Source organism: Lissotriton vulgaris, chromosome 12 (genome assembly GCF_964263255.1).
Source record: "Lissotriton vulgaris chromosome 12, aLisVul1.2, whole genome shotgun sequence".
Lineage (NCBI taxonomy): Eukaryota > Metazoa > Chordata > Amphibia > Caudata > Salamandridae > Lissotriton > Lissotriton vulgaris.
Genome location: NC_141700.1, coordinates 747,558,896 through 747,630,984, shown reverse-complemented (window position 1 = coordinate 747,630,984; position 72,089 = coordinate 747,558,896). Strand labels below are relative to the sequence as shown.

Below are 72,089 nucleotides of genomic sequence, written 5' to 3'. Positions count from 1 at the left end.
CAGGTACCTTGGAATTTGGTTTGAAAATTCTTTAAAATGGCACATTTGAGATGTCATCAGTGATGTCATCAGTGATGTCACTGACCATGTCATGAATGATGTAATATGTGACATCATTAGCAGTGGATTGCGGGTCCGCGATATATAGTTAGTGCAACTAACTATATATGGAATTTCAATGGTTTTGTGCAAATAAAATAAGGTTTTTTAAATGCTAATCCCTAACTATATATGGTCTATAACCTATGGTTTTTTCAGTGAATTTTCAAGGTTTTGTAAATGCAAATTCCTAACTATATATGGTCTATAACCTATGGTTTTTTCTGTGAATTTCATTGGTTTTTTAAAAGCTAATATCTATAGCTGTAAGATATATTCTTTATTAAGTGACGTATCACGTAGCCCGTGAGACGCCTCATGATGCATCGCATAACCGTGACGTATCGTCTCTGCAGCGCAAACCAAACCCAAAACGTAAGCGCGCCAGAACACGCTTAAAGATATATATATATATTTTTAACCTTAATTAGACAAAATCCACACGTGCACATATCACAAACGTTCAAAAAACACAATATGTCGGACTCCCGTTACGCTGCCGGTTAGCTGCCCGGTTAACGTACCAGGAAGCACCTTTACCGCGAAAAATCGCAATTTTTTTTTTCTTTTGCCCCGCAGGGAACTTTAATAGCCCCCTCATCAATCCTAGGAGTTCAGGAGGGGTCTGCCTTACCCCTTTCATTCATTTACACCTTTTTTTTTTCCACCTCTTGTCTCTCGATCCTACCGAGAGACAAGATGGCGGCCTCTCTGGACTGTTTACAATGTTGACAGCCAATCAGCTACTCCTCAGGATTTTTTTTTTTTTTTTGGCCCCGTGTGGTTTTATAATATCCCCCTCATCAATCCTATGGGGTCAGAAGGGGTCTACCTTGCCCTCTTTCCTTCATTTCCCCCTTTGTTTTGGTCTCCTCTTGTCTCTTGATCCTACCGAGAGACAAGATGGCGGCCGCTCCGGACTGTTTACAATGTTGACAGCCAATCAGCTACTCCTCAGACTCCCGTTACACTGCCGGTTAGCTTCCCGGTTAGCTGCCCGGTTAGCTGGCCGGTTCGCTTACCAAGACGCGTCTCTACGGCGAAAAAATCGGATTTTTTTTTTTTTTGGGGCCCCGCGTGGCTCTATAATATCCCCCTCATCAATCCTAGGGGGTCAGAAGGGGTCTACCTTGCCCCCTTTCCTTCATTTCCCCCTTTGTTTTGGCCTCCTCTTGTCTCTCGATCCTACCGAGAGACAAGATGGCGGCCGCTCCGGACTGTTTAGAATGTTGACAGACACCGGAGGGCCAATCAGCTTCGCATCGCAAAGTTCCGATACGCGAAAAGTTCGCTAACCGGATCGCTGCCCGGAGCGCTGTTACAGATATATATCTTGATTTAAACGTTAATTTCTCAAAATCCACTGAAGCACGTATATTGAGACCTAGCAAAGGCACATCGGGCTAACAGTCCCTACAATTTTGCCAAGTTTCGTGGAAATCCATTCAGCCGTTCGATATAGTGAGTCCAACTAACTATAACGTGGGAATTTCAATGGTTTTATGTCAGTAAAATTTCCAGTTAACTATAACTGGTGTGAAACCTATGGTTTTTTCAGTGAATATATATATATATATATATATATATATATATATATATATATATATATATATATATATATCTTCACACGCCGGTTCCTGCTTCCCCAGCCACTTCGAGCGCTCGATGTGGGTGCGTTTCCCTACGGCGGAACCTCGCCGTTCAATATACCACACTCCTCCGTTTTTGGCGAAAGAATTGGGCGCACACTCGCTGCCTTCCACAATTGTTTTATTCGATTTTTAACAGCTTGGAAAACAACCAACGATCAACGCGTTTCAGTGCTCCTGGCACCTTGCTCACGATCACTTGTTTACATTTTTTTACTTCTTTTAAAGTAACCAATAACATGGATGTTACCTCACATCCTGTTTTACTCTAGGCATTGTGGTTATTGCAGTTTTTAATAAAAAAAGAGTCTATTTGGTGAAGTTTGGTCCGCTAGTTCAGTGCTTATATATATATATACCATCCAAGTGGGCCTGCATCAATCATGACAATACAGAAAAGCATGTTGCAGAACAATTCTCGAATGTTTTTTTCTTGAAATCTATTAAAAGAGAAGAGGCAGGTGCCAAAGATGAGTATCTTTCTCCCTTTCATGATGTATATGGAGAGCGGACAACCAAATTCAAACCGCTGTCCATCTTCCTGCCAATGGTGCAGCGGGATGAACTTGATGTATTTTCAGAATTGATTACAAAAAAAATCTGAAGTCAGTGTACTCAAACCTCTTCATAAACAAACATAAGTTGACCACACAGCAGAAAAAAAGATATGGCCCCCTCTCTGAACCTTACAACGCATTGGGGACTCCATTCTCCAGCCCCAGATCACAATCTGTGTCCCAGGGAGCCCATCCTTGGGACACAGTGGTTTCCCTGCCGGCAGGAGTGTGGGGAGGGCAGGAGGTGTACTCCTACCGGGTGAAAATGTTCTCACCAGGTAGAAGCAGACTGTGATGAAGATGGCCACCCTCAGTGTGATGTGTTTAAACCAGAATCTGTTGACGTTTATCAGGTTAAAAGAAATGTCCCCGCAACATCAGCATGCCACCAACTGACCACGAAGGCACTCCAAAGTACATTCCACATTCTCAGAATACTCCCATTCTGCATGCTAAGCATTGATGCATCCTGATGGCAAAGAATGGAACCAAATAAAGATTTGAAACATCTTCCCCCCTTTTGTTTTTACATGAATGGAAAATGAATGGCAAGTCAATAGTAAAATTTGCAAAGGAACCCTTGACAAAATTATACATAGTCCTTCATGATTTAGGAGGAACCACAAGTAGTCTGCTTCATCTTGCTTTTCTCTATTCACACAAGTCTGCATGATTGTTCTCACAAACCGTGTAAAGACGCACCACCACAATCCTATTCAAATTCCATATACGGTTGTCATTACGTTGAACTGAATTGGGAAATAACTTAACAACCATAAACAGAAGGGAACATCTCAAAGCCCCACTTTTCTGAGGAAGTCTTACTCTCACCATGTCAGCCAGTTTTACATTTGTGCGACAATTACATTTCTTTTGTCAAAATGTTGTTTCCTTTTCCAAACCCTGTCTCGCTGAACTTTCCTCCACTTGTCTTTATCCAGCGACATGCCTATGGACTTACACATCATCCAGGACAAATTCATCATTGTGTTAGGCTCCCTGACCTTACATTTTCACAGGGCACTTAAACTGTGACTGAATGAGGCATTAAACAATATGTCTCGACCCTTTCAAGTATATCCTCTTTCTCATCTTTCTCGTCTTTGAATTGAGTTTTTGAAATCTGAATAGACTCTTTATTTTACTACTCCGTTAAAACTCCTTACTATCCCCTCAGCTTGGTAGAGTGAATATTTTTTATGTTTAATCCTTCTGGGGGATGATAAATTCTTCCATTTCACCGGAAACCAACTGAAATCCGTTGTCTGTGAAGATATAATCCGGAAGTCCTTCCCTGCTAAAAATGTCCATGAGTACCCCAATCACACTCCCTGTTTCTGTGTTCCGTGTGTTGCATATTTATGGCCAGCATGAGAAAATATCTTTCAATGCTAACACATGTAACTAGCCAGCTTTGCCTGGACTGGACTCAGAATGTCCAGAGCCATCTTTTTCCACACTCTCTCTGGGGCGTCTCTCACAAGCATCAGCTGAACACTTGTTTTGTCACTTGATCTGTACTCAATACACTTCCTGATCACTCTTTCAACCTGGATGTCCATTCCAGGCCACCAGAAATGCAGATGGCTCCTCCCTCAGTTTTTGAAATTCCCAAGTGACCTTGATGACTCAACTAGACGAGCTTCACTCTGTCTTTAATGGGATGGATTACAACATCCCATCACTATCAAATAATTCGTCTCTCAAATTTCAATACTTCAGTCCACCCTCACTCATACGTCCCTTGGAGTTCCACCACTTATTTACCAACCTTATCACCTCCTTTAGCACCACATCCTCACTCAATAGTGACTTCCATTGGACGTCAAAACTCTACAAAAAGGGAAATTATATAGAGCACTTTTCACATCTTGAAATTCTAAAGGCCTGATTATGAGTTCGACACTGTGGAAGCAGGCCGCCACACCATCGCATTGCTCCCACATCACCAAACTGATCCGCAAACCGCCCACCAGATTACAAATACATTTGTGATCTAGCAAGTGGTGCTTTCGCGGTCCCACGGCAGTGCTTGTTAGAAAGACACCTCAATGGGATTGCCAAAGCGCATTCCTGCACAGCTTTGACTGTGTTTAGTCCATGCCGTGCAGGAACTGTCGGTGCTTGCAGGCAGGGGAGCACACCATATGCCCTCCTGCATATATCCCCTGGCTGTGAGGCACCTGGGGTCACGGTAGGGCCCGTAGTTTCCTCACAGCACACTTTTCATGACGGGCTCACTGGAATGAAATCTGTGGTGTTGAGGAGACTCATAATATGCTTGGCGATGCTGCAGCGGCACTGCCAGCAAATTGCAGCCCTGAGACTGTCGTGCCACCACCAAGGGATTAGAAATCCCTGGCTGTTGAGGTGGGCCAATGGTGATCTGACCACCAAAGTCATTATATGGTGGCAGTTGCCGCACTGCCACCATGGGTTTGACAGTCCATTTGACCACCAATCTCATACCTATGCTCAAAGCCACATTGTGAAGACCTAACAAGCTTCACATCCTTCTTTAATAGTGCTCCTAAAATCTGTTTTTTGCTGTGTTTGGCTCGAAAATCATGGTGCAAATGTATTACCGTACTATTTCATACCTAGGAATGTTATCAACTCCTCCTTCCTAATGGTGGCATGCAAATTCCCAATAGTTCATACCAACTGTTCCTTAGGTTCAACTCCCCATTTAGACAGCCTATATGCCAAGTATTCTCTCTCAGACTAAATAAACTTCCATCTATTTTCTCTTAAGGCAAGACCTCTTACTCTGAGACGCTCCAAGACTAATTTATGTTTACTATCATGTTCTTCTTGAGTGGACCCATAGATAAACACGTCTTCTTGGTAAATCTTTACCCTAGCAATATTCTCTAAGTTATCTTCCATCACCATTTAGAAAACTGAGGCAGCAGAATTAATTCCAAAGGGCAATCTGGTAAACTTGAACAACCCAAATGGTGTACTAAATTATGTTAGATCCAGTCAGTCGCAGTCAAATTGGTCCAAGATAGAGAAAACAAAAGCTTCTTCCGGCTATGCAAGCATCTCTCGAGATGTTGGGGCGAGGTTATCTGTCTGCGACCACAGCCCTCTTCGAGCCCTTCAAGCCCATGTACAAACATACATCACCAGGTGGCTTGCATGCGAGCACCTCTGGAGCAAGCCATTCAGAATGCCTTCCTTTTCCAATTAGATACGCTCAGTGAGCATGGCTTCTCTCAATGCCAACAATACCACACACAATTTGCACACTACAGGAAAAGCGTTATCCGTCAATACTATCTTGTAGGAATAATTGGACAAACATCCCAACTTCTCCTTAAAGACTTCCTTACGTTCTTTGGGTATCTCATGAATAGAAATATTCTCACCCATCTCATCCTTGACCAAAGTGTTGTTAGGCATACCAGAGTCTTTGTCATGAAACAACCTCAGAGTAATAGGTACATTTTTTAGAATGATACAAGGTTCACTGTTAAGGTCGAACATGACATTGACGTCTTTTTGATGGCACAAGCTGATGATACTGTCCCCTTTGCAAGAAGTGTGGATTATTCCACCTGTAAGACGTCCCGTATACTTTATGTCTCCCATGAAGTATGCAAGCAACTTTAAGGGCTGGCCTCCATAGGTTAGAGGCCTAACGTCTGGTTTAAAATGTTTGACTCTGCCCATCAGTTTTTTAGTATAACATTTTCTGGAGATCAACAAGATTTTAGAACCAGAATGAAGCAACATATATATAATTTGACCATTCACTTTAACCCAATCAACAGGTCCTTTGTCTCTTTGTTGTCCCACTTGGAGTACCACCTCTCCACAATGTATGTTTATATTTATGTTTATGTTATGTTTATGTTAACAACTTCTAGAGTACACAAATACCCATGGGTGTCTCAGCGCTATGGACTGCCATAGTTTTTACTTGTTTTCTGAATGATAACAAGGTGGGACTGGTCATAATTTGCAGGGGGGGGGGGGCGAATTCCATAGTTCAGATGTGGCCACTATGAAGCTTCTATCACCCCAGTTGGCTTTCTTGGTTCTGGGACGATCAGAAGGTTGGCATCTGCTGAGCGCCAGAATGCTTTTTTTAGGTATTCATTTATGTTTTATTTCTTTATTTAAAGACTTTTTTATAGCGCTGGCTAGATCCAAAGGTATCAGAGCGCTTTACATTAGAATCAACAATGTAACAGAGAAAGATCAACAATTACACATTACATCAAAAAATAGGTAATACATTAGGAGAGGAGAGAAAGGAGAGAGAAAAGTAGTGGAGGGGGCAGGGGAGGTTAGAAAGAGAGGATAAGGGAATAGACAACTAGGAGAGTCAAAAGGAAGTCTGTTTAAAGACCGACTGGGTAGGTGACAACCAAGGAGGGAATCCACGGCCCATCTCCCCTTTAGCTAAACCAGGTATCTCCATCGGGCATCAGACAAAATAGTTCAGTCTCAAGAGGCGAGGGAAGAAGTTCCCAAAAAACTAACAAGGTGGGGACAAAGGGCAAGGGCAGGACAGGGCAAAGGGCAGAAGTTGGAAGGAGTAGGAGTGAAAGGGGACAAGACCGGGGGAAGCAGGAATGAGAGACAGGGGGAAGACAGCCCAAAAACCGAGTTGGTAGTCGACAGCACAAGTAGGTAATGGACTGGCAATCTCCCCTAAAGCTCACCAAGTAGCTCCAACGGTCATCGGACAGAGGGCTAGACAGAGAGGATAAAAGGAAAGTTGCAGAAAAACAAAGAGGAAGGGGGGGTGTGAGACAGGCAGTCGGAGAGAAACAGTGCCCAAGGTCCGGCTGGGTAGGTGACATCAGGGGGTGAACCAAGGCCAATCTCCTCTTTATCTGAACAGAGCAGCTCCACCGGGCGTCGGACAAAATCATAGCACTTCAAATTTAGTTCTACTTTTTATGGGCAGCAAGTGGAGCTGTTGCACGAAATTATAAATTGACTTAAACTCTGGAGTACCTGACAGTATCCTGGCAGCTGTTTTCTCTATCAGTTGCAGCCTGCCCAGAACTTTTTCGTGGGCATTGATTAGAAGGCCATTGTAGTAGTCGACCTTTGACCTAAGCAGGGCACTGATAAGTGTTTTTCCAGTACTAATTGGGAGGAAGGTAGCACTGTCTTTATCATACTTAAAACAGAAAAGGATGAGGGAACCCCTGCATTGGCATGATGTTTAAAGGATAAGCTCTCATCAAACATAATACCTACGTTTCTTCCCTTCGTAACAGGGGTGGGGAGTGCTCCAAGCTCAGCTGGCCACCAGGTCGGAGACAATCCTGGGGCAAGGTTACCAAAGACCATTACTTCAGTCTTGTCTGAGTTTAATTTAAGGCAGTTACTTGCCATCCATGAACCAATGGCCAACATGCCATTATTGAAGCTTGCCGCCACTGCCTCTCCGTCTTTGTGCACCGCAAGCACCAGTTGCGTGTCATCAGCATAAAACGTGAGACCCATCCCAAAGGATTTGATTACTTGTGCTAAGTCCGTCACATATATATTGAACAAAGTTGGACTTAGTGACGATCCTTCGGAAATCCACAAGGGAGAGAAAAGACTGGTGAGTTGAAATCACCCATACCGACTAACTAGATCTGATTACAGAGGAAAGAGGACAGGGCTTCGGCCTTTCATCCAATGCCTATGGCTGAGACACGGTTGATCAGAGATGCATTATCAACGTGTCAAAAGCTGCTGATAGATCCACGTGCACCAAGACTGCGGCACCTCCTCTATCAGCGCCATTCTAATTCCATCCAATGCTTTAATGAGTGCAATCTCTGTGCCGTTGCGTTTCCTAAAGCCAAATAGTGTGTCATCTACAGCATCTTCTTTTCAAAAAACTGCGCCAGTTGGATATTCATAATTTTTTCAATCATTTTTGCAATCATTTGGTGTCTCCTGGATCAACATTGTTTTTCTATAACAATGGCTGAATGATGTCCTTTTTCCATATGGAAGGGTAGGTGCCTGAGAAAAACACAGAATTACAGACAGATGCTTGGTAGATTAACACCTATCAGGTCAGGGTTCATTTTCAGGACTAACGGGGGCATGGGTCAGACGGGGAGCCTGATTTGACTGTGTTAACCAGATCAATGATCTGTTCCACAGTCACTGGCCTAAATTCCATGAAGCTGGGGATGTCTCGCCTCCTGCTGTTGACAGCCGGTTGATTCCAGCCCCCGCAGGAGTGGTAAAATTCGAATAAATTTGGCCCACCTTGGCTTGGAAATAGCTGGCTAAAGAATCACAGAGTGATTGAGACGTCTTCTTAGTGGAATTCACCACTGGCCCTGCCAGATTGGATACTACCTGAAAACAGCTGCTTAGCGAAGTTTTGTGCTGTTTTGATTTTACTGGAATGATAGTTACTTTTTTCTATAATTATGAGACGTTTATACTTTATTAGAGCCACCTTGTAACATGGTGTTTCAGTGTTGTCATATTCTTGACGCCAGCGTCTTTCTTTATTCCTACAGTGTTGCTTCTCCAATCTAAGTGTCTCAGAAAAACGTGGAGCCAAGGGAGACTTCCTGTTTTTAGACACTGTTTGTATGGTTCTAGTCTGCTCAATGTATTTTGTAGCAATTCTGTATAGTTAGTAGAGGCCAGTTCAGGGTCTGGCACAGCTTTCGGTTGGGAGTCTATTAAATGTTGTTTAAGATTGGCTTGATTGATGCCACTTCAGACCCTGAATTGTTTAGAGGACATTGAGCTGGGGTGCATAGACGTGTGCTGCAGTATCCTAATGTCAAATAACAAAACACAATGATAAGACCATGTTAAAGGAAGAATCTTCCTTATTAAAATATGATCATTGTTTGAGAACAGACCGTCTACTGTGTGCCCAGCCGAGTGAGTAGGCATCATCACTTTTTGGGAGAGTCCTAATGCCTCTAGTTCCGAGATGAGGGCTATCGATTCTCTATCAATGAGGGCTTCCAGATGAGGCTTAAAGGCCCCAAGGATCATGGAATTGGGTTCGCCCGCCACAGGTTCCAGTAGGTTGCCTATTGCTGATAGAAAATCTCCCCTGGGGCCTGGTGGACGCTGAAAGAGGGTCTCTGTCCTGACTAAAAACTTCAGGAGTAGTGATACAGAAATCTTGGCCAGTTGAAGGGTCAGCCCATGTTTCCGAAATAAATAGAAGATCCAAGTCATATTTACCTAATCATTCTGCTATCTCATATTTAAGTTTAGGGATAGAGCGTGTGCTGATCAGGGCAGAGTAAATCTTCTTGCGTTTTTTTGGAATTATCTTATTGTGTGCCGGGTCCATGGGGTCTGTTAGTGCCCTGTCATAGGCCTCCAATCTTAACCCCCTGCGTCGGGCCAGAATCTGGGACTTTATTAAAGGTGGTCTTCAGATTAAAGTGAGGAGAGACCTGCTTGCGATAAATACAGTCACTATAGATGGCCATTAATTGTTTACTAGAGTATGATCTTGCCTGCCCCTGTCCCTCTGATTGACCTGGACCAGGGTTCCTGGCCCTTGGCCTGGTCCAGGCATGGACAGGTGCAGACGGGCTTCCTTTGGCGCGCCTTCGTTCCGGCAGCGCATCTGCTTTGCGACAGAGCCATAATGCCTATTCATAGTGTAAGAGGCGGGAGAGCCCGGATGATCTAGAAGGGCCTGACAACTAGAGCACCCACCTCTCTAAGTTGTAATACAGGAAGTAAGGACGTGAAAGAAAAGACTCCTCTGCCTCCACTCAATCAGCCCCATGGAGCCTTGGGTGGACCGGGGAGAGAGCGGGAAAGTGCAGGAAAGTGCAAGGTGCGTAGCAGTTAAACAAATGAGGCAGATACAACTGTTTAAAAAATGGATACAATTCAATCAGATAAAAGGAGCAGCAAAAAGCTAAAATACTTGTGATCAGGATAAAATTAGGACAATATAGCACGAAGGCATCTGCGCTAGCCTTCCAGTCCGCTGCGTGATGGCGCCATAATATGTATTTATAGTGTAAGAGGTGGGAGAGCCCGGCCGTTCTAGAAGGGCCTGACAACTAGAGCACCCACCTCTCTAAGTTGTAATACAGGAAGTGAGGGCATGAAAGAAAACAGAAAACAACCTATTTCATCTTCATAGTCTTAGCCGCTTAACCGCGGGGGAAATTCAGCCGTGGTGAAGCGGTTTAGCAGAGTGGGCGGGGCTGCATTGGCCAACGGACGTGTGCAGCACTACGGAGGCAGTGCTTGCGGCGGCCCTTGGCCGACAGAAGCATCAAACAGGTTAATCTTGTTTTGAGAGCTGCAGCTTTTGGCAAAGAGCCCCACTTTGTTGCAAGTCCAAACTTGGCCCACAAGGCAGGACAACCCTTGTCATTTGCTAGATGACTCAAAGCACCACATCTAAAGAACTCCTTCACATTGGAAGTGTTTATATGTTTCATTTGTAATTTGCTTACACTGTGTACCTTTTCCCGAGAAGCACGGCCATGTTCTTTCTTTATAATATCTACACAAGCTAGAGAGTGTGCAATCTTTTTGGCAATCAACAACACCTCATCAAGTGTTGGGTCATTCTTTTGCCACAATCCACCCATGAATTAGTTGCTGATATGGTACTCCAAGCTACCATCAAATTTGCACATGGCACCCAACTTATGTGGACTGGTGACATAACTCTATGCAGATCCTTGTGGTTTTTGTGGTCTCTTACCAAGGTGGTATATCTCCAAAATCATTCTCACTTTGGGGAGCTAATGCTTGTCTAGTTGGTGACTTGCTGATGTGGTGGCTAGAATGGTTCTTCTTTCCTCCTGATTTACTGAAGGCAGCTGGTATCTTAAGCAAGTAGAACCTTCCTTTACTAGAATGACTTCTTCAAACAAAGTGCGATGAGGTTTCAGATAATCACAAATTTGATGAGGATGGCCTCACAGAGAAAAGAATACAACCAGATATAGATACCACATAGGCTTTTCTTTCCCTGCCCATGCTCTTGCAGGCAGCGAAACTAAGACTGCTCCTACCTGTTTTGTTGAGTGAAAATGTATGAATATATATGTTACCCAGAGCCGGTCCTTAGTTAGGACCACGTTACCACAGGAAATTGATTATTTTCATTTGACAAATCTCCACAAAATTTTACCTAAAAGATTTCATCCACCTCAGTTCCGTTCTGGGATGTTTTGGGGTGATCCACCAAAAAGGGACCCAAGAAAAAGGGGGGCACCAAAAACGCGGTTTCCCCATGCAAATTCTCATAGGAAAATTGAACAGTGATACAGAAACCAATTGGGTGTAAGTAATTACATCAAATTCGGTGGAAAGCTATATCTTTGCTCAGCAAGCATGCTCTGATTTGGTTTAAATCTGGTCTGTAGTTTTTAAGGTATTAATGTTTACAATGTATGCATATAGCGATTAAGAGGATCCACAGACCAAACAGACCTAGAGATAAAATCTGTTCGGCTACCACAACATCAAAAATTATGTTGCAGCAGCCATATCATAAAAAAGCTAAACAAAACATATGGAGGGCAGGGAAGAACCCTTCGCCCCACCCCTGAGGGGCCAAAGCAGTGCAGTGGGTCCACCGACGAGCTGCAACTATGTGGTCAACTGTTTTTAAAAAGGTAGGCTCATGCCCTTATCAAATAATTGCCACTCAGTCATGGCCAGGAGGGATGGCACATTGTTTTTTTGGGGGTTACAGGGGGTTTGAGTCTCACCTCTAGAAACAGTCAAACAAACGCACTGATGCAAAGTTTCATTACAAAGAACTAGTAGCTCTTGAAAACTACAGATATTGATGACATTAGACCCATCCTAACAGACAGTAAAGAAAGTCAGGAAATTTGAAAGATATTTAACCAATTATGGAACCTGATACTTCATAATCTAGGAATTAGTGATAGATTAGGAAAACAATCACAGTGACATTCATCTCTAAGAGATACATTGGTGAGAAGACATTTTTGTAGGGAATTACTGATTAAAACAATCAAAAAAAGCTGTCAAACAAAGAATGACATATGAATCTTAATATGTGGTATATGTCATTGAATGTGAATGTGGATTGAAATATTTTGGGAGTACAATCTGTTCTCTTAAAAAAAATTATCTTAGAACAAATAAGGGCAGGACTGGATAAGGATGCCAGTTATGCCACTGCCTATCTTAATACATCATCAGACTGAGTACCAAAATTCTTTAATTATGGGTCACCGAACAGCATCCGCAAATTTTGAGAGGGGTTCTATAATCGAACCAATACCTGAAACTTTTGGACTTTATGGTGTATTGACCAGTGGTTTGTGGATCTTAGGTATTGTGTAGAAGTAAGGGGTAGTGGGTTTTTATTGTACAGGAATTCCCCCTCATTTCTGCTTCTCAGAGTGCCTCATCAGTGCTCTCGCTTATTTGTTTGGTCGCGGCATGCCCCGTTCCACAGCGTAACTTGAAGGAAGCTATGATGAGGCATGCCACTAAGGGGTGTCCCTGGCAGGTAAGGGTTTTACAAAAAACCTAATGTTTTTCCCAAAGAAAATGCCATATAGATATACCATTGTCCTACTACATTCTGTAACTACATTGACCAGTAGGGGGGTAGAACTATGCCTATATTTCCTACAACAACCTATTTAATAATGTATAACTTTCAGTAGAAGTTAGTTAATAACTAAACAAGTTCGCTTCACTCCATAGTTCTACTGCGTGAATAAATTAAGCGATTGCTGCTACCTCACTCAAACGTCTAAAAACGTATTGCAGAGTTTCCCTAAGGGCCTACTTAACTGTAGTGATTGGAGCAGGCTAGTGTGCTAACAGGGAAGACATCATGATGGAGGTCTCACTCCCTTCTAGGTGAGCTCCAACTGTAGGATTAATTGCAGAGAACTAGATTGAAAGAAAACACCGAGTTAGTAGGTTATTTATTTGTATCATAACCTATCAAAGACTGAGACCAGACTACCACCATGACACAAAGAACTGACATTATAACAAAAGCTAACAATAGTAACTTCTTTAAACAATTAAAACTAAACGTATGAATTCAATGAGTCAGCATAAGCAGACTCAGGACAAGGATATGCATTTACGCATTTGTAAATTATGAATCTCTTTTATGCGTGGGTGCGTATGAGATGAATGTGTGGGCTATTGGTCATGTGATGGAAGTTCTGAAACTGAGTTGGTGTGCTTTCACCACATCCACCACACCAAGTGCATGATTCATTATGGCTTAAATTCATAAGTAATCCTCAATATATATCACACAGCCTTTGAAAAGAGGGTTCGGGTTTTGGTGAAGAATAGGTATAGGATGGAGACAGGCATTGTTTCCAATGTCCTTGAAGGGAATGGGGAGGCAATTCACTGCACACTGGTCTAACTTCAATCCATCCATACATGTGCAGGAGCTGCATAAGTCAGACAAAAACAAAACATATAATGTACCTCTAGCAATATCCATTTTTGATATTTTGAAATGTGTATGGTTGACTACTCAGTCAGGGAAGTAGAGACTACTCAAGTGGTTCACCCAGAAGTTGGTCAGCTAGAACACTTGAGTCAGACCAATCACCCCCTTCCTCCTCCTCCTCCTGCGGTGTTACAGGGACAATGTAATTGTGTGGTATGAAGTGTTGGTTCATTTTAATCATGATCAGCCTCTCCATGTTTTGAGGCAAGAGACTGATCTTTCTCACTGTGGCAACCGTGCCAACTGCACTGAACACATTTTCAGCAGATACACTGGATACTAGACAATCCAGATGCTTCATTGCCACCCTTTTGAGCTGTGGCCATTGGTGTATCTTCCCATACCAATAGACCAATGGATTTTGGTCCACGTAGACCTCTTTTGGGTCATCCAGACAGTACTGACATATCCTCCGAATGGTCATTTGTGCTGCCACTTGCTCAAAATGTTGTCTTCACCTCTGCACTTGACCTAAGCCCTGCAGATTGAAACCAAGCAATTGCAGAGGTTGGGTCTGAATATTTGGTTGCTATTGTTGCAGGTGTTCTTGTTGCTGGTGTCGGATGCTCTGAGAGAACTGCACTGTCCTGTCTGTCATTTGAAGGCTTCACACAAAGGTCCCTGCCTGGGACTCTAATTTCCAGCCTTGTTTCTTCCAGGTCTCTTGCTTGATCAACAATCCACATCTTGTATAGTGTAACATCCTTTTCTGAAAAAGGAATGAAAGTGCTCGTATTTATTTGTATTGTTGATCAAATATTGAGTGAGATGTACTCTTTAAGCAACACAAAGTCTCTTTGCAGCCTGGTGTTAAAAATCAAGCAAAGGATTAAGCTCTCAAAAAAGGCATGCGCTTTGATGTTCACACCTGCGAACCTTTGCAACACATTTTGTAACTGGTCATGTAGCAGAATCAACAAAGGGATAACTTGATTCATCTTACTGAGATAAGATGAGATGAATCAAGTATACAAAACGTCCAATGATTATGCCAGAGATTTAGTGGTCCTGTCCTCCCAAAGAGGCACGATACATCATGAATGGGAGTGGGATAAGGAAACGACCTACCTCTGGGTGATCTGCGTTGGCTATCCACGGGATCCAGGGCGGGAACAATTAGCCCGTGTTAGTGGCCTGGAGAAAAGCCCATCTAGAGTTGACAATTTCTAGTGGCATTTATGAGGACAAAAAAAAAAAAAACTTGATTCATCTTACTGTCTTCCGTGCTGACTAACCACAAAAAGAAGTAGCATCTGTGTCAGGCATTTGACTAGGCCCCATTTGGTCACCTTCATGGTCATGCTTTTCCCACTCCCCTACTCTTTGAATAGCTTTGTCATTGATTTGTTTAAATTGCTCAAACAGGCGTTGCAACATGCAATAGGTGGAGTGCCAACGTGTTGGCACCTGTTGTATAGCAGCTTTAGCTGGTACTCTAGTAGTATGCTGATTGATTCTCAACTGCTTCTGGGCTCTAAAAGCATAGCTGAAATAAGTGCAGATTCATTAGCAGGAGGTTAGTATGTTGATAACTATGCCTTTTTTATAGAAAGTCCTGCACAATCAGGTTGATGCAATCCACCAAACACAGCACCCTGAAATAGCCACCATCTGTGTAGGCCATAAGTATATTACTGCCATTGTCTGTGGCAAAAATCCAAACCTGAGACCTCTGGGTCACTGAAACACCTTGCTGTTAAATCCTTTCAAGATGATTGTAGCTTCATGCGCTTTCTCTATTGTTGCATGCCACAGAAACTCCCTTAAAAGTTTCTTCAGCACTAAGACCTGTAGATAGCTGTTGCCTTACCCCCACAAAAGAGATTCAGTGTGCAGGGATACACATGTAATCGGTTGCTTGACAATTGTTCCACATGTCTGTCATCAGATGGATAGTGTGAACAGCACACTGCTGCAAAGCTTATCTAACGAATTGAAGCACTTTATGATGGAGTCCTGGAACAGCAACCCTGGCTGGGAACCTTCCATTTTGGACAGATGTCTTCCACATATGCTAAAAATCCCACTCCTTCCACAAAAGAAACATGGATGAGGTCATCCTCTAACATTTTAGCCAGCTTCCCATTGCACAAGCTTGCTGTTCATGGTTGCGTTCGTAGGGCCTCTCCTGCCTAACCATGCCCCTAATAGTAGCCTTGATGTTATTCTTTTCTGATGCCACTGATGCATGTGACATCCTGAGAGAACCAGGACATGGTAGACCCAATGTGCATCTTGTGGCACTCACTGTATGCAGTGGTATCTCCCCTTGAGTCTTGAGCCATTTCAAGGTTGCTGATGCAGGTGGCACACTGCTGCGGTTAGGTCGGCTTTGTGTAAAGTTGTCGCCTTTTCTTTCTCATCACCACCCACCGTGATCAGAGCTGATTACCCTCTCTCATCACCACCTGCAGCAATGTTGTTAAGGACCTTCTCCTTCCAGATTGCGCATTATTTTCATGTGGATTGTTTGGCCTTCAGTATCATATTGTGAACCCGGTTTACCTCAACAAACACTTGCTTGACAAATGGAGCATATTGCAATGTTGTCCACCTGCTAGCTAATAGTAAAGAAGTCCCAAACTGGGAGGAGAACGTTTTTAGTGGGCACTGGTGCCAATGCCAATGCCCGAAGAGCTGGAGGCCGGTGGATGTGTTGACAATTGCCTCCCTGCAGTGTATACTTCTACTGGGTTAATGATGGATGTAGGCCTCAGCGGGAGCCCTAGAAATATGGAAGCTGGCAGTGATGATGGTACCAGTACCACATCCCTCGGAGCATATTGAATAGTAGGGGTAAAGTCGGTGTCCTCTGAGCCACTTTCCATGACAATGACTGGCTCATCCTCCTCATCCCCTTCCCTAATGGTAAGGCTTTCAGGAACTTTCCTTTTACCTTGTCTCTTGTGGTAGGTCTCTAACTCACCGGGTTGCAATTCATGTCCCGATCATCAGATTGAGTCTTGGAGAAGATGGCGGCGGACCGTTTCTTTTTCATGCTGAAGATGGGGAAGTCAATGGTTAAAGAATAGGTACAGCAGGAGGCTCAATCTCCTGTTCTTCTTCTATTTCAGGAAGATCTACTCTTGCTTGCTGCAGCTCCTGTTGTCCACTTAGCTCAATTTCCTGCAAAGATTGGATACTAGTTTGTAGCAGAGTCAAACCCAATTCAGAATCACTGCTCTTCACCATGATTGCAGTGGCTGCCTCACTGAGAGACAAGGGCTTGGGCTCAGATTTGGTTTTTGCATCATTGATGCAGGATTTCTGCTTCGAACTTGAAGCCCCGAGGATGATGCGATAGGCACACAAACTGTCTTGAAAATGGTGGAGGGTGGCAAGCCAGTGGTGGCAATCTGCTACTTCACACTAGCCACTTCATTGGCAGCACTTTCTGTTGATGCACTTAGCTTCACAAGCGAAAGAGAGAAGTACTCATGTGTTGTGGTCACGTCACTTTTTCCCAGCCTTCTATCTGACAGTATTGTGAATAATGTCTATGTGCAACTAAAAGCAAACTAGCAAGGAAGACATTTAGTGAATGTGGCATTTTTGCAGTTTGAATTATTCATAGTGCAGACAACATAATTTAGTGGGGTTACTTATTATCATAGATAATTAACAATAATATGTCAAACCATATCACCATAACATAATATTTCAAGTAAGATACCAATATACAGATGTAACTGTTTGCTTTATGTGCATCTAAGGAGAGACACCGGTGGCAGGCAGGGAGCTGCAGGGGAAAATAGAATAGTCCATAAAAAATAAATGCTGATATGGGCATATAGCAGGTCAGCTGGGTCTAGGGAAAATGTAATAATCCTTAAAAAATGAATGCTGCTGTATTCCTATTGCAGGGAGGCGGTTTAGGGTAAATTGAATAATCCTTACAAATAATGCTGGTGTGACCCTATGGCAGGCAGTGGGGTCAATGAGAAAGTGAGCAATGACAATCCTTAAAAAAACAATGCTGGTGTGTGGCAGGCACCAATGGCAGGCATTGATTGGAGGAAAAAAATAAAACAAAATACAATTTTAAAAAATTAAAAAAATCTTAAAAAAAGGTAAAAACATAAATAAATATAGAAACAATTGCTGCTGTACCAGGGAACTATGAGAAACCCATTGGGAGACAAGAAGGTGCAGGGAAAAAATGGAAAAAATGCATATAACATTAAACACTTTTCTTATAATCATATATTAAAATGACCCTCAAGCATATTAAACCTATAAAAGGGAAAACTAAAATAATGAAGAAAACCAAAAGGCAAAGTATTTGCTTATCAATCTCCCTAGAAAATTGCTTTGGAAAAAGAGTTTACACACTGGATGCTGCACAAAATGGCTGCTGGTCACATGGTAAACTGGCAACAGCAAGCTAAGAGGCATGGACAAAGCAAAGAACACATGCAGGCTTATGCCAAAAGCACACTAGCTGGCTACACAAAATGGCCAATGGCCTCATGGTAAAATAAACTACACGCAAGGAAGCATGGGCATGGACAAGAAAGAACACATGCAGGTCTATGGCAAAAGCACACTGGCTGGCTACACAAAATGGAAACATGGCCAAACAATAACAACAAGCAAAGAGACATGGACAACAAAGAACACATGCAAGCCTATGTTCAAAAAGCACTGGCTGGCCCCCCAAAATGGCCACCAGCCACATGGTCAAACAACATGCAAAGAGACATGGACCACAAAGAACACATCCAGGCCTATTGGAAAAAAGCACACTGGCTGGGTTCATAAAATGGCTGCCGGCCACATAGCCAAACAACAACAACAATCAAGGAGGCATGGACAACAGGGAACAAATGCAGGACTGTGGCAAAAGCACACTGGCTTACTACACAAAATGTCTCCACCCACAACGTCAAACAACAAACAAGGAAGCATAGTCAGCAAAGAACACATGCAGGTCTACAGACACTGACTACACACAAGAGCCCCCGACCACATTGCACGGAGAACAAAGACAAATGGTAGCCTATGGCATACACACACACACACTGGCCATACAAAGGAGGTTTGGTGACAGTGAAGAAAGCATTACCATTAAATCATCAATGCCAAAAACAAAAATTAAGTGAGCTATAAAACGTCTAAAAGAGCATACGTCCTCCCAAGGCATCAAATAGTACCCCATCAAAATATACTTTTTTTGCCAAAAAAACATGAAATAATACAAAAAAAGAAAACCCAATGACCAGTACTGGCTGGATGACCTAGGGGGCATACTAAGGCACGTAGTAAAATAAATTAATAGAGCAAATTTAACAAACATTGTCAAAATGTACTGAACTGTGCAACCTTTTCACATTACACATGATAAGAAATGAAATGCAAAAAACTACTGAAATACTAGGCCACCCACTACAACCACCATCAAATTTAAAAATAAAATAAAAGTAAAAATAAATACTGGTGTGTGCCCTCTATCAAACAAAAAACATCCTTAAAATCCAATTGTATACATGCAACAGGTATTGAAGACAAAGGGCCTGATTCACAAATGTAATCTTACACTTTTGTGTAAGTTTACTACTTTTTGGCATTCAGAAAAGTAAACTCTGGACCAAAGGTCTAACTGTACTACATTTTGGTGTACCCAAAGGTAAGATACTATTAGTAGAGTTGTAAAGTTAGACATTTGGTGTGAGGGTGAGCCTGCTGGGCAGTGAGAGAAAGTTGGAGTATCTGGGGATCTTCCTTCTTTTTTAAACAAAGGGTTAAAGAAAGCTTTTTCCACACAACAGAAAATGGTCTCCTGGAGTAGAATATTCACTTGAAAATGTCTTTTTGAGTAGATGTAGCTGTTTCTTGAGTAGAGAATTTGCTCAAGAAGCAGATGCACCCTCTCCCACTTGCCCGTGTCCCAAAAATGGTGCTGGGTGGCTCAGTTGTGACCGAGAGCCACACTAGTGATTGGTAAATCTTGGGCACCCTCTCTAGCAGTTGGCAAATATCCTTGCACACACCAGCGCAAGCTAAAAAAAGTATTTTGCATGCTAATGGAATTCATTCTACCAATTGCCGGAAGGAGGAATTTAGGGAGAGCTCCATATGACATATGCAATGCAGGGTTCCCAAATTCCAGCAACTCCATGAGCAAAATTATATTTTCATTCCAGGCCTAATAAATATAGTGTACAGCATATGAATAGAAAAGAGACGCACTGTAAATTCCCTGATGCAGTGTAGGTAGCTTTATGGAGCAGGTTCTGTAGGTATCCAAATATTACACTCAAAAGCGATGCAATGGCACGTGTCACAAGCTCATGGCCCACAATTAGAAATACAAGAAAATAATTAAATAAAAATTAAAAAGTGACTATAAAAATCCCATGGCGGGAAAAATCTAGCATTCTAGCAAAATAGTCTTCATGATTGTAAAAGTGGACTATTAAATCTCATTCCCTGAAATCAACAACCACAATATTATTCTCTGATAACATGCATAAAACAAAAGTAATTGACTGGACCATACAGAATTCCAGTCTTACCAAATGTAATGAGATGCATCTATGTAGAAAAAAGCTGCAGATCATTGTTTCTGTGCAGTTTATGCTGCTTTAAAAAATTTATTTCCAGAACTTTCATGTTTCGATCCAGCAATTCCAGGAAACAGGTGCTTCCACAGAGCCCTCAATAGATCAATTTAGCCTTATATATTCATTGTAATAAAAACAAGGGCAACACCAGTGAAGCCAGAGAATGTTATCCCATTGCTTGTATTTTGTTCATGGCAAAATGTTTCTAAAATATTTTTTTTTTATTCAAGGTTTGGTTTTCAAAATTACCAGTGCATCCAAGCTATGGTGTTTGCCATTGAAGAAATAAACAACAACCCAACCATTTTGCCCAACATAACACTTGGATTCCAGATCTATGACTCCTGTACAATCCTCCAACGGGCCCTGAAGGGAGCCTTGTGGATTCTCACAGGACAAGAGGAGCCAGTTCCAAACTACCGGTGCCAGAGAGGTTTGCCAACAGCTGCCATTATAGGGGATGCTGGCTCCACGCGGTCAATTGCTCTTGCAAGGATTCTAGGTCTATATAGATATCCGCAGGTAAGAAATTGCAAATTACACTTCACTGCAATTAATGATCAGTAGGATAAGTTAAAGCAAATTAAATAGGACTATGACCAGGATCTGTGTACACTTGAACTTAACCAGAATCTTGTCCATTAAACAGATACGGAAAAGGAGACAATATTAATTGATAAGGTCTAATAAACCCAATAGTAGAAGGTCAAGCAATAGCGTGATTCCAAATTGGCCAGTATAATGTTAAATGTTTACTTAACTGAAAATGCCACTATAACCTCCCTAAACCCAAGAACAATCCTATAATCCCAGTATAAAACATTTCCATACCTTCCCTAAAATTAACAAGAATCCCACCCACAACAGCACACCAACCTCACCCCTAAAACCATGAAATCCCACCCATTTGAAAGCATAACTAAAAAATACAAAACCTTCACCTATACAAAGAGATGCTCTTTCACAGAATACCCACCAAACCCCTACCAAGATGTTTCCTTGATTGAAGAGGAGATATTGAGTGTTGTTCTAATTTTTTATAACAATATTTAGTATTTTTGGGAACTGAGGCAGTAGAATCCACAGCAGCAATCAGTGCTGGATGACGTGTGACACTGATTGAAGGGTTTCTGAAATACTGTTTGTAAGGCACACTAGTTTTCTCCATCTTTTAAAGTGGCAGCCAATTTTCAGAGTCCGCCTTGGCCTATCACCTTGTTTCTCCCATTGTGTCAGACCCCAGTTGGAGGGCCACTAGCTAAGTGTTTGTTTTTTAGAAATATAGTACTGTAAATACTCTATTCTAAAATAAAGCACAATACTATAGAAATCACAAGGATGTCTCTGATACCCACTGTATTGGTGTGAGTCCAAAATGCTTCAAGGTGGCCCCTCAAGCACTCTGCCTTCTCCCCCTTCATTGATAATCTAGGGCCCAGTGTCATAGTTACTAGTGCAGATGCAGCTCTTCCTTTGGGACACTTTCCTGTTTGTGAATCCCTTACCACTACCTTTCAGTAATAGGTAAACTATTATTATTTGTGACTGGACTTCGTTCACAACACCTTAATGCATACCAATATGATTCACTACCTAGAAGACATGCCCTTAACATACCCCTCCCAAATACTGAATCAGTATTACTCAAATTGCGATTCAGTAATGAGTTACCCTATCACAACATGGGTTTCACCCATAATCAAAAGCCTTTTTTGGGTGTAAACAGTCTGATTCTGCAAATCTGATATTTTACGAAAAGGCTTCATTAAGCCGGCCCCAGTTGTCCTTCTGGCTTCGACCAGCCATATAGACTCTCCTCTGGGTGGTGAAGGACCATAGTATGTTGTCCATTTACAGTCGGTCTTGCTCAGTGGAGTTCTACTGGGCCGCAATTGGGCCATGCAGCAGAAACGTCATGCCAGGAAGTTGCAGGCAATATCCGGAAGGCAGTGGTGGGAGAGGCTGGCCACTTAGGGTGGCCTTCTTCTGGGCTCTGTCAGTGTTATGAGCAGACTAGCCCCATGGCCTCAGTGGGACCACTTCCTATATGTTTGTAAATCATAATGGCAGTCACACAGGGCCTACTTGGAATGTAGCAATCCCGCAGCCCTCATCTAAAAGTGCAGGGCATGTGTTGAATTTAAACAGCTTTAAAGGACCTTGAGGGTGAGTTTGCGCAATATAAAACAACAAAAAATTATTTTCAAATGTCTGACCACACAGTGGGTGCCAGGTGGAAACATCAGTCCCAGCTTCAGACAGGCAGACTGGGTGCACTTGGCATGTGCTATGGCTTGAGACAATAGGGATGACAGCGGAGACTGCTCGGGCATGCTTCAGACAGGCTGAGATTCCTCGAAGGAGTTCAGGGACTGGTTCCCAGTCTAGAACAGACAAGTCACATGGGCTGTGAGTCTCTGGTGGACAGACCACATTGCCAGGGTCAATCACTTTTGTCCACACCAAGAGTCAGCTCTTCCTGCAGGGTTGGATCGCTCCTTCCCTCTCTATCAGGCAGTACTCTTTAGGCTTTTAGAACAAGGCAGACATTGGTCCTTGAAATTAGATTCCAGTTGATGTTCCCTCCCCTCTGAAAAGTTAGCTGATAGGCAAAAACCATTTAGGCAAACACCAGCTGTGCCTTTGTATCTTGGGTACTCTGAGGAGCAACTCCTTGGTCAGAGGAAATGTGGAACTGAAACAGAAAGTGGTTCAAAAACTTCCATTCTTATACATTGATGGTAGATGGGATGGGAATTATCCATCAGCCCTTTCTTTTCAGACACATACTTTTTAGGCTTCCATACTGCGATTTTATCTTGAGGGATGCTCTTCACAGGGTTGTCTCAAGGCTGGATTACAGTGTGTTTGTGGTTCTAAATTTAAGGCTAAACTTCAATTATTTTCAAATTTCTAAATCAGGGAATTATTTGGAATAATGATTCCTGCTAGGGATGGTCATCTGTGTTGTTTAAATAATTAATTTGTATCACAATGTGTTTTATGCTATATTTGACGGCTCTCTACCCTGACTATTAGAGTTCATATGACCTTTTTCTCATTTGTGGGCAATGTTTTTCTCTCTTCCAGCTTAGCTGTGCTCTCCTGTATGTGTAGGGTAGTGTGACTCTTTATTTTAGACACAGTGCTCTCTACGTGTCTCGAGAGAGGCATACCCATGCTCTTTTGTGCTGTTTATCTCACTTTGTGTACCATTAGATTTTAGGTATTTTTCTATGGGCTGTGTTTCTTTAACCCAGTGGTTGAAATTACCTCTAACCTCTACAAATTATCTCTAACTTTTTGATCCTCAGTTGTGCACAAAATTTAGATGAATTCTGATCAGATCATTTAGAGAGCTTATCAACCACTCTTTTACATTTACCAGCTCTTCAATCCATTCCTAGATGTCTTTCTGAGAAAACATACATTATAATGAGAAATAAAGGACAGTAATAATTGAATCATGTGTGTGATATTTTCAATATTTGTGTTCTTGGGCATATTTTCTGGATGTGGTTATCCTTTGGAGGGACACATTCAACATATATCTGATTGTTTTTCCATAGTGTCACCATTGTTTATGTGGCTGCCTATTTTGAAAATTGAGGAATAGATTGAATCCCTAATTTGAAGAAGATATTTAAATTGAAGAAAATTAATTCAATATCAAACAAACATTTTGTAAAACAGTGTTAACAGGCTCCTTCAATTATGGACTTGATCTCTATTGATAGCATGATCAGCTATGACTTCAAATAATACTACTACTATTATTTACAAATGAATCTGCACAGTTGTTAAATATTTTTGTATTTCTTTTTTAAAGATTAGTTATTTTTCAACAAGTCCGCTTCTGAGTGACCGGAATCAGTTCCCTTCCTTTTTCCGCACTATCCCCAGTGATGAGTTTCAATCCCATGGACTGGCCCAGCTAGTGATGCACATGGGATGGACATGGGTTGGTATCCTGGCTGCAAATAATGATTATGGACAACAGGGAAGTCAAATAGTGCAGCGCGAGCTAATCAAGGCCGGGGCTTGTGTGGCCTTTACTGAGAATATCCTCCTAAACCGAGCAGATAAAAATGCCTTACATATCATCCAAGTGATAAAACATTCAACAGCTAATGCAATTGTTGTTTTTTCATCTAATGCTGAGCTCATTCCTCTATTGGATGAGATGGTGAGGCAGAATATCACTGGAAAGATTTGGATTGCCAGCGAAGCATGGTCAACATCTTCTCTCGTCTCCATAAATCAATTCTCAGAACTTTTGGCCGGTACCATTGGGTTTGCAATCCATAGTGGAGACATGATGAATTTCCAAGAGTATTTTATTGGCATTCACCCATCATTATCCACACAAGATACTTTTATGAAAAAGTTCTGGGAAGAAACATTTGGTTGTCAGTGGCTGAATGAAGGCAACTTCCTAAAGAAGGATAATGTAACCAAGATGTGTACAGGGAATGAGAAACTGGACAGCTTACCAATTGACAGCATGATGGACTTCAGAATCACCCACAATATTTACAATGCAGTATATGCCACTGTGCTTGCTTTAGAGGATTTGAGGCTCTGCATACAAGATGGAGGGCTTTTCATTCAAGGAACCTGTGCAAATATCTCAAAATTCTACCCATGGCAGGTAAGTATTTCCCTCAGGCAAATTATATGTATATGAGATTGGGAAAGTAAGCAGTGAGCCTGTTCTGATCAGCATGTGTGCAAGTAATGTGGGTGCATATTTTATGATCTGATGTATGACACTGTAAGTAAATAAATATCTCAGTGGGCCGTAGATAGTTTTTGTCAGGGTACATTACTGTACACCAGTGGCCTCCACCTAATCTGACAATTGTGTACTTTGCATTGCATTGCAGACACTTTCTGCAGGGTCATATTAGGGTCGTTTTGGGGTTTTCCTAAAGTTATAATTTCATCCCATCACAACCTTTTGCAGTTAGAGCTATACTTGATTCTGACCTGGTGTATTCCTTTGATGGCAGTTGTGATCTGAATGAATGTCTTTGTCTTAGGCAGATTATGAGCTAGGCTACATGGTTTTATTAGGACTCTCTGGAAGCCTTTGTAGATAATGTTACAGTACTCCAGGTAGAATGCAACAACAGTAACAACTAAGCCAATTGAGAAGATGGGTATTGTAAGGAGAATTCTATAGAGCTTGTGGTGAAACACGGTCTTAATGACTGCATTGACTTGGGGAGTAAAGCTTATGTCACTGTCAAACAGCATTACCACATTGTGTATCTAGTGCAATAGTGCTGGAGACGGGCCAATGGAGTTTTGTTGAATGAAAGTGGTGCTGTGAAGCACAGGAGCAAGGGTTTTGTGTTGTGAGCCAATTGATATACCTCTTGATTACACACAAGGTATATCGAAGGGTACCCAGACATTTTGCCTGGATTGAGGTAGATTTTAGTGTCTCCAGCACCTGTGGTCATCATCTACAATTGCAGGCTCTTGAAGAGCATTGATGAGGATTGGTGGGTTTGCCTATCTTTATGGGTTTCTACAATCCATAATATGAGACAAGAAGGAGCCTGGTGGCAATTGCTATATGCCATTCGACTCCAGCACATCCAACCGAGTGATTCTTCAAAAAGGTGTCAAAAGTCCTTGACAGATTTTATTTATTTATTTATTTTATTATTTATTTATTTATGTATTTATTTATTTATTTATTTATTTATTTAGAAATTTGTAAAGCGCACAGCTAACCCCAGCGGGGGTGTCCCAGCGCTGACAACATGAGAATAAAAAGGTCTGGGAGGGTTAGCTGAAGAGAATCGATGAGGCTAGGTACGAGAGAAGAGCCAGGTCGAATCAAAGCATAGCCAATGCCTTGTTCCGAAACCTTACTTCTTTTTTATTTGCCAGTCCAGTTTTTAAACTCTAGGAATTCTCAATAATGTACCTGAAAGTCACTCATACAGTTGGTCTGTAGATGGACAGAGAGTTGATTGGTTACCATCTTGTCTAGTGCTGTTGTGGTGCAGAATGGGCCCTAAATAAGGAGGTAATTAGATATGTGTTATGATTGTGGCTGTGCGGGATATCTCTACCGCTTATTGAGGCATTGATAAGGGTAATGCAGAATGGAGCAAGGTTAGAGAGGATTAGGTTGATGAGCTTCTAATTAAAGATTTTCTAAAGGATAGGAGATTCTTCATACTTTTGAGTTCTTGAGCAGCGGTGCAATTAAAGAAGAGTGACCGCCTATATGTGCTCTGCGCTGTCGGGGGCATTATTTTGTAAATAGCATGTTCTCCTGTGCACTCCAATTGTGTTGCTCTTCAATTTTGCAGATGGGATAGAAGCAAAAAACACAGGTGTTTATATAACATTAGTTAACTCAATCTATTCTCTGCCTTTGTGCAGGCTTGGGAGCTTTCCTAATAGTACCAGTGCAGTTGAGAGCATGATAATTGTACTTTACTGTTAGTATGGTCAGGCAGGAACTAGGATTAGATCCACCATTTCTAAAGAGCTGAGTCTGTTCACTCCATGTGTGGAGGTCATCAGTGAATGACGCACTTTCATTTCTGTTGTAAATCATGGTTCGATGCGGGCTGAAAGGGGCCTGAGGCCTAAGGTAGTAATTACCTTAAATGAGCACTTATCCTGCTCTACTAACTTTGTGGTTCTTGGCTTACTCAGAATCAGAGGCGTTTCTGAGTTTCTGATGGGGGAGTCTCTAGTAGCATGGCTGCTGGAAAGTATTCTCTAGTAGCCCATGCACCTCCGGACAGCTAATTTCAGTCTAGGATGGGCATTCTGATTTTTTATGAACAGACCCTACGATTTTTCAAAAACAGACCCTACATTTGGAGGTTTGTTTCAGCAAAATACATAAAATGTTGACCAGGCATTCATGACAAGTTAGACATGGCAAATGGCTGACATTACATTGTCCTGTAAACGGCTACTCCTGAGTGGGGAGGGGCAAGATACTCTATTTGGCCAAATTCTGCCAATCATGGCATGGAAGAATTTTTTATATCCCATACCACCAAGATAGTAAGTTGGGGACACAAAATGAGATTTGGTGCCCCCTAGCATGATTCCAGGCTCTAGGAGGACATCCAGTGAAATGTTTCTAAAGCTGGTGGTCTCTGGCAGTTGCAACCAGAAGGCTGCCACTCAAGCAGAACATCTACATGTGCTGCAGTGAAATCAGCTAGAGTAGCTGTGCCTTCTGGCATGCTGATTGGTGCCAATTGTGTTGATTTTTTAGCATGGAATGCACTCCCCATTCTAATTCACAGCGCAAACAGGGTAGCTTGCCTATTTCTCCCTGCTGGTGGAACTCTGTGTAATCTCTGTTTTCTGCAAGTTCCACCAAACCCCAATGCAGAGTAAGTGGAATTCTTTTAGGCAAAAAATTGATGAGCAGCAAGTATCTCTAAATGTTGGAGCTGGCACATTGCTGGGATAGCAGAGTGGGGCCTCTGTGCCTGTGTGACTTGGATGCCACCCACTATGCCCTTACATTACAAATGGTCTAGGATTAGTGAGAAGGCTATCAGAGGTAAGTGAGGCACCTTCACCTGGGCAGCAAATGTGATTTTAAAAGCATTGACTACAGAGGTAGCATTTTATGCATAATTCTTCTTATGAACGGATCTCTTTTAAGCCATCAGGCTGTACTTAAGGGCTGAGTTAAGAAATTTGGTGAGGCAACTGTAAATTATACACCATGAGTAGGCTTTCCTGTTATCAGTTCCTATTTCTGGTGAATTCTGGTGTTTTTTGTTTGTGTTTTCAGTGATTACAATACCTTAAAAACAGTGGTTATCAGTGATCACACATTTTCGCGCCATCAAAAAAACAACAGAAACAATGTTTATAAAGTACTAATGGAATGTTTTGCTTTTAATATTGCTTGCCTTCTGCACTGATAATGCATGGTATATAGACGGTGTATGTAGAGTGTATCTGAGGTCGAAATACATTTTTACAAATCAAACTTATTGTAGAACACCATACAATAATTTTTCAGTGAGTCTTTGGTCATTTGAGCTCTCTCTTTCCTTTTCATGTACATTTTTATCCTCAAAAAGGCCCTCTCAACTTTGCCACTTGAGACGGGGAACGCCAAAGCAGCCAATACACAATTTGCTAACTCTATCCACTGACCTAGCTTTCCATGCCAATACTGGTGCACCTGAAGATTGTGATTCTCTGTGACAGGTTCGGCAACATATGCATTTGAGTGGCAGCGTATGCCCACAGAGTTATAGAAGCGGTAAAAAATGAACAGTACTTTCCAAAAGTCCAAGAAAATTCCCCTTTACCAAAAGGATCTAGAACTTGCACAGAGTACCACAGTGAGGCTTCATTGACTTCAAATGCCACGGACGGTGAAGGGACATTTCTATGCATCATTGCAAGCCAATTCTCATGCAATGTCAAATAACATTTCCTCAATTGCTCTTCAACATTTCTTTGCTTACCAAGTGGCAAGCATTCTAACATGAAACTTGTTGCAGTGCTAAAGTCACTAAAAGTATCACCCAGTCTACTATCAAGGAGATGTTTCACATCTGCACCAATTACGCTGAACACTTAGGAGAAAGGGTGTTTTCAGCCTCTACTTTAATATTAGGTCCACTACAGCAGTCAGGTTTGCCAGAAGAAATCAACATACAGTGGAATGTCATTTTTTCACATTACTATCAATATGCGACCGAAGAGCCTCACATTTCTCACCTATGGCATCAACCCTGAGCAAAAATTCTGTAAACGGTTGCCATATGGATAATATAGTATAGGACTAAGAACCACCATCTAAGTGACATAGGGCCTGATCCCGATCTTGTTTGGAAAGCATACCGACCTAATCGGTTCCGGAATGCTTTCCGTATAACTCGGATCGAGGGAACCCGATTGAGCGAGTACGATGCATCCATATGCATCTGGATACAATTTGGTCAGACTCCCATTGACTTCAATGGAAGCCTATGTTCCGAACGTGAACACAGGCTCCCATTGAAGAAAGGGGTGTATGGGGAAAATCGTGCACCCTGTGGTGGGCAACCCATGGTGCCTGCCACACAGTGCATGGTTTAGAAGTGGAGACCCATGGTTACTCCCATGGGCCCAAATCGGAGGGCCCTGAGTGAAGGGAGCCTGCTATGGGCCCACAAAGACCAATTCCAGCAGCCGTTTTGTTCCGGGCAAACCGAATCGGAAAGGCTGTTCAAATAGGTCATCGTACTTGCTCGTTTGGAAACCAAGTCCATAGAGCTATACGAATAGGCTGCAGAAAGGCTCGACCTGTTCAAATGCCTTTTGAAACCGATTCGGTCAGCCCTAACGGTTTCCAGGCATCATACTTGGTCGTTCAGAGCTGGGAATAAGTCGGTCGGAAACAAGGGCTCCGGATCGGATTCGGCAAACTCGAATCCGATTCATAGACCTTCCGACTGACATCGGGAATCGACCCCATAGTTGGGGTGACACTTTCTTTGATGCCACACAAAGCACACATTAAGAAATATTTGCATTGTTGTTCCCTTGTATAACGAAACAGTGCACCAGAATGGACCACAAACATTGTTAATTAACTCTGAGGTTGTAAAGTTGCTTTTTGCATAGCATCTAACAAGTGGCAAGGATCACTTACAGGGAAGCGCTTCAGTTCTGGTATCTATTTGACAGGTCATCACACAACATTTTCATATCCATAGCTGAATCACTGCAAATATAAACAATATAACTCCAATCTTTGTTGAATATGGTAAGAAATTTTCAATGCCCTAAACTTTCTGAGGTTTTTTTTGCATATTGAAAATTTTTTGGCTGTAATTTTAGGACGTACATTTACCTTAACCGTCGAGACTGTATTGATAGGCTGTAGTTCGGGAATGGCTGATCAACCAACATCAAAAGCTACAACATGTTTTCTCTTTATTTGTATGGCCGTGGTACGAGCATCTATCACAAGAGACTGGATTAATCCCGACTCCTCTTCTTTTTTCAGTTGGCGCGATAGACTATTGGCAATATACAATCTTGAAATGGCTATTTACAAAAATAAAGGGACAAAGAGGAGGGCTATGGGAGTAAAGATATGGGCACCCATAACGGATTGGATTTAGGATGGTATAATGCACTCAAGGTGTATCTTTTTTCACTACAGACTCCTATTGATGAATGTAATTAATTATTTCGCACAACTCTGAAATATTTGATTTGTACTTGCTGTTTTCTCTTTGCATGAAGTAAAAAAACTTTATAAAAATAAAAAAAATAAAAAAAGAATATGGTAAGAAATGTTTGCAGCAGCATTCCAAGTGGCAATGCATTCCATGTTTTCCAAAAGTCTAGTGTCATGTTTGCACCACTATCCCTGACGCTTGTTGACAACACTTTTTTCACATATACCTGACAATTCACCTTGCATTGAATGTTTAAAGCCTGTGTTATTTGTCAAATCGCCAACTATCAGTACTGAATTGCTAGAAAAGAGGCGGCTGTATCAAAGTGTTTCACCCCTTCTATATCTGTGGGTAAATGTGATGGTACATATTAGGAAAGATTCTTATGAAGCCAGCCATTTTACCTATCAGTAAATGAATCAATTGTCACCAAAATAGCAAATATGATTGTGATGTTTATTGATTCTCTATAAAACATGTTTTTGAACCCTGCATATGTAGACCAAAGACAGAAAAACACAAAAATCAAAACGAAGAATAAACAATATTTTAGTGATATATCTAAACAACAAAACTAAAGCAGAGTAATGTTAGCCCAGTCTTTCTGCTGCTACCTTATATAACAAAGTTACATTGTATTGCCCCCTTCAGGAAGAAATACAAATGCCTCTTTCACTTTCCTGTTCCTTTCTTTGAATGGCATTTAATTTGTGGTTGTGTAGGTATTTGTCAGTGTTTATATGTTTACACTGGTGAAGGCTATTTCCATTTTGTCTACTTCCTCTGCTCCTATCCCCTCTCACCAGAATCTCTCCCCTTGCCTGCTATACCACCTAGCCCCCTGTCCTTTTGTGCCCATTGACTAAGCACTCCTTCTCCCCTTGTTGGCGAAAGATCCAATTCTTATACTCTGGAGTCTCAGTGAACCCACTGAGAGAGTCCACCAGGCCAAGGGAGCCACTCACAGTAGAGTTATGGTATGGCAACCCATTGCCAAAGCACTTCCTCGCCCCTTTTTGGGGAAGGATCCAGTAGGTAGGCCTTGGAGTCTCAGAGACTCCTCTGAGAGAGTCCACTGCGTATGGGGAGCCTCTTGCAACAAAGATGGGGAAATTATACCACTCTCCCGGGGATCACAGCTTACTGGACTTAAGACGCAGCTTTGACTCGGCTACCGGTTCGTGTCCCCGTCACCCTCCCCCTCTTCTTTCCATGCTGTGTCTCTCACCCTCCCCTCCTCTTTCCCTCCTCCATTCTCTCTCTTCTTCCGCCTGCTTCCACCCCCTCCCCTGAATCTCTCCCCTTGCCTGATTTTTCCCTTATGTATATGTCCTTTTTGTTTGTCTCGACCTTACATGTAACTAAGTTTGCCAAGCTCTAATAACTGTGTAAACTTTGTTAATGATGTAACCTGCAACTATGGTCTGATACTCATGTAAAGCGCTCTAATACCTCCGGGTCCAGCCAGCGCTATATAAAACCTTTAAAATAAAATAAAATAAATAGAATAAATTAAGAAAAAAACTATTTTGAAACAGATTTCCGACATAACCACAGGGACATAGCTTCTGGGGGTGTTAGAGATCTTAAACCCCCTTAACAAATGTACTATTAAATACATTGTTGAGTATAAGAGCTATCAGTTGGTATGGTAAGATGTCTGTTCGATTTCACCTGGGATTTTAAACACTCACTCTGACAAAACACACACAGACACACACTCTTATCTCTGTTTTTCAGGTCTTAAAACATGGCTATTAGATAAAATACTGTGTTTATGGTACCAGACACAATACGCACCCCAATCTCTTTCCACTACCCCCTAAGCCCCGCTTCCCATAAAATGCTTAAGATGATATGCCAGTGTGATTGTTGGAAAATCTAAAGCTCACCCTTCCAGTATTACTGACCAAGCTATGACCCCTGATAACCAGTTATAAAAATACGATGTTGCTAGTTATGGTCTGCCTTAGAACTTAAACTACAAATGAGTTCATATTCTATGTTAATATCTTGAGCTTTCATATGATGTGACAAAATAATATCCTTGTCCAATTTGCAGGCAATATCTCAACAATACCGTATTTTGTCTCAGTGTCACACTATGTCATTCTATACTTCTTAAGGTAAAGTAAAGCTAGGAAATTAAGTGTCACCCAGAATATTGAAAATACATTTACACAGCAAAGAAGAGATGACTACTAGTGGTGTGTGAAATGTGTGAAATTTGCTTTGGTTTAATTACTTGAAATTTCAGAAAATGTATGCATAATTACACAAAATGGAAAAACACCATTTGAGATTATATTTTGAAGAAATGTTTTCCGCATTTCCAGATAAACCAAAACAGTTCAAGAAAACACAAACACATCAAGCAACAGCCTCTTGCAGTCTGTCCTATGTATTGCTCCAGTGCACTCACATACATTATACCACTAACTACACACAATTACATGACCTTGTATATTAGTATAATGTTGGGAATTTCATGAAGCAAGAGTAACACAAAATTAACAGTATCATGCTATTTTACGCCAGTGTAACACAAACTTTGGCCAGGGCTAAAGGTTACTTCCTAGCTGAGTTTCAAACATACAACAACATGTTGGCCAAAACAAGGATCGAAAACATTCACAATATTGTCTGAGTGTTCACTGTACTCTATGGCTGTAAAGTCTATAGACGTAGGAGGGTCAAGTGAGGCTCCACTAAGGAAGGCAAGGATGGAATCTCAGGACAATGGTGCCTTCTGGTGCAGTACTGGAGGTTGTAACTCACAGGTACACATGGACATGGATAGACTTGGCAGTGGCAAACACATGGTGGGGCAGATAGGCTCATACTAGCAAATTCAGGATGTATACACACCACTTTTGTAATATTCGAGGACAAGAAGATATCATATGAAAGAATGGTGCAAGAACACCGGCTACATATGCTCTTCTAGCACAGAAAGACATTTCACAACTACAAGGTGTAATCAAAACAACCTCATGTGAGGGTCAAGCACAAGACGGTTTTCTCATACCTGGTTCTAGAATAAGTGCAACAGCTTTTGGGACCTATCGAAAAATCAATCCAAGTTGTTAAGGAAGCAATTCCAGTCTGCTGTCTTGGCAAGGCCTCCCCACAGAGGCAGGCCTTCCCTGGTTACTTCAGAAGCAGTACAATTTCCTTCTCATATTTAGGGGTTTGTTTTTTTATAGCATTTCTCCAGATGATGTGTAGACCTTCATGACATTAAAGAGGGCATACTGTATAGGGTGGAGGTATCAACTTACATCTAGAACTGAGGCAGTGTTCCCAGATTAATCTACTATCAGATTCACCATTGCTCCAAAACATTGGGGAGAACCAATGAACTTGAAGTGAATTTCTCTTTTAGTGTCCTACATCTTCACAGCAATCAGTGGCAGGTGAAACTGCCTTGTGGGGTTTTGTGTAGCAACTAAGACAGAACTCTTCAGCAAGACAAAGTACAGGTTGTTGGGGTCAAGCTGGCAGCCTTCTTATTATTAAGAAATATGCGGCCTGGCTTTGTCATTTGGTTATCCCGTTACTTAGGTGTTGCTCAGGCCAAGTCACAGCTCAACCTGTTGCAAAGGGTTTAACCAGTTTAAATGGACTAAACACATGGCTTGTTCGCTGTTTCTAGGATAGTTACTCAAGACTGATAGATGGACTTGGTTTAAAAAACATTCTAGATGGAGGACAAAAGAGAGGAAAAGAACAGGGACACACACAATCAGATAAGACAGAAAGCTCTGACTACAACTAACTATTGTAGCCCCTAAGTGTTCAAAACCTTCTCAGCCACTCTCATGCACACTGCACACGGAGGCAGGGAGAATGAATGGGCTCCATCACAACCTACTTCTTAGATTCACCAGGGAGAGCCAGTAGGTTCTCCCCACTATGATGGAGGTGAAAATGCCTGTACCCTACAACTATAATCAGCTGGCACAATCCATTAGTAACCTCATGTCCTGGTCATGGTGATAGTAGCCACAAATATTAAAACAAGTACTACTTTGGATGGCCCTTCATCATCCAACATAGTTTAGCACAAGCATTTGTTAGGAAGTTTGTGATACAATTAGGCTTGGAAATACTAGTTTACTCTTGATGCCTTAAATTATCTGTGTAAATCACAAAGAGCCAGAGCTAAGAGACACAAGATAAAGCTGTTTTCGTAAAAATATTTAAAGATGCAATGAAACATCTGTTTGCCATTAAAGTGATTTCATCATCTCCCCAGCTCCTCCACTATCTTAAGAAGGTGCACTTGCAAAAAGAAGACAAAAAGACATTCTTTGATGAACGTGGCAACTCTCCAGCACAATATGATATTGTCAACTGGCAGCGGGGTGCTGAAGGCACCATCAGGCCATTGAAGGTGGGAAACTATGATTACAGTGCCCCTCCAGGAAAGACTCTGATCATCAATATCAGTGCTGTCCAATGGGCTGCAGGAAACACACAGGTAGGGAAGAGACTTTGAAGGACATTTATGTGGTTATTTTTTCTGCTCACTGCAATGTGTCGCTATAGAATATGAAATATGAAATTGAGGGAACTCGAAATAATAAAGCACCTGTTTAATTTATGTATTCGTATTTTTGTGTAACAGTTGAAAATAGTGCTCCTTCCCACATACTGTTCACAATAAACATGCTAAAATGTATATTAAGTGACACAAGATAGAATCTTTGAACAGTGAGAATCAAGGCATTAATTCTAGAAGAGACAGAATGATTTAAGTATTTGCTAGAGGTAAGTAGGGCATAGGTTGGGTTGGAAAGGTTTTGATATCAAGAGACTGAGAGTTGTCAGAGGTATCCAGCACAAGAGGTTTTGAATCTTGTTGTTATGAGCTATAGGGATTTTGTCCTCATAGACTTCTATAGCCACCCAGCATGACAAATAGCTTAACTATGTATTAGAAATTCACTGGAAGTATGGCTTTGTCTAGGAGAGACCCAATTTTGAATTTGGCATAACTGGTAGCTGTTAGACCTGGCAGCCTTAGGGTGGTCTTCTCCAAGCGTTATGCCTACTTATCCTGTTTTTCTGCTGACATTAGTTTTTGTTAGACTTAGGACTGTGTCTACTTTACCAGTGCTAATCAATGCTAAAGTGCTTGTCCTGACTCCCTAAACATGTTTAAATTTGTATACACCTTATTGGAATATTTACTTTACTTATAAGTCCCTTTTAGAGTGGCATACCATATACCCAGGGCCTTTTAAAATGCTACTTGTGGGCCTGCAGCACATATTGTATCACCCACTTACGTAGCCCCTTAAACCATATCTCAGGTCTGCCAGTGCAGCCACAAAGCAGTTTAAAACTGACAATTCAGCCATGCAATATAACTCCCCTGCCAAACATTAAACTCCCCTTTTATTGCATATACGTCATCCCTAAGATAGGCCCTGGGCAGTCCATAAGGGCAGGGTGGATTGTTATTAAAAGGTTGGGCAGCTACTTTTACGTTGTACATGTCCTGGTACTGAAAAACTCCTACATTCGTTTTTTCATTACTGTGATGCCTACCTGCACAGGATAACATTGGCTTGCATTATTACATTTCATAAGGACTAACTTTTGATTGGGACGAGGTGAGAATTTCTTGTTTGGTATCTATAACATTGTATTGAAAAATTCTCTTTAATGGTAAAGTTGGATTTTAAATCACAATTTTGAAAATGCCTGTTTAAGAAAGTCCATAGGTGACAAAAACAATAAGAAACAGGGTGTTGCTCAAGTCAATTTAATGTTCATTAGAAATGAGTTTTGAAAAGAAATTTTCTTAATGAAAATGAATTCAGGTTCAATGAATTAGATCTCTTTTCATATCTTCCATATTAAACCAGGAAAACAATATCGCCCGCAATTACTCCTATCAATACACAAAAGAACCACTGTGAATATTTTTGACACCCCCAATTCGTAAATGCAGAATTTGTGTGCAGTTGAATATACATCCCCTCTGTATCCTCAATCACTATGTATTCACAATTTCATAATCTGAAAAAATCAAGTTAAGGTCATGCCGTAAATTACCACTTCAATATTGTTTTCCCCACTTTACTATCAAGAGTTCGGTAAAACATAAAGTATACCTCACCTCTGCAATGATAATCGCCAATTTTACTGGTACGTGATCTGAAAAGGCTAAATGGAGCTTTCAGTACATAAGTATATGTGTCCATTAGTCAAAATCGCCCGTTTCCGTAACCGCACTCACCTCAAGCAGTAAGTCGATCTGATTCTATTGTGACTCGCGTGCAGCGTAGTCGCCATTTTGACCGTCCTTTAAATACTGTTAGACAGCACGCGCCATCTTACAGTGGTTCATAATTTGTGATCTAACTGTATGTATTATAATAGACAAGAATTCTAATATCCAAATATACAATTTCACATAGCCCACTCCAATATCCTGTAATAATGAAGTTTATAGCTTCTATATATGTAAAGCTTGTGATCTAAATCCATCGACAATCTCAGTCCCCTTTCTATGTCGTTTATCATACGTCCAATACAAACAAAGATAAATAATAAATCCAATGCATTCATATACTAAGAGCTAATATTATTAGAAGTTGTTACAAAGGAATATGGTAAAAATTATTTTTGTTTAAATATTATAAATATCTTCAAAAACAGAATTTTCAAAATCAACACGAGGCCCATAGTGGGTCTTGAACTCCCAACCTGCCGGTTCGTAAACAGATATTCACACTTGGTGCTAAAGTTCAATTTCCCTGTATACCTACTCACTATAACCAAATCCTAGTCGCGGTACAGGTATTCCTCATAGCTATAATCCAAAAGTGACCCCTTTCGAAGGTATTAGACGGAAACAAGTTCTATCAAATTTAAGTCATGGGAAAGTTATCTCTAAATGATATAGTTATTCATTAGTTAAGCAGAAGGAAAGAAAGAGGCGAAAGAAGGAAAAACGAATATAAATAGGTCAGCAATATCTCGAAAATCAAATGTTCAGTATTAGACATAATCAAAAACACTAATTACAATAGTTCAAATCTTCAAACTAGAATATTGCATGTCTGCAGATACTGTAAATAGGCAGATCATATATTTACATATTTAAATATCTGAACAAGTGGTTAGTTAACCAAAATACACAATTGTCTATACAGTTTCTTGAAACATATATTGTTACCAAATAAATTAATGACCCAAAAAGTACTGTAGTTCTGAATCCAAATTCAGACCAAATTCCACAGCCCTCAGTTTCATAATCCACATATAACTCCTACGTCTTAATTGTAGGGTCCTGTTACCACCCCTCTTGTCAGCTTTCACACAATCAATTCCATGGTATCTAAAACTATGTGTCTGTGATTCTCCTTGAGTTTGTATCAAGAGCGCTGCAATTGGATATCTAGTGTCACCATTTTTGAGTGCACGAAATGCTCAGCCATTCTGTCTCGCAATCTTCGAATTGTACTCCCCACATAAATTTTGGAGCAGGAGCATATAATTACATATACGACAAAAGTCGTGTCACAGTTGATAAATGTAGTAACCTTAAAATTCCCCATGTTATTGTCGTTAAATTCTCTAATTCTCCTGACTGCCCATCTACAAGAGCTGCAGTTGCCACAACAAAAAAAATCCATGCAGTTGTCGACTCAACCAATTGGTTTTATCTGGCCCTTTGAGGACATCAATTGAATTGCTTGATTTGTCTGTGCTTAATAATGATTCTGAATTGCTTAAATTGATGACACTATTTTTACTTTGAATTGCTATTGTGGTGCTCAGGGAGGATCCTACATTACAACCACTACCTACTGGTGGAATTAGGAACTTAGGGCCCGATGTAGATAGCTCATTACCGGTCGGTAAACCCAAAATTCCGTAAATTTCAGGCTTACCAACCGGTATTGAGCCATTTCCTATGTAGGTGATGATTCAGTAAATACCGAATCGGTAAATACCGAATCGGTAAATGGGATGTGGGAAGCACATTTAAGAATGCTTATGTGCTTTAGGGATTCGTTATTTACCACCAACTACAAGTTGGTGGTAAATATCGAAAACCTTTGAAAAAGCAATTTTGTGCTTTTTCAACAGTGCCATGTGGCAGACATACATTTCCTTAGGGCATGTATGTGTGCCACATGTGCACACACGCACGAATCAGGGGTGCAACAGGGTGTCAATGTGACACCCTGCCACTCTTGAATGTGTTCCCCCTATTACCGATTCGGTATTTACTGAATCGGTAATTGTGAATGTATTCCCATTCATTCTTATGGTCCTCCAGGCCCATAGGAATGAATAGGAATTACCGAATCGGTAAATACCGATTCTAAAATACCGAATGTTACCGATTCGGTAAAATTTACTGAATCATTATCTACATCCCATTTACTGATTCTGAAATACCAAATCGGTAAAATTCGGTATTTTAGAATCGGTAAAAAAGGATTACCTACATATGACACTTAGTATCATATCCTGCAACATAAAACATAGGATGCACAAATCCCCTTGCACATGAATCACATTAAGCATAAAACTACATTAGGCCCAAACCTCATTAGCATAACAGATTATGCAATAGGCATCACAGTAGGCATCACAAGCATAAATACGTTATGCAATACCTGTAAGCATGAGTACCATCACATAAACACATTGGTCATCACATTAGGGCCTTGTGCCCTACCAATACTCAACTGACACCCTGGCCAACTGGTCTTCCTTTAGGGCTAAAATGCCCTATGTCCATAAATGTCAGGGCCTAGCTGCAAATGCAGCAACCTCCGAAAAGTGCCCAATGCACTGGCCTAAATGTAGCAGCTGCCCACTCCTTGCTGGGCAGCTGTGCAGGCAAAAATGTTGGCACTGGCACTGTTGCGCCCTTAGTCCCCACTGGGACGTGGAAAAACAAATGTGCCTCCACAGGAAATATGGTGCTGGCACCTCTGTGCCCTGAGTCCCCTACTGGGAGTCTTCACATCAAATACGCCCATGTCACAGCTGCCCACTGCCAAACGTGGCATCTGGGAATACTGCGAGGACACACCTGGTGTTCTTAGGGCAACCACATGGGGGACGGGCATCGACAATGTACCCCGTTGCACCCCCAACGTACAATTTAAACACTGAGCTCCACTCACCTGGCTCTCTGGACTCCTTGTGGCAATCTCCGGGCACCGGCAATGTACCCCGCTAGCCCCCTTCCTGCTGGGACCTCTCTTCCGCTTCACCGCGACTCCTCTCCTTCGGTGAACAAGACCTCCCGCCACACAATAGCCTGAACCCAGCCCCACTCACCAATCCTCGGGGGCTGGGCAGGGAAAGGTGCAGCAGTTTCTGCAACCGATGGCCCGGCTCTTCAGCTGTCGTCACCGATATGCCCTGAGAGGCGGGTAGGATGCTTTCTTCCCTTCTCTACACCTATACGGGTCACAAGGAGGGCTCGGACCGTGGCTGCAGGAGCCCTGCCTCCACGACTCCTCTCAGCTTCCCTCTCTTCTTTTGGGCACAGGAGCGCGGGTTAGGCTCCCATCCACTTCCTTTTTTCATTTGGGTACAGGAGCGCTGGGTAGGCTCCCGTCTGCTTCTGACTGCTTGCGGAGTACCCCGCCCACAACCAGGCCGCTCTGCCTGGCTTCTGGGTCACTGTGGGCAGCACGGCGGCCCCTCTTGTGAATCCTCTGTGTCTCAGCAGCGGCCTTATGCGGGGGGCCAGAACCGGCGGGTGGGCTCCTGCTTCGGTTTTTAAAAAGTATAAATACATGTAGTGGGCTCCCACTAGTGGAGCACAGTTGCAGGGTGGTCTCCCGCTAAAAAGACATCAATGCGGCACGAATGCGGGGTGGGCACCCGCTCGTAAAATGTGCATAAAGCTGGGTGGGCACCCGCTAGTCAAATAAGAGAGAATGTGGGGTCGGCACCCGCCAATAATTAAATTCAAAGTGCGGGGTGGAATTCCCAGGCAACAGCCCAGTGCCGTAAATTAAAAATAGAAGTGTTCTCTAAGCGCTGAGGCAAAATCTCCAGCACTCTCCCCAATACAGGGAAAGCGCTCCCAAGGCTAAAAGTCCAAAGTCCAGGGGGGCAAAGGCTGGGCCCAGGCTGGCCAGCACACAGGGCCCTCCAGCAGGGAGGCAGTCCCTCATGGCAGTTCCTCCTGGAGCCCAGCAGCAGCAGGCCCCCCTCAAGTCAGGAACAGCACAACAACTTTCATGGGGTCACAACCCCTTTATTTATAGGACATGTTCCTTTGTCTGTAGAGTACAGGGCTTAGGGGAACCAGTTACAACTGGTTCTGGAGCACTCTGTTTACCAGGCTCCTCTTCCTTATTGTTAGGTGGGGACTCATCTTCAGACACACCACAAGGGGGCAAAGCCAGCATTCACTAGGGCAGGCACCATCCTATTCAGGGGCCAGGGACTTCCCCTCCCACTACTCAAAATGTAGATGGCCAATTCAGCTTACCGCTGACTCACCCTGCCCCTCCTGGAGCCACCCACACCTCACCAGCCCCTGTCACTCAAAACAAAGACATGAAATTCACATCAGGCAGGCAGACCCATAGCACACAGAAATGCCAACTTCTTAAAAGTGGCATTTCTAACATAACCACAATAATCCTGCGCACTCCATTGCGCAGCATTTATTAATACCATTTCATACATACCAGACTTGACCATGCTGCGTCTCTCATATCAGGATTTACTACTGACCCACATTTATCAGGGAATCCCCCATGCATTCCTATGGGAGGGCAGGCCAATCTTAATACATGTACACAGAGAGTGCACGCACGTTACACTGGGCCACAGTGCTAAAGTGCCCAGAGGCCTAAAACCACTACCACCATGTCAGACCTTAAGGAAAAAAAGTTCAGAGGTGAACTTGCCATAAAGGGCCAAATCCAATACAAAGACACTAGAACAGTGATCCAGAGTGAAACTTGGAAAATAAATGAGTGAAAGATGCACCATTGTAAACAGGGTACCTTAATCCGTCAGAGAGAAACTCAGCGTGACTGAGTGCAGAAACAAGCGTATAGATGAAAACGCTTGAGATGAGTGTGAAATCCCAGAGACCCTGTGTTTCTTGTAACACGCACTATTGCAGCTCGGCATGTTTTTGATATATAGAGCCCACGTCCAGTTCTACGGGCACTTTGGTTGCTCAATGCACATCTTTTATGCACATGTCATTGCTCCACTCTGGTTTGGGTGTTTTTCTTGTCGTAGGCCCAACTGTTTTCTATCTTATAGATTTTCTTACCTTCACACACCAGTGTGGGTAAAGCTCCAGGTTTTGAATGTCACTTTTATGATGCACAGTCACAAGTCCTCATGTGTTAAGCCATATGCATGTCCAGCTCATTTAGAGACTGTTTTTAAAAAAAATTCATATTGTGTAATGTCATGATATTCATTGTAGTTTTCCCGTTTATAGAATCCCCTGACGAAGGGAAATTGTGAATGCCTGAAATGCATTGGGATCGGCCACAGCGCCAGAAGTTTGTCTGTTGAACCTGAATTCATTTTCAATCAGAACATTTCTTTTCAGACTCATTTCGCATGAACATTAAATCGACTTGTGCAACACGCTGTTTACTAGTGTTTTTGTCACCTATGGATGCTCTGTTCAAACATTGATCACTTCTACATTTTGATTTATTGTTTACGTTGTTGAAATGTTTTATTCTGCATTGTTTAAACATTTTCCACTGTTGTAGTGGACCATTGAAGTGCACCTCGTGTCTAGGACGCAAGCCCTAGTTATTATTTTCACTTTAAATTGGGTGGCGAGCAGAGCCTCCCAACAAGGTGCACACTTCACATTGTAACTTTAGAGCAATTTGTTTTTCATTGTATTACCTGCTGTTTGGGTCACATGACTGGGTATAACTAACAGTTAGACTTTGAGAATTCCTCCCAGACAGTCCCACAATAGAGGGATTAGGTGTGCCTAAATTGACCACCTACTGACATTGCCCACTTGCAACCGAATAGGCAGCTGACTTGTCTTCACACAATGGGCCTCCGCATTGTCTCTGCAGCCAGCTTGGAGTCAGGGCAGGGGAGTCAGGAAATACCAAGTACTTCAATTTGAAACCTCTAGAAACGTCTCCCAACTTCAAAGGAGGCACCACACATAAAAATAAAGCCCTCTGAGCCACTCTTCAGTTAACTTTCTGGATCTGCAGAAGGATTTTCAGAGAACTGCCTACTTCAGTGGGCTGCTGTGTACTCCACAAGACTGATTTGCTGCACCTTTAAGGACGGCTCAGCTGCCTTGAGTCAGCTTTAAAAATGCAGAAGCCAGCCCTGCTGTTTGAGCTGTGCATTTTCACCTGAACCCAAGACTACCAGAGTGACTATAAGGGATAGTTTTCTGGCCTTCTGTTCAGAGCCACTGTGACATTAAAGGCTTCCACCATCTTGAAACTGCACTTGGACTCCCATGTGTTGCCCCACCAGTCCTGGACCCTTGGTTGTGGTGCTGAAGGTGACTTGATAGCCACAATAAGAAACTCATACCTTCAAATTATTTGGGCTAAAACTGCTCTAAGAACCGAAGGAAGACTTGGACCAAGCTGCTCATTGGACTAACTTTGCAGCTGCTTCCAATGTATTCTTATCTTCAACATCAAATCCTTTTCAGTCGTTCTTTGTCAAATGGGTATCCGACCTCCTGGGACTGTCTTCTTCTACAGCGTCCTGCATCATCCCGCTGGAGATTTTCAACTTTCAAAACTAACCAGATCAGAAAAATCTTCACTGCAACTTCGTCCAGAGACTCCCCAATGATGATGCTCCCTCTTCTGACACTGCCTGCAGCCTTGCCCCACTGAACTTTACCATCTCAAAACATTTTTCTTGAACATTCTCATAAGTCCGAAGGTAAGTGGTAACTGTGCTCACTCCACTTCTTGTATTTGTACCGAGCAACATCGTAGCCTGACACATTTTTCAAGTTTGACCCAGTATTGTGCGACTACATGTCCACGGTTGTCGCTTTGATCGTTTAGGCCCTAGTTTTTACAAAAAAAATTACAAATTCATAACTCTAGTTCTACTGATTTGATTTTTGTTGTTTTGATGTCAAATCATTTATTTAAAGTTACTATATTTTACTAAATTGGTGTGGAATTTTTCTTGTGTTGTGTGTTAACTTTATTACTGTTTGTGTGCTGCATTAATACTTTACACATTGCCTCTAACTTAAGCCTGACTATTTTGTGTGTCAAACTCCCAGGGTTAGGCAGAGGTTCATTTAGTGATTTTTGGTATTTTTATTGTTTTTGTTTATTTTAATATGTTAATTAGATTTGTTATTGTAATGTTTTTCAATAGTTTAGTTTTTTTAAGTATGTTTGGTGGGTAGTGTATTCAAATATTATTTTGATATATTATTTACAAAAAATGTGTTCTTACTTATTTGGTTAAATGTTAATAATAGTGAAATAATGCTCTTGATTTTTCAATAGGGTGGGCTTAATAGGGTTTTGAGCGGTAGAACTTAAAGAAATATTTTAATATATTTGAAGGTAATCATGTTTTAATTAACACGTGTTATTTTGTGGTCTACTATTTCAAAATATATTGTCTCGGTCTATTGTTTGGGTTAGTTAGTTCTATAGGGATTTTAGGTGTGTATTGTAAAATTTGAAAAACTGAAAATGTCCGAATTGAAATATTTGTGATTTATTTTGACTTAATATCTTTTAATGTTTTATTAAAAAAGAATTTATTTTACTTAAACATTTGTTTCTGAGTTTCAAAACCATATTTCCTTTAATTTAAGATTTGTTAATAATTGTTTCAAATTAAAAATAGACTTTGTGAATTAATGTATTTTGCTAATTTAAATGTATATGTCAAATATAATTACTTTGTTCAGGACTGGACGCTTACCTATAATGTGGATCCTGGTCTTCCACTGTCCTAATTTAGGGCAACTATTTCTGGATAGCAAAATGTTACCAAACTCTGTAATATTGGGTAGGCAAGTGTTCTTGTGAAGTTGCCATCTTCTCAGGAGGAAAAATCTAAAGGCATATGAAACCTCCTTGCTGAATGAAGATTTCAAAGGATTGAAGAAGCCAGAAATAAGGAATCCATCACTGGAATTCTAAAGGAGTGAAGAGTCAGGATCAGCAATTGGATGGAGCAAGGAAACAAGCAAAATAACACATCTTTGTTGTGACAAAACTTCCAGCAAGAGTGAGGCCCTCATATCGTAATAGAACAGGAAAAGTAAATTACAACATACACCACATGGCAGGAAACATACATCAGGTAGGAGCTAAATAAGAAACAGCTGTGATGGAAAAGAAAAAGGTAAGGGAATAAAAATTAAAATTAACTGCAGAGCAGCTTCAAAAGGCAGCTGAAATTCTGAGCTAAGTAATTGCCGTTTTGGTGTTGGGATCAGCAGCCAAGAACCCAGAGGGACGAGAAAAGGCCCCATGTGAGTGATCCTTTCGGCCTCCAGGTGTGAGTTTCTTGAAGAGTTTTCTGAGCCCTTTGTTCATTGTTTTCCCCAATTACCCTTAGGACCTTATTATGATGGCGGTCAGCCAGACCACCAACCATCATCATTTTGAACAGGAGAGCATCTGACAATGAGTCAGAAGCCCCACCCTCCCTTTTAGGATATGACCATTGTGCAGGCTGTTATAAAGTGCCTTTTACTACTGCAGCTTGTGCTGCAGCCAAGGAAAAGGGCACCAGTAGTAAAAGGCACGTATTGCACTTCCATGCATGGATGTGTGTGGGGCACCCAAAAGTGACTTATGGGGGACGGCCCACTGCTTATGGCCCCCAAATACCTTTCCACTGTGCCCGTTCCTGGCAGTGGGACCACAATGAACAGGCAGTCAGAATGGGCTATCCGAATTCCTAAGGTGGTGCTTGCACAGGCACTGCCTCCATTGTAGGGTTAGTAATTAGACCTCCATCCCAACTGGATCTTTGATCCTGTCAGAGGCAGCAGTCCTACCCCCAACATCTGCCGTCCGAACGGCTGCATTGTGTTGCTGCAGTCGGACCGATGCCCTGGATGGCAGGCGGACTGCCACTGTCAGTCTGTTGGTGGTCATCTGCCCGCCATCATTATGAGGGCCTTAGTCTGGATTTGGACTTGTTTACTTCATTAGAGTCTCGTGTTTTCCCCAGTATTACTTAGTTTGGAGTGGGAATAGTAATTGGGAATAGTAAATCTGACTCCTCTAGAGTCTAACTTTTTCTCCAATGTTGCACAGTTTTGTAGTGGGCATAGTACATTTGACTCCACAGAGTCCAACACTTTCCAAGTGTTGCTTAGTTTGGAGTGAGAAAAGTTAATCTGACTACTCCAGAGTTCAATGTGTTCCCGATTGTTGCTTAGCTAGGAGTGGGAATGGTAAATCTGGCTCACCCTACAAATATATTTTAATTTAAATGTATTCATAATTGTTTTATATATTTGTAGATTTATCTGTATTTATTTAATTGTTTAAAGTAAAAAAAATGATTGTACTCTTTTCTAGTTAAATTTGTGTTTATAAAATTATTATGTTGTCTAAATTGATCTATTTTTTGCAAATTAAATATTTTAATCTAGACGCTATGTTATGTTTAATTAATTGTAATGTAAAGTAAATTTTTCAAAAATAATAGCAAGTTAAAATCATCAAATTTATTTTAAATATATTTTAAAATGTATGTAACATTTAAAATGTAAAAAGGATCGTAATAAAATGCATTCTATATTTCAAAATATATATTCTATAGTAATAGTAGTAGTAATACTTTATTCGGTATCCAAGAACCATCAAATTGTACAAACACTGAATGTTACAATAAATACAAGTTTAAAAAAACCTATAACATCAGTCTTGTGATATAAATCAAAATACTACTACAAATGTGTTCCTAAATCGTTCCTATATACAATAGAAGTGACAAAATGAGCTAGGGCTGTGTGCAAACAAGCAAGAGTCCAAGAGTTTTTCCATAAATTCCATAAAAATTTTTTAAAGTATGTATTAGTTGAAACTGTATAATAATCAAAATGTGTCTTGTTCCCTAGCAATCCCAGACTACAGTTTACCAGGTTTGAGCCAGACCACCTGTAGATATTAATTAAGATCTATAACAACAACAGGAGAGGTGTTGCTCTTTAAAATTCTGGAAGCCACTAAATATCTGTGCACCTTCAGACCTCGAGACAGTTGGGCAATCCATTTCCAGCGTGGCCCCAGATAGCCAGGTCAAAAAAACAATATATGTATCTCTTCTTCATTTTCCAAGCCACATGCCGGACAAGTGCTAGAGGCTAGGTCCCTATTCCATTTGGTAGTAAAATATCTCAGGGGTAGAGTGCTGAATTGGAAATGGATGTAGAGACTTTTCGCTAAGGGAGAAGAAGCAAGATCTAAAAATGCCTCCAAAATGTATTTGCCAGTGAACCATTTGATTGGTTGTTGGTGTGTCCAACATGGATAGAAGGCCAATAGCAGGATTTCAAGATATTAAGATCATCTTTACGCATGTTTATCAGGTCAGCCCTTAGCCTTTGCAATCCCAACTTACTCAGCCAGTCAAAAACGAACTTGACCCGGGGTACTGACTTGGCGCCTCCTGCACTCAGTAAGTCTACAAGGCAGTCTCTAAACCCACTTAGCTCAGGTGTGACCCATAGGCTGACCCCATGAATAAGCGGTCTGAGAGCAACCAGTTCTGCAGTTCTTTTAGTCCTAGGTCTAAAAATTGGGGAATTAGCGGTGAACTAGTTGGGACAGAGAGCAACTGTTTATCAAATTATTTTCTGCAATGGAAAGTAAAGAAACTCTAGGCTGAAAACAATGGCTGAATCATCTGCTTCTATAGCATAATGACGAAATAGAGTATATTAGAGTATATTCTATATTTTTTGCTGTATTTTGGTTTTGATACTTTTGTAATTTTTAATGATATATAAGTCAGTATCATTGTAATCTACATGTTTGCATTAGATATTCTTTAACTTTAAATATTCCTGTAAAACAATATTTTGGATTAATTAATTTTGTTGTTTTAATTATAAGTAGCTAGAGCCCAATATTATGGTTGTCTACTTTGATATTGTTGTTGCTAGATATTGTATAATCATTTAATTTCCCTAGTAGAGTCTAGAGCTGCAATCCACTGCATGAAGAGGTTGTGGATTTAAGGTGTAGGAACAAGCGACCTTAGATAAGGAGATTCTACCTAGAGATATCATATATGTGTCCTAATGGAATCTATACCATTTTCTCTTGGATAGGGTATTCATCCTCTGAGGACAAAAATATCTAATAATCAATTTTATGAGCGGATAGTACAACTGCACAACGACCAGTCATATAGCTCTTGTCAGTGTAGCAGCTACAACCAAACCCTACACTTTCCCATCACAAGTACTGTGTTTTCCACCTGTATTTTTTAGCTAATGGATTCATGTTGCCAACATGCAATGATGGGTGCCTTGAAGCGTCAAGTGAATCATTTGTGACAAAATGCACAGTTTGTGCTCACTGGCCAAACTTCTCGGATGTGGCCATTCTGCTTCTGGAGCACTAGATGGTAACAACCCTGGTACAAGAACAGGCTTTTGAGGGTCAGGGGCAGGAACCAGACTCAGTCTCGGTTCTGTCTATTATTGGACTTCTCCTGGGGTGGGATTGCTGGTGTTTCTGGCACATCTCCATGAAGTAGCATCCAGCTTTCATTGCCTGAATCTCAATTAGTTGCTCTTGATTAAGACATATGAGTAGTGTCTACTACCTTGTGAGGAAGTGTCTGCATTCTGCTGTAAAACAGGTCCCTGAGCTTTAATTTGGGAATATATGTCCATTCCTCACCTTGACATTCTGGTGTCAGGTTTTACATTGATGCTTCTATAGGGCAATATTCTGATACTCCTGATATCAATTTTTTATGTGCAAACCCTTCTCAATTGCTCTGTGTCCAGAAACACATAAAAGCAGAACTTAATCTCCTAGCAAGACCATTAGGTTCCTGACTAGGTATTTGTAGCAAGCCTTGGTTCTTTCAGTTTTTTGGTCTCTAGATTGTGAGATAACCATCTGTTCTTCTGTAGATATTCTGTATCGTTCAAACATGTCACATGAAACCAAAGTAGTTCAAAGAAAATGCAGTTTCTTTCCTGAACATAAGGAAGCTTGGAGTGAACTCTGTGGCACTTTTAGTGAAGCCCTTATAACCATGCAACTTGATGGCTATATGCTTGTTCCACTTACTTTTCCTGTGTTGCAGAAGGGTAATTAGCATATCTTATCTTCTTTACTCCTTTCAAAATCAGCATGGCTTGAATCAAAATGATTTCAAACCCTCTGCCCTTTTTTAAAGGAGTTTTGCAGGCAAGGTGTAGTTTACGTATGCATTTTCTGTACAGGGTTAGGCCTGTCCATACTTTTGAAATGGCATTTAATGATGGTAATATTCTCCATCTTCTCTCAGCTCTGAGAATATGGTGACAGGACGTCTGTGCAGACTGAGTTCTTTCCATATCAGCTGCTGCCTTAAGAAAAGCTTTTATGGATCATATATTGAGCACAGTTATTTCGCAGCTTCATCGTGAAGCCTCCCTTCATATCTGCACGAGTGAATAGAACAATCAACAGGTTGAAAGAAAAAAAACAGCCAGAATCATGAATCCAGTTTCAACATTATTCCTGCCAAAAATGAGACTGTAATATTTCTGGCTAATACAAATAAAAAAACATTTAGATTTGTGTTAACCATGTCTCGTGTAAATACACCCTGACAAAAACATTTGTGTGCTTCCTGCATTTCCTCAGTCAATTAAATAGATGGCATGGATGAGTTTTGACCACTGCGCTTGTCATCAATTCAGGAGAATGTCTACAAATAATTTCCATAAATAGCAGTGATTGGAGACATACATTGTGAGTGTTCAATGGTCCATGAGACACTTGTCTTCTTCCCTGATGCTAGTGCTGTCCATCTCACAATTGAAATTGTTAGGAATGGAAAACTTTCTCCTTGTGAATAATTAATTTTTGACTTTAAAAACCAATGATCATTTGAGGTTTTGCAGATTCAGGAGCAGTTAGAATGTTTGATTCATTAAAGGGTGTTTCACAAGAATAGTGAACACCACCACTTTATCACCTCCTCATCAACTCACCAGGACTTGCTATATGACAACTGTATATGAAAAAAATAATCAAATTATAATTTTAGTTTACTGCATTGAACAATGGGCATCTGCATGAGCACTGTATGCCACTATGTTGAAGCCTTACAAACACAAACCACCATGATACCTCTGGCCTATGTTCTCCTTTGACTGGTATGTATTAGTACCTTGTGAAATGTTTATGCTCTCATAGACATTTGTATAAATAAATTCCATTGGCAAACCACTAGCTGAGGCAGAATGCGCCATGCAGCATAAATCATCTCATATTACAAGAAAAGAGACTCTTTGAAATACTGATGTTTCCTCATGTTTTGTTTTCCTTGGTGCTTTGATTGTGTCTGTAGTGTGTACAGTTTTGCCCTTTGGAGTTTGTGTACTCAGAATGAGAATTATGTTTCACCTCTGTTTTCATGTATTGTTGTTTGTTGTCTCCAGGTCCCTGTCTCTGTTTGTAGTCCTAGCTGCCCTCCTGGATTCAGAAAAGCTACTATACCAACAAAGCCCATTTGCTGCTATCAGTGCGTTCCCTGTCTGCGGGGAGAGATTTCCAACCAAACAGGTAATGGGACCTGCGGTATGAGAGCTTGTGTTATGATTTTTCAGTGGTCAATAAGTAAGAATTAAATATGTTTCATTCTTGTCATCTATCAGATTCCATTGAATGCCTCAAATGTCCATGGGATCACTGGTCCAATGAGAAACGAATCCGATGCATCCCAAAGATCATTGAGTTTCTTTCCTACATGGAAACCTTTGGAGCCATCTTGGCTGCAGTCAGCCTTTTGTCTTCATCAATTCCTGTTGCCATCCTTGGACTCTACATTCATTACAGAAGCACACCGATTGTCAAAGCAAGTAATTGTTACCTTAGCTACCTCTTGCTCCTGTCTCTCGTCATGTGTTTCCTTTGCTCATTGGCTTTCATTGGTTACCCCTCAACAGAGAAATGCCTTCTTCGCCAAGCAGGTTTTGGCATCACTTTTGCCCTTTGTGTCTCATGTGTCTTAGCCAAAACCATCATGGTGGTCATTGCTTTCAATGCCACCAAACCCAACAGTGACTTAAGGAGGTGGGTTGGGCCTCAGTTGTCATATACAATCATAATTTTCTCTACTCTAATCCAAATTCTTCTCTGTAGTGTTTGGTTGGTTGTCGCACCTCCCTTTCCAGTCTATAACACCCACACTCACCCTGGTATCATCACAGTAGAATGCCACGAAGGATCAGCCATTGCTTTCTGGTGCATGCTGGGATATCTTGGATTTCTTGCAACCATAAGTTTTATAATTGCCTTTCTGGCCAGGAATCTCCCCAACAGCTTCAACGAGGCTAAATTAATCACCTTCAGCATGGTCGCCTTCCTGAGTGTTTGGATCTCATTTATTTCTGCCTACCTCAGCACTAACGGCAAGTACATGGTGGCCATGGAGATTTTCGCCATTTTATCTTCAAGTTTATCTCTAGTTTTTTGTATATTTTTTCCAAAGTGTTTCATTATCCTTTTTAGACCAAACAGAAACACAAAAGCGTATTTAATGGGCCGGGATCCAGGTCACACTAAGACTTTTTAACTACAGTTATACCATATTAGGACACATATTTTTCTTTAACGTGGGCAGAGCATTGTTGTGCCACATATTTAGTCCTGGAACTATTGTGCAAATCAATGTTTCTTCAGCCTTTATTTGTATGATTTGTTCATAAAGTATTTTTATCTTATTTTAGAAGAGGAATCCATTTTATCACCAGTACATTATGGATTCAGGAGGGGGATGGGTACGATGGAGCAATGCGTCAACCTTGACCTCATCATCAATAAATACACAACAGTTAAGGAAGGAAGCCTTTATTTATGTTTTGCCGACCTCAGTTCTGCTTTTGATTTGGTCGAACACTCACTCTTATGGCCTGTTTTAATAGATATGGGAGCACCTAAAGAAATCATATACTTTCTCGATAGACTATATGAAATACTAACATGTAAGGTACGTTATGGGACGGCTGGCGAATGCACGACATATTTTAAAGTTAACAGAGGCATAAGGCAAGAATGCGTTTTAGCACCACTTCTGTTTTCACTGTTTATCAACAAGATAGATACGATACTTAGAACAACCGCGGTGGATGCACCATGTATTGATGGTAAGTCCATTCCTATTCTGCTTTATGCAGACGACGCAGTACTGTTATCGCGCACTCAAAACGGTTTGCTAGAAACGGAAAGGGGGGGTTGTGCCCAAATTACCCTCATGTACATGAGCACATGACATCAAAAAGATGTATATAAATACAAAGAGGCACAGAGGGATCGATTCAGGGTTTATTTGTAATCAAGGTTAAATAAAAAGCCTTGATATATCCAAAAATGAATTTTATAGAGTAATACATACACAAATTATGGTCACATATATAGCTGTATCAAACAACTAGGTGGAGCACGAAAAACAAGCAACAAATGATTATATACAACAAAAGTACCTTCACTTGTACTCAATCTTTCCATATATTACAATATACAACATATACATCACATATATATATATTTAAACTCAAATTGCACAAAGAACAAAGCCCTACAAAAGACAAAAAAACAAAAAATACACGGAAAAACACACTTGTATGTCTATGTGCGCATTCCTGAATTCCAATGCTACACTGCCAGGTAGTCCTATGTATCAGCGTCTAGGGCAACTAATTACCCCAACAAAATTATTTCAACTGGCGCTTATGCTACAGTATAGCACAAATTTAACAATTGAAACGGACTCCTCCACAGAATATCTGTCGACGCAGGCGCGGTCGTGTTTCAGCCACACGTATCTATGGGCTTCCTCAGGACAGAAGGGCCAAATTACAGAGATCCGACGAAATTATACGGTCCCTGTGCACTGTGGTTGCAAGATCCAGGGTAGGAGTACACCCCTCGGGGGGTCCTCTAGGTAGGTGTTCACTTCAAATGCCCACTCGGTAGAAAAATACACCGCCGGGGAAGGAATAGATTCTTCTCTCTCTGGCAGCTCAAGTCCGCACGGCTCAATGAATTCGGGAGGCATCGGGAACAAAGTTTACCGGCAAAACGGTTTGCAACATCTCATTGATAACTTTTCTGCTTTTATAGATACACGGAAACTGGTAATTAATAAGGGTAAAACATTTACAATGGCGTGTGGGAAAAAGACCAAGCAAAACAGGACGTTCTTTTTAGATAATGTCAGGCTAGAACCCGTAAAGGAATTTTGTTACCTAAGGATAACCTTTTCTGGGGACGGGGGCTGGACCAGCGAACAGGAGTGTGTACAGCTAAAACTGTCGAGGAACACCAATAGCATCTTTAGATTCGCAACTAAACTGGGGAACCGCAGAATAAAAGAAATGATCCACATCTACGTCGTGAGGTGCTTGTCATCTGCACTGTAAGGGGCTGGTGTGTGGGGACATAACACCAATAGTTGTAAGCTGCTTCAACTTCAGGAAAATCCCTTCCTTAATCGCTTATTATGTACCCCGGCATCTGCTTCCATAGAGATCATACATAGGGAAGTAGGTTTAGCCTACATCGGAGATTTGGCCGCATTACGTCCCCTCTCCCTATGGAGATCCATTTGGTCTAAAGCAGAAACAGAATTCACACACACCGTAATTAAGGATTGTTTAAAACTAGAATATCATATGCGTATCCCCTGGTTTAGGCACATCCGGTTCTGGTTTAAGGCAGTCTTTGACCACGACCCATTTTTGAACCCAGAACTGGGCGTCCCGTTTCCAAAAAAAGAGCTAAAAGATCTGTTCTTGGAAAATGCAAAGAAGGTTAGGGCTGCCAGATATGCAAGCCAACAAACATACGCTTTCTATAACAAACACAATATCGCAGAAGGTCTCCAACAATACTTGATAACCGTCACCAGAAGTTCACATCGTTTTGACTTGACCCGGCTGAGATTGGGCACTGTGCACCACCTAGTGTCCTTCCCCCATACTGGAAGGAATAGCACTTTGCCCTGCCCATGCGACAGGACATCCAAACTGAGCATTTGCCATTTTATGCTTTTCTGTAAATTTTACATTTCTTATAGGAAAATATATTTAAAGCCTATGTTTTTAAAACATAACAAAAGAACTACCAAAGAAGCCTTGCTGTTTATGTTCGAATTGAATAGCACGGATGTATGTTTCCATGTAGCCACCTACATTTTAAAGTGTGTTTCCAGTAGGAAATCGATCATCCTATGATTCAGATTAACATGATCCCTGGAATTTTTTAACAGTCTGTATATTGTTGTTTGTATTGGTTTCATTACTGTATTTTAAATCAATTGATTATTTATTTAGATGAAATTATCATATATTATCAATAATTTTAACATGAATTTAACTAGAAACTATATCTCTAAACGAAACATGAGCTATTCCAATCTTATTTCATACATTTTTTGGGATTACGCACTTTGTCACTTTACTTAAAGGAAATAATGTAATAATGCAATAAATTGTTTGTAAAATGTTTTGAGCTAAACACCGTAACTTTGTCCTCCAAAAATGATTTCATTTATCCAATTTTGTGGAGACTTAGTTCATGCCCTTGTTTTAGTATGGTAATCGATTTTCTTTACAAAAGGTCTATGATGTATAATCTGTATATTCTTTTTTGTATAATATATGGTTATATTCTATATACCGAATAAAGCATTTGAAATTTGATTTGATTTGTTCATAATGTATTTTTATGTTATTTTAGGCTCAGTGTCGATTCTAGTTTACTACACCAACTGTTAGACAATTTGCCAGAGTTTAGAAACCTGAGCAGGGAACATAGGGTCTGTTTCACAATGCTGTTTCAACACAGGCCTGAAGTGAGATGTGCAAATAGCAGAATTTATAAACACAAATTGAGCTCTGCCACTGACAAAATATGGGCTTGCACCAGAGGAGTATAGTTATACTTGTGAGTAAATCTCCTCCAGGGGGTTGAAGGTGAGAATTTCAGGGTGTGGACAGATTCTTGCAGGTTTGTAGGAATTAGAAAAAATGTCACTTGGTATGTTTCCACTCTGAAAATGGTTGGGGATATACTCATACTAAAGGCACTGGTACATCAGGTAAAAATGAAAACCTTAAGAAGTACATATGTCTTTAAGGATTTTATTTTCTTGTTTAAAAAAGTGCACCTATTAAATTTATGAAGATTTTCTTGTTTCCATCTGTCAGTATTCTTGGGAAAGTACAACAGCTGGAGCTTCTCAAGAGAACACATCTAAGGTCTTGAGAACTGTGAGAAAGTTGGACATTTGCTCCAAATGTCCGGCTAACACAACTGGAGAAGGCCTGGCATGTCTTTAATACATGCAGAACTATAAAACAAATATGTTTGCAAAAACAAATGTTAAAATATGCATCATATTCTGGTCAAAGCATGTTCTGAGAGGCCGATGTTTGGAAATAGCCTCTTGCCCAGCCTGTTTGGCAGGTACATTGTGAACTGGAGAATGGACCGGCTTCCAACTGTCGAAACTTGAAATATAATTTAGAGTTTAATTCTAGCTTATGGAACACTTTTCGGACCAAGATCTGTGCGGACCCTCCTGTTGTAGGTGTTTCCAGAAAGCTGAGCTGACGGCTGGAAGTTTCCTCCTGGCTCGCAACAAAGCAGAAGGACCATCCTCGAGCACTCCTGGCCTTCCCTGGTGCTGATCATCAATTATTAAAAGCCCCCGTACAGCCAAAGGAATCCAAAGATGTGGACACAGCACCTTCAGTCCCACAACTCCTCAACAGTTGCCCCAAGCTGCAACTTTTACAAGTGCATGTGAGCAGAGTGGGTAATCTGATTGATGTCCACACTGCCTCTTTACACCATCCATTATTACACAGGGGATTATTTGACTCTGCCACTATTGCATTGGTCCAACTCTCATTTGACTTGCTAGCTGGTGAGCTTGAAAGAGGCCTCAGTGTTCATAGAGGAGATCTGTTCCTTTGGCCAACCTTCCTTCTGTTTCTGTGAGTCAGACATTGGTCTACATCTCATCATAACTGAGATTGGTTCCCAAACGAGATACAGTCATTAAACCAGGAGGTAGAAGTTCCTACCTGGGACCAGTCCAGTCTGGAATCTCCAAGTACAACATAGAATGTAGACAGGCATTCTGGGAGGCTAGTAGGTAGGAGCATAGAGGAAAGTGTGATGACAGCAGGTGGCCATGTTGGAAGGAGAACTAGTTTACTACATCCTCCATTTTGTAGAGTATTCATTATTGTCAGCTAACAATGGCAACCATTGTATTGTTTGAAAGAATTTCCATCGGGACCACACACACCATGCCCCAATTCCAGAAAGAGATGCAGAAACACCTCTTCAATAACACTACTTCATAATGCACAAACTGTCCACGCACTTGCCAACTCTCAAATTACTTTTGAATGCATCTTTGCCTTTGACATTGTATAGTGGTCTGATGTCTTTTTCTAGGTTTGTGCCATACAACTACCACACATGCACACATCTTTTAAATCTCTTAACAGTTAAGTAACTGCGATGTGGTGATTTAGTGGTTTTTCATGCAGGAATGAGCTGTGGTTTACAATCATCTACTGACTGTGTACCTTACTAAGGGCCAGATGTAGGTAATCTCGATTTACCTACTCTTAAATACCAAATCATACCGATTCGGTATTTACGAGTAGGTAAATGGGATGTAGGTAATTTCACTTTTGAAATTACCGAATCGGAATTATTCAGTAATTACCGAATCGGTATTTACCGATTCGGTAACTGCCATTGATTCCTATGGGCCTTGAGGCCCATAGAAATCAATGCCAATTACCGAATCAGTAAATTCTGATTCGGTAAAATTACCGATTTTGCAAGGGGGACAGGGTGTCACTTTGACACCCTGTTGCACCCCTCAATTGTGCATGGGTGCACATGTTGCTGACATACATGCCCTTAGGGCATGTATGTCTGTAACATGGCACGTTTTTTAAAGCAAAAAAATGCTTTTTGAAGGGTTTTCATTATTTACCACCAACTTCTAGTTGGTGGTAAATAACAAATTCTTAAAACCTTGCAGCACTGATTACAGTGCTACCTACGTGTGGAATTACAGAATCGGTAATTTGAACAATTCAGTATTTTACCGAATCGGAAAAATTACGAATTCGGTAAAATTACCAATTCTGTAATTTAACATGCCCTTACATCTCAATATCCAAATACCGGTCGTAAACGGCCAAAAATCGGTATTTTCGGCCGTTTCCGACCGGTATTTGGATACCTACATCTGGCCCCAAATGTTCATGAATCTCATATATAGAATATAAAAGATGATTTCCTTTTCCAGTACAGTTAATTTGTGTATCAAAGTACCTAGCCAAAGTAAGTTAATTAAACTGTATTGATAATTAAAATTAAATCAAACCCTAGTGAGCACATAGCGTAACAAATAATCTCACACCAGTGAGCCATTTATCTACAGTCTAGAAAACAAATGTAACACTTTCGAAGTGTAGTTAGGTACATAACAATCAAGCCCCAGTGGGAAAATGATCATGATAAAATTGTCTTCCTCACGTAAAGATTACATTCGAGTGCACGTGCGATACTGTATCAGATACATTACAATCAATTCCCCGTGGGCAAAAAAAGCAATTGTAAACGTTTTCCCATCACATAGAAAAATTCCTAATCCGGTGCAGATAAAATATTACTATTTCACGAATCTGTCATTAAGCATATTTAAACTAGGTCTTCAAAATACAAAAAATATATTAATGTGCTTTAGCTGTATAAAACCAGCTCCAAGATCTGATGAAGGGAAGTTACCCTGGTGCTTTTGAGTACAAACAAATAAAAACATTAAAATCAAGGAAATAGTTCTAAATCAGTTCAGAGCCTGAAACAGAAATATATCAATGGAACAATTACAAAAGGGCTGCCACCTGTTTGTATCAGTAAGCTCCATGTTTATTGTATGTCATTTGCTTATGCTTACTTGCAAACGCTTGTGTAGGTACTGGGTTTTGAATTTACTACCCTGACCCTTGAGAAAGGCTCCAGGGCCACAGGTGGAGTCATTGTGTATATTAAACCACCTTGCAGATGGCTACAAATGTCCGTGATTGTTCTTTTGAATGAGAGATCCACCAAATTAAATGTAAAAACAAATTAAAAAAATACTTTTATTGGTATTTTCACATTACAAAAATATTTTTTTTTAAACGGTGAGACACATAACAACTAGGCAGTTATACGGGCGAGCCAGTAGGGATACATGGTTTACATTTGTGTCTGCCCAACATTTCTTCAATCAGCCTAAAAAACATTTAAACTATAAAACAACTTGACATTCAGTAGTTATAGTAAACTGAAGTAACTATATCTCAATAGAAAGACTTCTAGGTAAAATGGTATTGATGTGATGCCTACTCTTATCACAGAGCACAGCAAAACATCATCATATGGCAGTTATAAACTGACCTCACTCTAAATAACCACAATGTACTAGCACAGAGGATTAATACCACCAAAAATGTAGCCTAATAAATTGAGTAGTAAGTCAATCACCATTCGTACCTATGTACAGTAAGATGTCAGCACCTACTGCCCTAACAATCAAGACATCCATTGAAAGCTGCAATATAGACTCATCATCAGAACCAACTTTGACATTTTTATTTAGTCTACAGAATACAGTCACAAATCTTTAAAATATTAATCATACAAATGTATATATTGGAACCGCACTATATGAAGGACTTTTGGAGCACTTGGTTTTGCCTTGAAAAGGGTGTCAGGTTACCACTTAAACTATTGGAGCTTTGAGAAACACTTTTAAGGCTGTTGCATCTGACTTGAGAGGGACCTCTAGAGATGACATGAGGTACTGCAATTTTGTGAATGCCTTTGAAGCCTAAAGAGACAAATTTACTATGAAGTATTTCAATTCAACAGAGCAAACAAATTAGCTGCCCTGCATTACAGCCACAGATACAAACATATGGAGCTCCTCAGTGGCGACTGGTAATTTTAGGAGGGGTGGGGGCAGATGGGACACACACGCACACACTCACATACACATCCACCATACACACTCACACATGTGGACACACACACAAACACATCAATACACAGCACTCATTACCAAACATTCATACATACGCACTAAACATTAATTTAAAAAAACCGCCCACCCACCTGCAGCTCTGCCTTGGAGGTCTCAGAAGGATTGGGACTGCTGCCTTCCCTCATTGACTGATCTAAGGGGAGACCGCTACCTACCTTACTGACACCACGCTGCATCATAGAGGGAGAAGCCGCCATCGCCAGGAGTCAACCGCCCGTAGAACTCCGCGCCGCCGCTCCGGGAACCACAACACCCGGCAGGCCTCGCGGCGGCGCGTAGAGTGACGCGCACAGGGAGCGCGAGCGGGTTCAAAGGCGGGCACGAACCGGCAAAGCGGGGGAGACCGCTACCTACCTTACTGACACCACGCTGCATCATAGAGGGAGAAGCCGCCATCGCCAGGAGTCAACCGCCCGTAGAACTCCGCGCCGCCGCTCCGGGAACCACAACACCCGGCAGGCCTCGCGGCGGCGCGTAGAGTGATGCGCACAGGGAGCGCGAGCGGGTTCAAAGGCGGGCACGAACCGGCAAAGCGGGGGAGACCGCTACCTACCTTACTGACACCACGCTGCATCATAGAGGGAGAAGCCGCCATCGCCAGGAGTCAACCGCCCGTAGAACTCCGCGCCGCCGCTCCGGGAACCACAACACCCGGCAGGCCTCGCGGCGGCACGTAGAGTGACGCGCACAGGGAGCGCGAGCGGGTTCAAAGGCGGGCACGAACCGGCAAAGCGGGGGAGACCGCTACCTACCTTACTGACACCACGCTGCATCATAGAGGGAGAAGCCGCCATCGCCAGGAGTCAACCGCCCGTAGAACTCCGCGCCGCCGCTCCGGGAACCACAACACCCGGCAGGCCTCGCGGCGGCGCGTAGAGTGACGCGCACAGGGAGCGCGAGCGGGTTCAAAGGCGGGCACGAACCGGCAAAGCGGGGGAGACCGCTACCTACCTTACTGACACCACGCTGCATCATAGAGGGAGAAGCCGCCATCGCCAGGAGTCAACCGCCCGTAGAACTCCGCGCCGCCGCTCCGGGAACCACAACACCCGGCAGGCCTCGCGGCGGCGCGTAGAGTGACGCGCACAGGGAGCGCGAGCGGGTTCAAAGGCGGGCACGAACCGGCAAAGCGGGGGAGACCGCTACCTACCTTACTGACACCACGCTGCATCATAGAGGGAGAAGCCGCCATCGCCAGGAGTCAACCGCCCGTAGAACTCCGCGCCGCCGCTCCGGGAACCACAACACCCGGCAGGCCTCGCGGCGGCGCGTAGAGTGACGCGCACAGGGAGCGCGAGCGGGTTCAAAGGCGGGCACGAACCCGCGTCGCGGGACGCGAGCGGGAAGCCCGGGGCGAAGCCCGGGCAAAGGGCGGGCCCTCTTAGGCCCTCAGAGGCCCGAGGAGCCTGGCCTGGGCCAGACACCCTGCCCGTTTGCAAGTAGCCAAAGGACATCGAGACTGCAAAACTGTAAGTTGGCTAAAAACTTGCTGCCATATATTAGTGTGAGTCCCTGAGATCCTGTTGTACTGAAATAGGTACTGGTCCTTGGCCTTAAGTTTATTGTTTAGGGGGCTATTTGTTGGGTTTGCCATGAATCACCCAGAGACCAGAAGCATGGCAGCCGCTGGGGCAAAGAAATTAACAGGTACCTTAGATGACTTTATAGTACGCACACACGCCCTCATAGATGAAGGGATCATACTGATGGACAGAAGGGTGTCCCAAGACTTAGCCATGGCAAAACGTTCTTCTCTGGGCCATATTGCTCAAGCTTGCACACCCAATAATGCATCCGCTCCAAAAACACTTGTAACGGTACATAAGGTTCAGGGTTCTGATTTACCAGCCTCGCAGGAAGGCCTGGAGGCGACCCCAAATCTCTCCTTGTTGCTGGAAAATGGCCCAGTGGTAATTGAAAATGAAACCTCAGCTAGTACCCTAAGTGAAAGGGGGAGGAAGGAGGGGGCAATCCCTAAACAAAAGAGTATTAAACAAAAGTCCATTAAAACGACCACTCGAAAAGGGAAAAAACCCCAGACTAGCAAAATCCATGACCCAATTCAGCTGGATCCAACACAGTCGAACGTGAGCACTAACTTAGATGCACACGCCAATATTAATGACACCGCAGGGGGGCCCCGGGTAAGTGTGGGCATAACACTAAGCCTGCCAGACGAAACCATCTTGGATAGTAGTTTGGAGGGAATTTTGGAACTAAGTGGGGTAGTTGACAACCAAGCGGGAGGGGGAGAGGACAGTAGTAGCCTAAGCATGGTTAATAATAACATCTTTGCAATGCTAAAAATTCTTTTAGAACCTATTGAGGTTAGGCTACGATGTCTGGAAACAATATTGACTAACATCCATAAAGATATTAGTGCCCCTAGCTTTAATGTGAACAATAAAGTTCCACCAAAAAAACCAACTATGAATAGACCACCCACAGTTGCAAAAAATGATGTCATTATCAATCCACCATCAAACCCTACCACCAATCCACCTCCAAAACCCACCATTAATCCACTTCCAAAACCTACACCAATACCTAAAAATTCAACTACAACTGATAAAGCAGCACCACCCACACAAACTCCTAAGGATAAAGCTAATGTTGAAAAAAGGGAGTCACGTAGAAACATACATCTACCACCAGAAGCCTCTCCATACGTGGTAGTCCTTACTGGAGTCCCACAACCTGATAATAAATCATATGAAAATAATGGGGGACTTATAAATAAAACAATACATTGGCTAAACGATAATTACCCTTTGCCACCAGCCTTTAAAAGCAATATTCTCATGGTTGAAAGGGCTCCTTGGGTGGGGTATAATAATAACAACAAAAAAAGGACACACGGTGACTGCGTGGTGATAACATTTGAGAATCCCCGCACCGCAGAATTTATTACATCGAGGCCCCCAAGAAATTATGGTCTGTCTATTGTGGCTAGGCCTTTATCCTTCTTTTATCCGGAGGGTGAACAACCGGATAATAGGTGGAGCTGGACCAGGGACAAACGATACAACGGTGGTAATACTGGTCAGGCTTTTGATAATAATTACCACAACACACAGTGGAATGGGAGGCATGAAGATGGTTGGAACACTGTGAAACACAAAGGGAGGCCCCCTTATTCTTACCCTCAAGGCTATGACCTAGGGTACACAGGCATCCCGCAGTTCCCTCCGTTCTTCCCATGTTACAACCGGTATGATTGTTTGGAAAGTGTGGATTGACTCCCCGAGACCAAGGAAGATGCTTTGCTGCCTAACAACTCTTTGGGCTTGGGCTCGATAAGCTGTCCAGGGCCGGATGAAACCTTAGAAATACAGGTGGGGGATCAGTCTATACAAGGGAGCCTGGTCAGCAGACCAGGGGACAGTATAGATATCTCAACTGCAGAAAAAGATTATTGTAAGGTGCTTTTTTGGAATGTGGCTGGGCTAAAACAAAAGATTACCAATCCAACCTGGGATGAGGCCATTACTGACGTGGGAATCCTAGCCCTCCAAGAAACTTGGGCTACCACCCCGATACATCTTAATGGCTACAAAACATACTTTACCCCGGCGGTGGGTGGAACACATGGGAGACCTAAGGGGGGGTTGATTGTATACATATCTAATCTCCTAGTATACGATAACATTTCCTTCTCCCCTGGATCCAGCTACTATCAAAAAATTGTAATTTACACAAGGAAGGGTCCAAAGATGGTTCTTTTTAATTTTTACAATAATTGTCCAGATGGCATGATTAAGGATGTACTTGACACATTAACTACAGAAATGCAAAACGAACTTGATAAGAGCAAGAGGGCTGAAGTTATGCTATTATGGGGAGGTGATTTTAATTGTACTCTCTGCAAAAAGGGCCAAAAGGGTATTTGTGGTTTAATGCTGGAACAAGATGTCAACTTAACGCATTTTGAACATACCCTATTAGGCGACTCACTAAATGAGATAATTTTTAACTTCAATTTTGGGTTTTCAAATGAGTTAGCACATTATACAACGCCATTTGCACCAACATTTGTTGGTCGGGGTGCCTCATCTACCATTGATTTTAATCTATGTACACTCAGCTCTGCGAGCAGATTGATCAAAGTAAATATCATGGACTTACCATTGAGTGATCACCTGCCACAGGTATTAAAAATGGAGAACCTATTTGCTGTAGCTAATACTAGAGAGGGTCCGGACCAAATGGTCCAGGACGTGAGGTTGGGTGCTCAAAATGGTTACAACCTTAAATGGAGCAGACTGGTCCCGGATGATTTCCTGTATAAAATATTGAGTAAATGCATGAATAGTTTCTCGATATGTTTAGATGATTACGCAGAGCATTGTGAAATAATAACCCATTTTAATATTATCTCCAGTACTATTAAGGAAGCTTTGTGGGTTGAAAGGAAAAACTTTTTAAAGTCCAATAGGAAATGGTTCGATAGGAACTGCACTAGAGCCTTAACAAAGCTTAGACTTGCAATTCATAAAAGACCACGGGATGTAATCCTAATTAGAACTGCTCGGAAGGACTACAATTTAGCACTGAAGGACAGAAAGGCCTCGATAAAAAGGGAGGCTTGGGACAATCTATGCGCTGCCTCAAAATCAAAGGATCCGGCTGCTTTTTGGAGGGTTATTAATACCCCCCTTCTACATGAACAAAAAGCACGCTTGGAAATTGCTATCTTAGAAGATGAGTGGGTGGCTCATTTTTCCTCCCTTTATAAGGCTGTGGAACTAACCCCTGACATAGGCCAGGACGTGGGGTTGTTAAATTTAGACACTACCAGAACTCTGACTGTAACCCTTCCAGAAGTGATAGCAAGCTTGAAGGCGACTAAGGGGGGCAAGGCAGCAGGTCCAGACGGCATACCAGCTGACCTCTATAAAGCTAACATCGAATTATGGGGGCCATTGCTAGTTCAGCTTTTCAATGCCGCCCTGGTAAATAGCCCAATCCCTACCTGGTTTACATCGGTAATAGTCCCAATCTTCAAGAAAGGTGACAGGCTAAGTTGTACTTGCTATAGGCCGATTTCATTATTGGACTCTTCTATAAAAATTTTGGGGAGAGTGATTTTAGCAAAATTGCAGAGCTGGGCTGAGGATAATGGGGTGCTAAGTGATTTTCAATTTGGGTTTCAAAAGGGTTTGGGGACCATAGAGCAAGGTTTGAATCTTTTCACCTTGCAACAGAAATACATAAAGGTTAAAAAACAACGTCTATACCTCACTTTTGTTGATTTAACATCAGCTTTTGACTGTGTGTCACACACTAAATTATGGTCAATTATGGCCGAATTGGGGGTAGACAATGCCATTATATGTTTTCTGAGAGAGCTTTATTCTGGGGCCACTGCTAGTGTCAGATACGGGAATAATGGCGAATGCAGTAGACAATTTGGGATTGGTCGGGGTGTGCGCCAAGGGTGCGTTTTAGCCCCCTTTTTATTTTTGTTATATATAAATGGAATGGAGAAGCATCTCGTGCAGGAGGGCAGAGACATGCCTATGGTGAGAGGTAGGCCTGTCCCTGCACTGATGTACGCTGACGATGCCGTCCTGATGGCACGCACACCAATGGCTTTACAAACTTTGGTTACAGCCTTTAACACCTTTATGCTTGGCTTAGATTTGAAAATCAATTGTTCTAAAACTTTATCTATGTTCTGTGGGCCCAGAACAAGCAAGCATTTGAAGCCAATCTTTATAAATACCAATCCCCTAGAAAGGACCCCTACCTTCCCGTATCTGGGCATATTGTTTCATGAAAGTGGCTCATGGACTACAGCAATTCATGCGAGATCTCTTTTATTTTCTAAGACTATTATGGCCCTAAAATGCTTTATGAAAAAATTAGGTAAAAAACCCATAAAGGAGATTTTAACTGTGTATAAAGCGACCTGTATATCTGTAGCCACCTATGGTGCCGGATTATGGGGGTACTCAAAGGTTAATGCGATCCAAATCATGGAAAACAAGTTCTTATGTCACATTCTGTCCGTACCCCAAAGTACTGCAACAATGATATGCCATGCTGAACTGGGTACACCCTATATTACAGACACTATTAAAATTCAGCCAGTCCTCCTTTGGCATAGGGTTTGGACAAACGATGAATGTGTTGTCAATCGGGCTATTTTAAAGGATATCATGGTACTGGACAATATCAGTGACTTTAAATGGATAGGCTACGTCAAAAATTTCCTTGAAAAAATAAATTGCCCCCAATACTTTGAGGACCCGCAATCCATGGAATATATATCTAGAAGGGATTTGAAAAATCTATGTACGGTGTACCTCAAGGAAATGAGACATATAGAAGAGGCGAGAAAAAAGACTGTTTCCGCCCACCAGGACATTCTATGTGGAGAGAGATTGCAGCCATATCTTTCATTGTATATGTCCAACCATGAACGCTACCTCCTGACCCGTTTTAGACTGAATATTGTTTTTAGGACATTATCGTTCCCCTTGATGAATTGTTGGTCGAAGGATTTATGTCCTTGTCCATGTGATGAAGTATCCCATCAATCCGATATACACATATTATTCTTTTGTAAATTTTACACCCTTCCTCGAAAGAATCTTATCATCCCTATCCTCAAGGATCTAAATGTATATAGATGCCGCCTAGCGTTTACAGAATGTCAGAAAATGGAAACTGTTTTTATGGTTGCCTCAATTGCAGAATTTTTAAAATTGTTTTTTAAGTGCCGTAAATCAATTCGAACGGACTGATTGCTTTTATTGTATATATGAATTAATTTTGATGTTTTTCTTTCCTTTTGTGTTCTTAAAAATAAGCATACTCCACCTCTTGTAAACTGCATTTGTCATGCTACTTTCATGGTTATCTTGCTTTTTAACCGAATAAAGTATTTTTGAATTTGAATTTTGACTGATCTAAGGTCAGCCAATGAGGGAAGGCAGTAGTCGCAACATCACCACAGAGTGGGATGATTGCTGACCCCACCCCATTCTGTGATGAAGTGTGATGAAATGGGGAGAGGAGTTGGCCTAACGGCTGGGGCGGTCAACCTCTTACCTGGGGAACTGGGTTCGAGTCTTGGCAATGACGCTGAACATCCTGTGATTCTGGGGAAATCACTTAATCTCCCCTTGCCTAAAACAAATGAATCTGTCCTCTTGTAACGCAACTGGTGCTACGTAAAGCACTCTGATACCCTATACCAGGTCAAGTTTGCACTATATAAACTCTGTTAACAAAAAAAAGTATCACTGATTTACACTCAATCCTGGGCACTTCATGGTTAAAAACGATAGCGCCCAGGTGCAAAAGCAAGCAGTGATGCTACACCTGAGGGGGAGGGGCTCAAGGACCTTTGTTGAGCTGGGGAGGTCTATACCAGTGCTTAATTTGTAAAATATTAAGTGCCAGGGCTCTGAGAGGAGGCCACTGCAGTTTGCACCATCCAGCGCCCTTTTCATTGTTGACAAAACAACTAGTAACCCTCTCTTTCGCATGTGAATGTGACAGTTCAGATATTTCAGTTCCCCAAAGTTAAAGGAATGACTGGGGAGGCAGGTATGAGTAATTTTAATGGATATTGCATTCTTAAACAATGGTTGTTCTGCTCATCTCTTAATTAGATGAGCGGCGCCACCTTGTGGTATACTGTTCTAAATATGGTGGTGACAATAAGGTGCTGGTGCCGTGCACCAGAAACCAATTAGGTGCCGGTGCTGAGCACCGAAAAGCACCGGCTCAAATTAAGCACTGGTCATGCTCACAGTTGCTGTGACATCCTCAGCCCAGCAAAGTTCAGCTCAGGCAGCCAGGAGCCTGTGCATTTAGGAATTGTCTAGTTCCTGGCTGCCTGACCTGAAAATAAATAGTTTCTGTCAGGATGACCTTTGTTCAGCCTGATGGACATTGTTCATTAGGGGCAAAAATGGCCCCTCTGCCCCAATGAACTGGCCACGCCAGGAACTCCTGTTATCTCCTCTAATGTTGGTTCACTTTAGGTTGCCTTGTGCTATGCACATACCCTTGCAACATAGTGCAAGTCTGTGTGGGTGCTGTCTAGTGTAGGTTTTGTACTGTAAGAATACCCTTGCTGAACAAATTACACTCGATGGACATAGTTTAAAACCGTTCCTACTTTGTAGTGTATTGTACTTTAAAGCAGACATACAAAGTTCAAACCTTTTGTGAAAAAGTGGCATACATTTTTGGCAGAGGGCCTGTCTACCTTTTTTTAGTAGACATGGTTTTACAATAAAGCCCATGGGTGGTTGAATAGAAGTACCCAAGTACCACCCACTTGACACCCTCTTAATGCAAAGAAGTACAAAGTGCTACTTTGCATTACTTTAGAGTTACTTTCCAGTGCAAATCAAGATTTTCCCTGTAAAATAAATCCCAAGTCAAGACTTTACTCCAGTTCTTTCACTTCTTGTGGCATTGCACTGAAACAAAACCTTGATAAATTCACCTCAACGTTTTAAAAAACATCATGAAAATGCATATATAGTTACAAAAAGAATGACTCTTGGCCAAATCCCTTTATCCATTGGTGTACCACATCTCACAGGATAGGTAAGTGGATCAATACACTTCAACCATAGGCTGCAAAATGTTGGCACACATATGTTGTACCAGGTATAAGGCAGACTATTGAATGTAGTTAACAGCTGCTTGAATTTACCACAGCCTATTCATGTCACCACCCACTTCCATAACAATAATTGAACGCTTATCATCATAAAAAAGGTTTTGCATATTTATACCTCCTCAAGATAACAAGCACAACCTATTAAAATATTATTTCCTATTTGTAAAGTGCAAACAAATCACCCCCTTAAGTGTTCTGAGGTGCTGGGAGCCACTGGGAGATTAAGTGAGCTATTGGCCAGAGTCACATGATGCTGGGCTGAGCTGTAGCTGGGGATTGAACCATAAGCTCCGCGCTCTGGAGGCAGCTGCCCTGGACGCTCTGCCACACCTCCTCCTAGAAAACAGCAGTGTCAACACAAATGTATATGCTGAAGACACCCCCCCTTACCTTTGACAAAAACATTTGAATCAGTCGCTTGTGACTCAAGAGGGACATTTATCATGACTAGAGGTACTGTAGTGTTGTGAAGACTAGTTACGTCAACCAAGAGGAACATCAGGTAACTGCTTCAAATACTCCAGGTTTTTAAAGACCTCTAAATCTGACTCAAGAGGCACATCTAGAAAAGACTTGAGGTGGAGTGGTGTGGCTCACTGGTTAGAGGCGGCAGACCCGGAAGCAGAGAACGGCCCGGGACCAGGGTTCAATTCCCGATGCGGCAGGGTTGTGAACCAGGGTCAGCGGACTCAATAATTCTCGCCTCAGTGCCTACTCTAACCAGGGGTTACACTCGGCAACTCTGGGCATTAGCTTGCCTCATCTCCACAATGGCCCCCCACAAACGCCGGGGATGCCTGGTTTCACCTTGGAGATACCCAGGAGGGAACATCTCACAGGGAAAGCCAGGGCGGGTTCCCCAGCGGTCTATAGAGCCAGGACACCTCCGGATAGCAGTGCGCTTTACAAGACACACATATTTACATTTACTGCAGGTGTATGAACTTCTCAAGGGACTGCAGACTTTTTAAAGAATTCAAACAATTGCTTCTGACTGAAGATACTGCAATTACATGAAAGGCCAGACCTATTGTCTGTCCAATGCCTGCTAACCAAATCTTTAATAACATAAATATATTATGGTTCATTATAACATTAATAAAGTGTCGAATCTTAGCTTTATCCCCACATAAATGAGGACTGAAACACTTTGGTTTCCCATGCAGTTGTACATAGAAATGTATTTTTCAATTACAATAATTAACTTTCAGATGTTTTATAGCACATTATGCCTAGAAGATCTCAAGGCACCTTACATGTAAACAAGCAAGACAAATATGACTTAAGAGAAACTTTGAAAACCATTATGAAGGTACCTATTTTGATTTGCCATATGCTGTGAACAAGCCCTTCTACACTGTCACAATGCCTGGAGAAATGTTTAATCAACTACAAAATAAATAGAGTTTAATGTACAGTATTCAGTGACATATATCACCTAATCTAAACTCTTGAGGTATATCAACCTCCCTTTTGCCAGAACTATTGGTTATTCTCAATGAGACTCCCCTCAATCTTCCATGTCCTTGGGCATATGTATGCATTGCCAGCTGACAATGTTATGGTGCATGGTTCATACCACCAGGATATGGCACACCATATCAGGTGTGTCTAGAAGTGCACCTTCTATACAATGCAAGTATCTAAATCTCTGTGTTAGGATGCCAATGCATGATCTACTGTATTCCTGGTCTGCCTTTGTGTCTGGGTAAATGCTTCCTCATGAGTGTTTAGTGGGTTTCCCTAATGGTTCCATCAACCAAGTCATGAGTGTTTCCTGGGCTCACTTGTAGGGGAGCGACACATGGGTGTGAGTAGTGCAATGGTAAAACCCTTTTTACATATACTGCAGCTGACATGTTGCAATGATGGCATATGTCGTTTTTAAAAATGTTGAATAGATAAGAATCATCATCAATGTGAAGAGGAAACAATATAACTTGCTACATATTTTCACATTGATCCATCATGTATGTGCTGCGATAGTGGTTATTAACTCATTAATGGTACTGCTGGGGTGTATGGAGTTTATACTACCACTACCCTATAGCATTCTAATTTTGTTAACAAAGCGTTGATTTGTCTTCTACTCACCAAGCTATCATGTACTGTCTGGATGATGTGTTAGATAGTTTGACCAATGCTTCTTTAGCTCCGGGAGACAAGATGGCAACTGAGTAGCAGCTACCCGATGGAGCTCCGCTGGTCTGACCCCTAAGCTGACACCAACAAGCGCTGATATGCTATCTCATCTTGTATACAAGACATTGAATCCTACCCGAATCTTAGTTGATGCATAACTGCCAATAACTCTCATCGCATGGAGCAGCAGGGTTTCCTCAGGATCACCGTGATATCTGCATGGTTCAGGTATCTGAAAGGACGCCGAGAAACATTGAGATGCCTGACTGGCTCATCAACCGTGAACCGTGCCGCACCAGCATCCTCGTACCGCATTTCCCAGCGGCGGCTCTCAATGGCGCGCAACCTCTGCATAATTCTGTCAACTTTCCACCGGCTCCTGACCAACGCAGGCATGGTGAGAAGCGTGCTGCACTGTAGCCGGACCCCGTCCAGAAACCGGAGAAAGAGGATTCTTTGCCCCCTGGATAGAGAAGGCAAGCAAGTAAGAATGACGGGGCGAGGGGCAAAAACTACCAACAGTAAAAATAATAATATATTATGCCCTGTTGCAACCGAAGCTGCGGCTACACAGCCGGGGCACGTTGGAACAGTAGAGATTTTGCAGAGGCGCCCTGAAACTTGAGGGGCGAAAAGCAGGGAGCAAGTAGAAAGAGGGAAGTCTGCAGACAGAACTGATCTACTGACTAAGCAAGTAAAGAGACTACAAATAAAAAAAATTATAAACCTGCTGATACTACCCAAACGCTTGGCTCTCAGCCTCTAATCTCTAATATTGTTGGTTCTTTTGAGGGGAAAACTCTCAACACCGAGCTTGTTGTAAGGTCACCACATGAGGGCCGGCCCACCTTAAGTGAGCTAGGCAAATCCTTGGAAGGCACCAGGGGCGAGCTTCAAGACTCCGTAGCCACTGTGCCGATGGTTCAAGAAACCCCAACCTCAATCTCAGATCCAACCACAATCCCAACAAGTTCCGCACCACAAGAAAATTCAGGCACAGGAGCCATCTCCAGATGATACAGATTTAGTGACAGAGCAAGCTAGGAATGGCCCCTCAGCGGATCTCCCAAGCCCAGATGCAAGGGCAACCAAAAAAGAATCAACTGTTAAGGAGATTGCAAATATGATTGCCATGCCACAAGGGAACACAGCTGATACAACTTATCAGCAGACAGAGACACCCGACAGAAAGGTGAAAATCCACTCCGCAACAGAGGAATCTGAGATGTATGAGACTGGATTATCTACATCCAGTGATGGAGGGAGACATGACTGGGGAAGTAGTATGGTCTCAGAGGCAGAGGCTTTATGGCAAATCACAGCACAAAAAGAGAAGTTGTGGGGGAAAAAGAAAAGGCAAAGGAGATGCAAGAGTGGGAGGACCTCGGACGACGGGAGCAATTCTGAACTCAGGTGGGATTATTCATCTTCTCAGCTGGTGACACCCTCAGAATGTACTGTATGCTATGGTGGCAACTCTTTACCCAAATGTGACTCGGGGGTAGTAACTCCAGAAGCAAGGATGATCCCACCCATGCAGAAGTTGGACAATAGGAAAAATCGACAAGCTACACAAAAGGAACAAGGTGCAATGAGACAAGTGGGTCTCACTTGTGCAGAAATTTCTGATAGAATGTCGTCAGTCGAAGTGCGCACGGAGAACTTGGAGAAAGACGTCTCCTCCCTGAAAGTACAGGGTGACGAACATTAAGGCATAATCAAGGACTTAATGCAGAAGCTCGAGGAACAAGAGAACAGAATGCGGCGTAACAAACTTCGCTTTCTTGGGACCTCGGAAGGAGTGGAAGGGAGAGACCCCAGGGCCTATATGATCACGCTTCTCAATGGTGTGTTTCCCGAGCTGGAAATCCTGGGACTGGGATAAGGAGATACCGCATGCTCACCACTTCCCATTAACACCTTCCAAACGTCTTCAGTCTTCAACCCAGTACCTTCGCACTATATTAGTGTATTTTGGCAATTTTCTCCTATGCCAGACATTCTATGACTTAGCAAGACCAACAAGCAAGAGGGAATTCAATAGAGTCACTTTTTTTACCAGGCGAGACTTTGCCCATGCCACAGTGGAGCGAAGTTGGAGGCTAAGACAAATCTTTGCCCCTTTTCAACAAATAGGACCAACAGTATATCTACAGAATCCGGCCTGCCTTAAAATGATCTGCAAGGGAGTCATGTGCAGTTTCACTTCTGAAGTTCAGGCCCAATACTACCTGCAGGAAATCACAGAGTCAACAAGGGTCACAAAGTAAACATTAAAAAATCCTAATGCTTAAGGGTTAATGCTTTCAAAAGTCTTCAAAAAGTGATAAATAATGAAAATGTTAGTTTTTTTTAAAAGCAGGGGCAAATGAACACAAATGGATTTCAGCACAGATGGGGTGCATAGTTTAAATTGGGGGTCAGTTTGGGGGGGTCACAGGGCCCTGATTACTCAGATGCCCTCTCCCTGGCT

General features: G+C 41.9%; 1 protein-coding gene across 1 annotated transcript; it reads left to right on the top strand.

Annotated features, from left to right (window-relative positions):
- Positions 1-20,584: 20,584 nt before the first annotated feature.
- On the top strand, positions 20,585-51,279 carry LOC147678559 (vomeronasal type-2 receptor 26-like). The gene is made up of 4 exons (XM_086946599.1): positions 20,585-20,842; positions 34,766-34,990; positions 50,144-50,267; positions 50,360-51,279. Exons 1-4 carry the CDS (start codon positions 20,585-20,587, stop codon positions 51,277-51,279), a joined length of 1,527 nt encoding a protein of 508 aa, XP_086802725.1.
- The last annotated feature ends 20,810 nt before the right edge of the window (positions 51,280-72,089 follow it).

Excerpts from the sequence above, each read along its gene's own strand:
- LOC147678559 (XM_086946599.1), top strand. The coding sequence starts at position 20,585 with ATGGTGTTTGCCATTGAAGAAATAAACAACAACCCAACCATTTTGCCC. Across the intron at positions 34,991-50,143 it reads GGGCTGCAGGAAACACACAG|GTCCCTGTCTCTGTTTGTAG; the intron begins GTAGGGAAGAGA and ends TGTTGTCTCCAG. Across the intron at positions 50,268-50,359 it reads AGAGATTTCCAACCAAACAG|ATTCCATTGAATGCCTCAAA; the intron begins GTAATGGGACCT and ends GTCATCTATCAG.